The 72,089-nt window shown below is 34.2% G+C and overlaps 3 protein-coding genes across 3 annotated transcripts; 1 reads left to right on the forward strand and 2 right to left on the reverse strand.

The window, feature by feature from the left end:
* Nucleotides 1-18,475: 18,475 nt before the first annotated feature.
* LOC139843976 (uncharacterized) lies at nucleotides 18,476-22,761 on the forward strand. The gene is made up of 11 exons (XM_071834163.1): nucleotides 18,476-18,772; nucleotides 19,353-19,447; nucleotides 19,818-19,875; nucleotides 20,031-20,225; nucleotides 20,315-20,394; nucleotides 20,514-20,596; nucleotides 20,709-20,760; nucleotides 21,567-21,635; nucleotides 21,746-21,832; nucleotides 21,940-22,001; nucleotides 22,481-22,761. Exons 1-11 carry the CDS (start codon nucleotides 18,655-18,657, stop codon nucleotides 22,611-22,613), a joined length of 1,032 nt encoding a protein of 343 aa, XP_071690264.1. The 5' UTR covers nucleotides 18,476-18,654; the 3' UTR covers nucleotides 22,614-22,761.
* Nucleotides 22,682-27,576, reverse strand: LOC139841872 (uncharacterized protein At3g49140-like). Its single transcript, XM_071832064.1, has 13 exons — nucleotides 27,565-27,576; nucleotides 27,456-27,471; nucleotides 26,692-26,791; nucleotides 26,361-26,595; nucleotides 26,170-26,272; nucleotides 26,028-26,092; nucleotides 25,422-25,538; nucleotides 25,242-25,340; nucleotides 24,655-24,808; nucleotides 24,060-24,142; nucleotides 23,236-23,385; nucleotides 23,052-23,147; nucleotides 22,682-22,974 (listed from the first exon to the last, which is right to left on the reverse strand). The coding sequence occupies exons 1-13, from the start codon at nucleotides 27,574-27,576 to the stop codon at nucleotides 22,864-22,866; spliced, it is 1,341 nt and encodes a 446-aa protein (XP_071688165.1). The 3' UTR covers nucleotides 22,682-22,863.
* A 1,385-nt stretch (nucleotides 27,577-28,961) lies between these two features.
* On the reverse strand, nucleotides 28,962-34,972 carry LOC139841874 (clathrin interactor EPSIN 2-like). Its single transcript, XM_071832065.1, has 11 exons — nucleotides 34,372-34,972; nucleotides 34,233-34,284; nucleotides 34,069-34,148; nucleotides 33,908-33,986; nucleotides 33,723-33,806; nucleotides 33,466-33,611; nucleotides 32,514-32,819; nucleotides 31,541-31,752; nucleotides 31,243-31,430; nucleotides 29,833-30,484; nucleotides 28,962-29,359 (listed from the first exon to the last, which is right to left on the reverse strand). The coding sequence occupies exons 1-11, from the start codon at nucleotides 34,404-34,406 to the stop codon at nucleotides 28,992-28,994; spliced, it is 2,202 nt and encodes a 733-aa protein (XP_071688166.1). The 5' UTR covers nucleotides 34,407-34,972; the 3' UTR covers nucleotides 28,962-28,991.
* Between the last annotated feature and the right edge of the window lie 37,117 nt (nucleotides 34,973-72,089).

The raw sequence follows: 72,089 nt of genomic DNA on the forward strand, positions 1-72,089 counted from the left end.
TGTGCATTGTGCGGGACTTGTAGGACTTTGGGTCGGACCGGGACTTGGTTAGTACATAGGTTCATGTGAACTAATCATGTGTTATTTGTTCATGTTGCGTAGCAATCATCAAGCGAGATGGACGTTGTACTAGCAAGATAATGCGACGTGCTCGCGTAGTAATGACTAGCTACCATTACTACGGGTGCAAATCGTGTCAAACAAGCAATGTACGACGATTGTCGAGCAAGATGGGGTAGTGTGGTATATGTATATACATACGTGTTATGTCTTTTCGTTCCATTGGTTAACCTATTTCATTTCTTAAGAATGAAGACGGAAGATGAATACGGAACGGAAGGGCCTACTAATGAAAGGAAGAACGAATTAGCGGTAATGGTTGAAGCCGCGATTGGACAACGTGTCTCGGGTTTCGCCAACGGAGTTGGCCAAGTGGTCAAAGAGTCAATCGAAGGACGAGTAACCGAAATGGTCCGAGACCAAGTGACTAAGGTTGTAAGGGAAGAGTTTGAGAAGAGGTTTTCTAAACCTCGAGGTGGTGGCGATGAGAATGTACTTGCAAGGTTGGAGTCACGTGCTCCTGGTAAGAGGACAAGAAGTGCGCCTGAAGGCGTCGGAAACGTGAAGAAGAAGTGTAAGGGAGGCCATGCACCTACGTGTTATAATTGTGCTGAAAAGGGTCACTTGTCGCGTGATTGCACGAATGCACCTCCTAAAAACGACATATGTTTCAAGTGTCGAAGGAAGGGACACCGAAGGTAGGAGTGTCCCGAGTTGTTTATTAATCAAAGTAGAAGTGTAATTGAGGCGGCTAGTAGCATGAAGAAGGGAGCGTCAGGCCCCGGTGGGCTAAAGTGTTACAAATGTGGGCAATGGGGACATAAGGCTCGCGAGTGCCCGTTGGGCAAGAAGGTATGTTTTTACTGTTGGAAGGAAGGGCACCAAAAGTCAAAATGTCCTAAATTGATTGCAAAAAGGGATTGTAAGTTGGGGAATTTCGCGCCTACGAGTTATGATCATCTACAACGAGGTTATATGACACGCGATTGTGCAAATATGGCTTCGAGCACGATCAAGTGTTTTATTTGCCAAAAGGAGGGACACCGAAAGTCGGAATGCTCTGAATCGTTTGCTGAGCGGGTTAAGAGGTTGGAGCGCGAGTACTCGATGGATGGTGAAGCACAGAAGTCCAATAATGCTACTTCAGGTACTCATTCTCGATATAAATGTGCTTTATTATTACTTGTGGTGCGCCGATGGATCCGATTGTGAATTTAGAGATTTGAATTTCGTTTCGAGGCCTAAATTTGTCTCGAGTGAGCATATATCCCATTTGTATCCTTATGGGTGCGGGGTTAGGAATTTCTATGATGGTACACTAGGTCGGCGCCCGAGTCGTCGACTCACAAGGGTGCAACCTAGGGGCGAATGCATTAGTGTAAATACATGGTATTGTTACGGGTAGCGTTCCTAATGGAATTACCCTACGTTGGAGTTGGGATTGTCGACTGCAGGGTGTAAGACTTGGTGCAACCAAGCATTCCTTACTGTTTGGGAAATGTTTTCTACCAAGCCATGGGGACGGGCTTTGGTTTTGGATGTTAGAGCGTGCTCGTTTTCATGTGGAAATTGATGAGCCATGAGGTTCGTCGGGTGGATTGAACCATTAAGACCAAGTGTTTGATCTAGATAAATGTTGGTAATGGAGTCTTCGGGACGCGACGTTAGGTGCCTCTTCCATACGTACTAGCGTGGTGTCCGACTCCGATGGTGTGCGGTCACATTGTACTTAGGGTACCGGGGAGAAACCCTTAAGTACATGAGTGACCAGGTGGAAATTTGATGAGCTATAGCAATGGGATTTTTGCAAGTGCAAGGTTGTGTAAATCGTGGTAAACTCTTCGTTTAAAGTGTTTAAGTTTAGGTTAGATTCCTTCGTATGCTCAGGGTTGGAGCAAGGTTTTGGTGACGTGCGTATTAAGAGATGCAAGACGGGTGAACCTTGTCTCTCTTATAGGAATTTCGATAATGCGTTCTGGCGAATTAGTTGTTAGGTTAGTGGTCACTCTTTCTGTGAAAGTGGGTATGTGTTTATCGTCGGGATTTATTGTTGAGGACCAATTCGCGAGAATTCAAGGACTATGACCAATGAGGACATCGATTGTGTATGTGGATAAGTGGACCTCCCACGGGATGCTATTATTCAACTATGTGGTTACGGAACGGAGTCTTAAGTGGGGGAGTTGTACCCTCGCACGAAGGTGCTCTATTGTATTGTTACTTTGGATGATGCTCGTATGGATACGAAGCTAGTGTTGAGACCTACATTGGTCGACGGTGGTAAAAGTACAATTTGGAATAAGTTGTGCTTATGGTTTTGGGTTTAAATTATCACCAAGGTGGTAATGTGGTAAATCTCAATGGGAGATAATTGACGTATTCGACAAGTAAGGTAAGGTCCCTCGGTTAAGGGATGTGCGTACCGGATTCTCTTCTAGGGGATTATTGTTGTGCCTATGCGCAATATGGGTGGTTCTTGGCACGATTGTGTTAGCCGTTTGGTTACCTTTGGGAATAGCATGATGGGACTTTGAGAAAGGGCACGATGCCTCATTCTCGTATACTTTGAGTGATAGTTACACAATGGCCATTATTGTGTACTACAAGGTGGTTACATGTAGGTTTATGATGTTAATTGCCCGTGTAAATTGTACACTTAGCCGTTTTGTGCATGTGGTGGTAAGTAATAGTAGTTTTCGACATTAACGGTTTTTGGTCGCTTGCTTACGATCTTACGATAGCTGTGTACTAGTCGTGGTTGCGCGCTACTAAGAATGTTGAGTAATAAGTGTTATCCGTAAGGATTTTCTTTTGTCCGGTCTTCATCGTTTGGGTCGTTGACCTTGGGTTGAGAATTTCGGTTGTTTTTGGCATTGGTATCTCGGTACGAGGTCGGTTGAGTTTTTCCTGAAGAAAGGGATTTTGACAAATCGCGAGTGACGAATCAATTTTGGTGATGACTCTTAGGGGAGGATTGCATAGAAGAGTGGAAAGGGTACGTGGCGTTCTCGCGTATCCTGAGTTCTCGTTATAGACTTCGGGTGTGGTGTGTATTGCACGTTACGGAATGCGTGCAAATGTGTATTTAGTTCTTGGGTCAATCTTTGGGTTAATGCGTGTTGTGATGGAAATCGGATCGTAACGTTTGTTGAGTACCATAGAGCGTGGTTCCGGGCGGTTAAGTGACGTGGATCACGGGGACGTGATCGATTCTAAGTGGGGGAGAGTTGTAAGACCCGTGTATTCCTTGTATATATGTAAATATAAATGATTCGGAAGTTGGGGTTTTGTTTTACAATTTAAAAAGGGGAAACTGTTACTGTCCAGGTACCTGCGCGCCGCGCAGATGAGGCGCGCGCCGCGCATAATCGAGCTGCCAGATTCCTTGTTCTATTTAATTTAAAGCGAGGGCAAATTGGTAAATTCACCTATAACCCGAATTTATTACCTAGATCAGTTGGTTGGGAACTCATTTACTCCCACTACACCAACCTTATCTTCTCCCATTCACTCTAGAGAGAGAGTTGATTGTTGAGAGAGGAAGCTCATTTTGAAGGAGAAGGAGTTCGTTTCGGGTTTAATCGCAAGCTTTAAAGTTGTTCATCTCGTCATTTGCTACATTTTGATAGTTGTGGTATGCCTTAACTTCCATTTCTTGTTTTGATTTTGTGTATGGGTTAGGGTTTGTGTTGAAGATGAACACTAAGACCCATTTCTAGGTAAATTGGGTGTTTTGGGTAAATTGGGTCATGTAGACTCAATAATGGGTTAGCTAGGGTTTTAAAAGTGTTAATTGATGTTAAGAAACCCTAATTGGCTAATAATTGGTTAGAACACTTGCTTGATGTATAAATGGGTGCTATTTGGGTATAGATGACCCAAAATGAGTGTATTGACTTTTATTAGGTCAAATAGGTCAAAATGGACCAATGTTGGTTAATGTTAGTGTTTTGTGTTGGAACCTAGTGATTAAATGTGTATGAAGACCTTAAATGTTAAGAGTTAGGGTTTTTGGTGAAGTTGACCCAATTTTAGGGTTAAGTATTAAAATGGGTCAAATGAGTCAAGGTTGACCTAATGGGGTGAAATGGGCATGAAATACCCTAAGTTTATGCTAGTTGAAGTTAATAGACTTTAATTCACTAGCTTTATTGATGTTAGTTGAGTCTTGGCCATTTATGGGCGGTTTTGGTATAGTCGAGCTATTTAATGCATATTGGGTCATTAAATGCTCAAGTGTAAGTATTGTGGTTAATTCCACTAGTTGCGTAATTGAATGTGTACTTATGTATTAGGTACGATTGCTTTGAAGATCGGAAGTGCATAATCATCATCTTGGCGCTAAGGTGAGTGGAATAATTATGCGTGTACGTATATAATGTATTTATTTGTGTGTACGAATGTGGAATTGTCGCGGTGTTTAAGACACCACATTCTAGGTAACGAGTAGTATTGTCGCGGTGTTTAAGACACTACTCATAGTATGTTTGACGAGTGGTATTGTCGCGGTGTTTAAGACACTACTCATTGTTTAATTGACATGTGGTATTGTCGCGGTGTTTAAGACACCACATTGTCATGGGAGTGGAATTGTCGCGGTGTTTAAGACACCACTCATTGTATTGAATGAAGTGTGGATTCGTCGCGGTGTTTAAGACGCCACATTGTCGTAAGGGTGAGTTAGTCGCGGTGTTCAAGACATCACCCGGGGGATTAGTGATTACGCGGTGTGTAAGTAACACTAGTGGATGTTATGAACTTCAACGGTCTTGTAAGTACCGTTTCCCTTGTTCGAATTGGTTAACCAAGGTTGCGTGAATTATGTATTGAATGTATTTAATTATGAATCGTATGCTATTGTATTATTAGCTACTCGTGGATTTGCGGTTTATGGTATATGCATAATATTGTTGTATGACTGTCGAAATGTTAAACCGAGTATGATGTTGTGTAAGTGATGCAAGTAGGTAGATTATATATGTATATGTATAATTATTTTGCTCACTAAGCTTTGCTTACCCTCTCGTTGTTTACCTTTTTATAGGTTCGTGTGTGGATAAGGGTAAGGGCATTACCTTGGATTAAGTTTCCCGCTTTGATGATTAAGAAGCGCTTTTGGCTTTGGCTTGGAGTTTGACCGAGACTTGGGTAGTTTAACCCCAAACACCATGCTCGTTGTGTCGTTTGGCAATTAAACTTTTTGTGGTCGAAACTCTAATTTGTATTAAATTTGTATTTTTACACTTAGCGGCGTTTTGGGCACGTGTGGGCCCTACTTTGTAAAACTCGTTCATACCTTAGTTATGTGCTAGTTTTACATACATTAATGTACGGTTAAAAGCGTTTTGGCTAAATGTGTCGGGAAGTACCTCATCTTTTTCGCATTAAAGTGCACCGGGGACAGCCCGTATTTGCGCGGCGCGCAAGGGTGTCCGCGCGGCGCGCAGATGGTCAGCCAGCAAATTTTTTTTTTTTGTGTCACAAATTACAATGGTTTTTGTCGCGTTTTGGTTTGGGATGTTACAGTATACCTTTCAACATGTCCCTTAGCTCTTCTCTCCTTCATCTCTAGATCAAACATCCCACAAAATATCTCATAATCCTTGAAACTTATAAACTCTTCTTCAAATACTAAGTGTACCAAACTAGATACCCTCTTCAACACTTCTTGCACTATAGCTTGATCATCTGCACACTCCTAGATACACACAGCTAACCCTTTCCATTCACAGAACCCTAAACGAACAATTTGGTTCAACTTAACTCTTAACCTCGTATCAGATAAGTGTGTCATAGTTAACAACAAAGTTACACCTTCAAATTCAGATTTATCAACCTCAACCTTGACAACATCACCTTCATATCTTCTGAATCTAAATCTCTTGTTCATCTGAGCCCTTAAATCACCATCTGCTCTTTGAGTAGCAGCAACCACAACAGCACTAGAACTCCCCTGAATATCACCAACACCACCAACAGCAACCATTTGAGTATCACCAACACCCCTATCAGTTATATTCTCCCCCTCAACCTGATGCTCCCCCTCAATTTGAGCTCTCTTTGATTGCTCCCCCTCAACACTACCGATAACCTGCATCTGCAGTACCTGTACCTGCATCATCTGACCTCTTTCTTTTCTCCCCCTTTTTGACATCATCTAAAGGCAGAGAAGATATGACCTTCCAAATTTCAGTCTGTTGATTCTTGAGGGAACAAATATCAGAAGCAAGCCCAGTAAAACATTGTCTCAGTTCATCAACACCAATTATCCTTTTCTCCAGCTCAGCCAACCTGTGATTAATTTCTGTTACAGACCCTGAACCACCTGTACTAGTCAACCCCTGCATATCCCCAACCAACCTCCTTACCTCCAACAGCTCATCTTTTGAAACAAAATTATTATTAAAGTTGAGATTATTAATCTTAGACTGCACACCAGAGAGCTTGTCATCAAAACTCCTTAGTCAACTTGGTCAAAGCCTGATGTAGGCCAACCATGGTGACTGGTGCCTCAGTCTGAGAAGTAGTGCCAGAAGATAAGGGTAGGGTTGGTATGTCCTCACAGCCTTCCTGTTGTAAAGAAAGCTGATCCTTAGACATAGAAGATTTTGAGGCCTGTATCTCACCCTGTGACATGAGTGTGATATTGGCAGCCTGTGCAAGTAAGTGTAAGGATGGAATATTTGGAGTGAGTAGTGGCAGACTTAAGTCTGGGGTAACAGTTGGCTTGGTCATTGCAGCTGGTTTTTGGATTTGGTTATTTGAGTCCAGGATTGGGACTTCTTCAAATAAGTCAACTGAGTGGGTTTCTTCAGTGACTGTAATGAGGGTATTCAAGTTTACTATCCTATCAGGTTTAGGTTGGGTCAAAGCACTGCCTTCACCAACCTCTAGCAGAGGTGATGAAGTAGTACTAGAAGCACCTTGCCTAGTGAATTTTTGAGGTGAATTCACAAGTGCTGTAACATCTAGGGTTTTAAGTATGGTGGTATTCTCAATATGAACTGGTGAGTTCATAAGGTGAAACAACCCAACCCGTACTCCATACGATAAATTTTTTTTTTTTAAAACACATTTATGCGCCAATTAAATATGTAAACCATTCCATAAGTTCCATTTAAATGTACATCAATTTAAATGTTTACAAAAGGCACGAAAGCCATTAATTAAGTTTAATACAAGTTTGACCCACTACAAGGATAGTTTATAATCCAAACGACCTCGAGCATGGTTTGGGGCTAAACTACCCAAAATGTTAGGCCAACTTCAAAAGCTAACACCAAAAGCACCCCCGACAACATAAGCGGGAGACCACTAGTCCAAACGTATGCCCTTACCCTTGTCCAAGCCGGAACCTATAAAATGGTAAACAACGAGAGGGTAAGCAACGCTTAGTGAGTGCAACAATTATACATACATATATATAACCTACTTACTTGCAAACACTTACCAAATCCGCATACATACTAGTTACATGCTTAGCATACATTTCATAAGTATAACGCTAAGTACCACGATAGCAAGGCTAGTATAAAAATAGCATATATCACAACAACACATTATGCTAAAATACAAGTATAACGATGATGTTCACAACATCCATAGTACTCAAGATCTCAAGGCTAGCCCAACGAATGGTATCGTCAACATCGAACTTAAACCCCATTCGCCTACATTAATGTGGTATCGTCAACACCGAACTTTAAACCCACATATGAGGTATCGTCAACATCGAACTTTAAACCCTCATCAACTCACTACAATAGTCGTATGGCATCGTCAACATCGAACTTTAACTCCATACGTGAGGTATCGTCAACAACGAACTTTAAACCCTCATCACAACACAATATACTCTAGTGTATGGTATCGTCAACAACGAACTTTAAACCCACACCCCACAAGTAAATAAATTATATACATACACATATAATTATTCCACTCACCTTGTCACAAAGATGATGATTTAGCACTTCCGAGCTTCAACGCAATGTACCTAAATCATTAAGTGCACATTCAATTTCATAACTAGTGGAATTAACCACAATACTCCCACTTGAGCATTTAATGACCCAAATTGCATTAAATGACTCAACCACTCACAACCGTCCATAAATGGCCAAGTCTCGACTTTAATCACTAAGACTAGTGAATTAAAGTCTATTAACTTCAATTAACACAAAACTTAAGGTAATCCATACCCATTTCATCTAATTAGGTCAACTAGTACATTTGACCCATTTTACATTACTTAGACTCATAATCAAGTCAAACTTACCCATTTACACTTCTTTCATAAATCCTAAAGTGCATTAGTGACTAACAACACCAATTGGCACTTACAACCTCAAATCACAAGGCCAAAACCCTAGATTATGGCTATTAGGGTTTCATTACAACAACATAACCCAAACTCACCCATTTTACCCTCAAATGGGTCATACAAATCTCTAGTAACCCAAACCCTAGTCATTAATCAATTAAAACTCAAAACGTAGAGTTAGAAATTACCGAGACTATCCACGCGTAGCTAGAGACAAGGAGAACAACTTTAAATCTCGCTCCTAGGTTTGATTCACAAATCTCCAACTTCAAATCTCAAGATCAAACTAGGTGGGTTTTGTGTTTTGGGAGAGAAATAGGAAAGAAAATGGAAATAAAAATGAAATAAAAGGATGTGTGGTGGAGAGTCCCATCAGATTTACATGTCAAATTACCATTTTGTCCCTCAAAGTCATTTAATTTAAGCTAAAACCGGAATCAGAACTGCAGAACTGTCGCGGCGCTACCTTAATCGTCGCGGCGTGACACATAAAAGGAAAATATACTCTTCTTAAGCCAACTTCTGATCCCAATTTGCTTGTTATGCCGCGGCGCGGACCCAATTGTCGAGGCGCGGCCTAAGGCACGATCTGGTCAGCTCGGCCATCTTAAACACAAAAATCGATTTACACAACATTAAATTCGTTCAAGCTTCCAATACACGTCTAACTCTCATATCTAAGTCTCACAAGACTTAACACTAACCGAAACTCCTTTAAGACTTATTTACGCACACATTAACAAGTACATATATACGTATATATATATATATATATATATATATATATATATATATATATATATATATATATCCACACATATATCCATGCATTTACGCATAAGTTAACGAGTTATAACGTAAAATTGATTAAGTGAGTACCTTTAGCTACGTACGGGAAAACGGGATGTTACATAAGGTTGGTTAAATGGAGATTTTGTTCAGTAGCAGCGTGAGAAGATGGGTTAGAATGAGGTGGGATTTCCTCATTCATGTCCTCAGCCTGCTCTGTATGTGTAACATCATGGGGTGGAGTATACCGTTAATTCCAATGATACCAAAAAGGCTCTCGTTATTGGTTTTAGCCCCAATAAGGCTCTAGTGTGCGGTTCATCCGCGGGTTACAAGCTTGTGTATTCAAAGTTGTTCCCTGTTTCGAAACAACCACACGTCGAGTAAAATTACCGAGCCAACTAAACCCGGTGTCGGTGTAGGGAGGAAAAGATACTCGAGAATGGCAATTTGTACAATCAATTCAATTCAATTCTGGGGTAACAACTCAGACTTCGATTGCTCAGAATCTGCAGGTTGGTTTGCACGGCCAAGATTGATCCAATGCATTATAGCAAAAAGTTATCAAAAAGATTGACACAATCATTATCAAATTAATACTCCTGACAAAAAATTTCAAAAGGTTACCATTAACTCCCTTCATTAATACCAAATTTAACCCTTTTATTTTAGGAAATAGAATAAAGAAAAAAAAATTAACCTAAAAACGAAATTTAAAAAAAAAAATTATTTGACTAAAGAAGGAAACAAATTTATACACAAGAATACACTTGAGTAAACTTTCCCAGACTCTGAACAATATTACGTCACCCAGACTCTAAGAAAATAATTCACTCAAGAAATATCATCGTTGGACAACATTTCAATAGATGGATTTAACATTCCAAGTTGTCCAAGAAGATAGAAATGTCTTTCCTCAGGAAGTGCTTTAGTGAAAATATCTGCCAATTGATCCTTAGTGCCAATATGCTTTAAAAACACTTTGCCCTTTTCAACACAATCCCTTATAAAATGATGTCTGATTTCTATATGCTTGGTTCTGGAGTGAAATACTGGATTCTCAGCAATAGCAATAGCACTCTCATTATCACACATTATTGGAGTTTTGGTCAATGTTAACTCAAAATCCAAAAGTTGATGTTGCATCCAAAGTAATTGAGCAAAACAACTTCCTGCAGCAACATATTCAGCTTCTGCTGTGGAAGTGGCCACTGAATTTTGCTTTTTACTGGACCAGCTCACCAATTTTTCACCTAATAATTGACATCCACCAGAAGTGCTTTTTCTGTCTAATTTGCAACCTGCATAGTCTGCATCTGTGTAACCAATTAGATCAAACCCTGAGTCTTTGGAGTACCAAAGACCCAGGTTAAGGGTACCTTTTAAGTACCTAAAAATTCTTTTCACAGCTTTATAATGAGACTCCCTAGGATCTGATTGGTAACGTGCACAAAGACATGTAGCAAACATTATATCAGGTCTACTAGCAGTTAAATATAGCAAAGATCCAATCATACCTCTATAGGTTGATTGACAAGTGAGTTTTCCAGATTCATCTTTATCAAGCTTTTCAGAAACACTCATTGAAGTTCTAAAAGTAGAACAATTTTTAAAACCAAACTTAGTTAACATGTCAGAAATATAATTACTTTGGTTAATAAAAATTCCTTCAGAACTCTGTTTAATTTGCAACCCAAGAAAATAGTTTAAAGTACATAAATTGCTCATTCTATACTCTTCAGACATAATGTCAGAAACCCATTTTTTTAAGTGTGGATTAGTAGACCCAAAAATAATGTCATCAACATAAATTTGAACAAGTAACACATCACCTTTGTCCTTTTTGATAAATAAAGTCTTGTCAATGGCTCCTCTGGAAAAATTCTTTTCTAGAAGAAATGTTGACAAGGTATCATACCAGGCTCTGGGAGCTTGCTTCAGTCCATACAATGCTTTCTTCAATCTGTAAACATGCTTAGGAAATTTCTTACTTACAAAATCAGGAGATTGTTTCACATACACCTCTTCTTGCAATTTACCATTCAGGAAAACACTCTTCACATCCATTTGAAACACCTTGAAATCTTTGTGAGCAGCATATGCCAGAAACAGTCTAATAGCTTCAATTCTAGCAACAGGAGCAAAAGTCTCATCATAATCTATTCCTTCTTCTTGTCTATACCCTTGAGCCACTAACCTTGCTTTATTTCTAATCACAATACCATCTTTATCAACCTTGTTTCTGTAAACCCATCTAGTGCCAATTGCAGTTTTACCATCAGGTTTTGGAACCAACTCCCATACATCATTCCTTTCAAATTCTGTCAACTCTTCAGTCATAGCCTCAACCCAATCATTGTCAGCCAATGCTTCATATACATCTTTGGGCTCAATTAGTGAAAGAAAACAAGAAAAGAAGCAGTAGTTTGCAATAGCAAAGTCAGACACAGGTGTCTGAGAAGAAGATCTAGGTTTAGGAAAACCAGTAGGATCCACAACATAATCCTCAAGATGCTTTGGAGGAACTATATTTCTAGATGATTTTCTATTAGGAACAGCAGGATCCAAGGTGGTATTTTGTAACACCCTAGGCAAATCCCACATCGCCCACGAACATGAGTGATCATGGGATTATAAGGTAATACTCAAGCTTAAATGACACAACGCGTTTTGGGATCACAGGCTGAGTAGAAGTGAGAGTACATTGTGGTTAAGCGTGCTCGGGCGAGAGCACTACCAGGATGGGTGACCTCCTGGGAAAGTGCTTCTCGTGTGTGGTCGCCAAGAAAAAGCCGTGCGCCTACGGGCAAAGCGGACAATATTGTGGTCATGTTAAGCTGGGGTGTTACAGAATGGTATCAGAGCCACTCATTTGCCGTTGGGGGTGGTGGGGCAAACCTCATCGAGGACGATGAGTCCCTAAGGGGGGTGAATGTAACACCCTAGGCAAATCCCACATCGCCCACGAACATGAGTGATCATGGGATTATAAGGTAATACTCACGCTTAAATGACACAACGCGTTTTGGGATCACAGGCTGAGTAGAAGTGCGAGTACGTTGTGGTTAAGCGTGCTCGGGCGAGAGCACTACCAGGATGGGTGACCTCCTGGGAAAGTGCTTCTCGTGTGTGGTCGCCAAGAAAAAGTCGTGCGCCTGCGGGCGAAGCGGACAATATTGTGGTCATGTTAAGTTGGGGTGTTACATATTTGATGACTGAACACTTTCTTGATTGACTACAGGTTCATCTTCCTGTGGAGGTTCTTCTTTTCTAATAGGAACAATGAGATCCAAAGTGGTATTTGATGGCTGTTCAATTTTTTGATTGACAACAGATTCATCTTCCTGAGGAGGTTCTTCTGTGAGAGTATTATCTGCAACTTCATTTCTCAAACCAGAAAAATTTGATTCATCTGACTCAGACTCTGAATTCAGAGTCTGAACACTATTCCCTGAAATCAAATTTGACAATTCACCAAGTGCAGATAGTTCAATCCTGAATGACTGATCCATTTCTAAAGAGCTTTCATCAAAAGAAACATTAATGGATTCTTCAATCTTCATTCTCCTCTAATTGAATACTCTGTAAGCTTTAGATACAGAAGAGTATCCCATAAAAATACCTTCATCAGACTTTGACCTCATTTTATCAAGCTGATCCTTTTGATTCAAGATATAGCACTTACACCCAAATACATGAAAATAATGAATAGTAGTCACCTTTTTGTGATATAACTCATAAGGAGTTTTGCCATGTTTCTTCATAATCAAGGATCTATTTTTGAGTGTAACATGCTGTATTGACAGCTTCAGCCCAGAACCTTAGGGCAACATTTGATTGACATAGCATGGTTCTAGCTGCTTCAATAAGTGTTCTATTTCTTCTTTCAACAACTCCATTTTGTTGTGGAGTTCTAACAGCAGAGAAATTTTGACCAATTCCAGACTCCACACAAAAATCAATTAAAGTGACATTTTTGAACTCAGTACCATGATTACTTCTCAACTGTTTGACAAGAACACCCTTTTTCACCTGCTCTCTCTTGATCAAATTGATGATTTCTTCAGGAGCATCACTTTTTACAGCTAAGAAAATAACCCATGTAAATCTAGAATACTCATCAACAATTACCAGAGTATATCTTTTCCCACCCAGACTACTAGTGTTCATTGGACCAAACAGATCCATGTGTAGTATGTGAAGTGGATCACTAATAGTAGCTAGAGTTTTTGAGGGAAACTTTGTTTTGGTCTGTTTACCCATAATACAAGCAGAACAAGGTTTATCTTTCTTGAAAGTTTGTTGAGGCAAACCTCTAACAAGCTTCTTTTTGGAAAGCTCATTAATGTTTTTGAAATTGAGATGAGACAACCTTTTGTGCCAGAGCCAATTAAGTTCAGGAACAGTCTGAGAATACAGACATGTTTCAATTCCAACATCAACAGAATCTAGATCCAGCATATACACATTTTGAACTCTCCAGGCTACAAGTGTTGGTCTTCCTTTAGGATCATAAATAATACCAGCTTTCTTTTTTAATCTGATCTCACAATCTTCATCAGCAATTTGACTCACACTTAGCAGATTATGCTTCAACCCTTCAACTAAAGCAACTTTCTAAAATGAAACACTTTCAGCTTTAACAGTACCATAACCAATAGTCTTTGCAACTGAATTATCACCATATCTTACAGAAGGATCTTTTTCTTCAACAAACCCTACAAGATGCTCTTTGCATCCAGTCATGTGTCTTGAGCAGCCACTATCCAGATACCACATACTACCCTGCTACACAAGACACAAACAAAGAAAAATGATTAGTTTTTAAGGGGAACCCACTTTTCAGTGGGTTCAGTTGGAGTGCTCTTCACTCTTCAAACAAAAGCTTTGTTTCTAATCCAAATCAACTTGTCCTTAACAGATTTTAAGACACTTTTATTTTCACAAACTTTGGGTTTTCATTCTTTTTCAATTTTCTTAGAAAAACAAGACGTTCTCTTAACTGAAGGTTTTTCTTGACTCTTGATTTTTTCATTGAGTTTTGAAATTTTCCTTTTGAGTTTTTGAATAGTCTTAGCTTGTTTTGACTTTGACCTTCTTTTAGTTGACTTTTTTAGATCTGGACAAGTGTCAGTGACAGATAATGATTCAGAATTGCTCTTGCAACTTGACTCTTGGGTGTCAGACTCTAGGTCAGAACATACACTATTATTTTGAGAGACTAAACTATTAGAGTCTGAAGGTTTCAAAAGTTCAGACTCTAGTGGATTTCTGCTTTCAAGTATTATAGTCTCAGAAGGTTCAACAGGATCTAATGATCTTACAAATGCATTAGTTAAAATCTTTTTGTCACCATCAAATTTTACAAAAGTGTCAGGTAAAATGTCAGGTTTGAATACACTATGATCAACTTCCACATTATTGTTTAATATGTAGTTTTCACCTAGTATAGCCTTGACATCATTTGGAATTTGTTTGGCAATAGCATCAGAATTCGTTTTGGAAGACACACACCAAGATTTACAAATTGTTTCATAATATTTTGACCTTTTAACTGATCTTCCTAATTCAGTAATTAGCCTTTTTGTTTTTTCTGTGTATGCCATTTTATAGGTGTCAAGTTCTGCCTCACATTCTTTTAACTCTTTAATTTCAGCATCTTTGTTTTCGATGGTGTTTTTAAGATCAAAAATTTGTGTTCTTAACCTATCAATATCTTCTAAACACCACTTAAAGTCAAGTAACAAATACTGAAACATTCTCACTTTTTCATTATCAAGATAATTCACAAAGTTTTGTACCTTATAGGCAGAAGCTTTATTGCAAGTAGAGTCCTTATCCATCTTCTCAACAGCTTTCAGATCTTCCTCAAACTTGCTAGAACCACCATCCCTTTCAATTACAGCCATATCTGGAGTAGTAATAGTATTGATAAGAAAAATATGGATTGTTTTAAAGATCACCGAGATAGGATTTACACCTTTCCCGCTCTGATACCAGTTATTAGTTCACAGTATTCAACTATGAACACCAGACTCTCAATCTAACAATAAATAAGAATTATAAGTACAAGAATTGAGAGAACGCGATATGAAATATATGTTTGATAATATTGATCGTGCAAAAAGAGATACATAACAAGGCTAAACCGTAGCCTCTATTTATACAGATTTAAAACCAAATCTGGAGATTTGGTTTCCAAAACTACTTACCTATAAATATGGAAAAGATAAACTAAAAACAAACCAAATTTGCTAATAACTAGGAAGTAAATTCCGGAGATAAAATCAAATCTTCAAAACAAATCTTCTTAAATAACAAGCATATCTCCAGAATATTCTATGGCTTTTGCTTCAAGAAATCTTCAAACGTTTACTCCAGCAATTCCAGAGTCTGTAACTTCAGACTCTAAATCTCCAGACTCTAATATCTGCAAAATGCTTTTGACTCATCAGATTATTATTTTCATTTTTCCAACATCACGAAAGAAAATTGGTCAACTGAAGTTGATGTCAAAATTATCAAAGTTTTGTGGGGAAAATGACGTACCATCAACTTGGTTTTATTGGTTTGAGACTTCGAGTTACCAAGAATCTATTTATGTTGACATTGTTGTTAGTTGTTCAATGTACATTATCTAAAGTATGTTCTTGTTACTTCAATTGCAGATGAGCCGATCTATCACTTATAAAACTTATAAAATTGTCAGGTTCAAACTACACTAATATTATATCTTAAAGTAATAAAAGAAAAGAATGAAAAATAATTATGAGATAATTCAATCAACCCACATATATTTGGTTGTAAAAAATATATCTCTTCTCTCTGAACAAAAAAACTGATTTATCCACGTAGTCAATCTATATTGTACATATGAATATGTTTTACTACTCTGTATAAGGTTTATATTGTGCTATATATATTATGGAAAAAAAGCATTACACTTTTACACCATCCAAAAGTCTATCTTCCAAGCTAGATACGGAGTATATTGGACCTTTTGTAACGCAGGGCAACGCCCGCAAACATCTAATGCGCGTTGGAACTGTAAAAGTGGCAGGCGTTGGTTGCTTTCCAACGGGAGAAGCAACTGCCATCGGATCTACGTGGATGAAACCGATTGGTTCTCAAAATTTGACTGTATGCTTATTTGAAAATTATGTTCGTGACTTAACGTTTCACGTATTGAACGCGTTACAGAAGACGTACATTTCCTCTAGACAGAAGTTTTGTATTTTCACAAAGAATCGCAAAAAATCGAACATCTTCATTATCCGCGTAAATGGCACGAACTCGTAGGCGAAGCCAAGATAAAAGAGATGACCATTAATTTATCTCTCTTTTTCAATCCCAGTGATTATCATCATTTTTATAAGTACGTGTATAGTTTCAATAGCGGATACTATATTGATTAGTTTTCGTTTTTAATTTATATAATGTTTAGGATTTTAGTAGTTTATTTTATTATGTACTCGTTTAATGTGATCATAGTTTAGGAGTGTAATTGTATTTTAACATATTAATTTAAGTTGTTTTTCATATATATATATATATATATATATATATATATATATATATAGGGGAAGGATCCTGAGAACTCACTTTCAGTGAGAACCCTGAGAACTAAAAACTTGGAAGGGCGAACAAAAACCATCTTATTCGAACAATTATTTTCACGGTTGAACAAAAACCGTACTGTTCATCTTCCCCAAATTATAATTTTCTCAGCTTCCATTGATAACTAAATGGAGCTTTTGAAAGTAATTATTTGAACAATTATAATCAGAGAGTGTTTATATTCCATCAAATTCAAAGTATGCTTCTATTACAAAGATCCAACATGTACACTATTTTTTATTTATTCAAATATGCGGGTTTTCTTCTCGTTGATTGAGGGCAGGACGTTCGGCGCCGATGACGGAGATGCCATCGGTTGGTGAGTTAATTGACAATGATTATCAGGAATTTAATGGCACTTTATGAATGCGATTGCTTAATTATTACTCCGTATTTGTTCGATCGTGTACATGTACACATAACAGAGAACCCAAATTTGTGGGTGGTTTTGACTTTTTATTTAGTAGTCAACCATCACAAATATTGAAAAAGAATTGTTGTTTCAACATAAAGGATTAACCAGCTTTTTTTGTTATTACCTCTGGTTAAGATGATGCATCTTTTTTTTTTAGAAGATGATACAATTAGATGCACGATCGATGCATCTTCTTTTGTAGAACTTTAAGTGCAGAACAATAGACGTAGAACAAAAAATGTAGAACCTGATACTTGCTCTCCCTTCTTTTTTCTTTGTTCTAATTTAACAATTTTTGTTCTAATACAAAAAAATTGCTAGCCCTTCTTTTTTTTTTTTTTTGTTCTAATTCAAACTTTTTTGTTCTAATTCAACAATCTTGTTCTAATACAAAAAATTGCTCGCCCTTTTTTTTTTGTTCTAATTCAACAATTTTTGTTCTAATACAAAAAAATTGCTCGCCCTTACTTTTTTTTGCTCGACTACCAAGCATTTTTGTTCGCCCGCCATGTATTTTTTTGTTCGTCCTTCCCCTTTTTTGCTCGACTTTCCCCTTTTTTGCTCGTCCGCCACTTTTTTTTTCTCGAATTTCAGTGTATTTTGGAGTTCTCAGGGTTCTCACACAAAAAAAGTTCTCATTTGATCTCTCTACTATATATATATATATATATATATATATATATATATATATATATATATATATATATATATATATATATATATATATATATATATATATATATATATAATATTAAATAAATTAATATAACAAGGAAATAAAATTAAATGTCATCTCAACATGTCACATTCAAACCACAACACCACTATTCCATACCAAAAACTCACCTTAAACATATGCTCGATAATAATTAATAATAAATATTAAATATTAATAATAATTAGAATTAGATAATTAATACAGTAAATAAATTTTCAACTCATAAAGAAAAATAAATAGGATTGACCTAAAAAGTACTCCCCCAATCTCTACGGCTAAACATTACCAATAACAAACTGTTCTTAAACTTTTTGGACTTGTTTACAGCCGTAGATTATTTATTTTCCACGATTTCTATATATTTTGTTGTTTTTCCACTTCAACAACTCTGTCATTGCTTCTCTCATTATCATCATCTCATTGAGGTTGACTTGTTGCTTCTACTCCGTATCTATTTTATGCATTCATTCTTATTTGTTCCTTTACAATTTTAATAAATTCTTCATTACCACCAACCTACCCACTTTAAATCCCAAAGTTTTTTTTCTTTTTTCTTTCAGAGTTCTAAAAAATCAAGATTTCTGGCTAAAGATTTTTTATTTGTATAATTTATCTTTCTTGAACTGGGTTAACTGGGTTTTCTTGATTTTAGTGTTTTCTTAACCTTTTTCTAAATTCTGGAAAAGGGTTAGTTTTTTGTTTTTATTTATAAAAAGAAAAAAAGAATTAATCATGGTTAGTGTGAAGGATATTGTATCAAATAAGATAGTGGTAGGTTTAGTATTGGGACAAATTCTATCTCTTCTGATTACATCAACTGGTTTTTCATCATCTGAGCTTGCTAGAAGAGGTTTGTTCTTTCACCTGGGCTCCATTTCTGTTAACAATTCTTATTTTTTATTCTTATTTTATTATGTTTCTGTTGTTGGGTGTTTGACTGTTTTACAATAATAGAAAAGAAACAATACTAAAGTAATACAGTAATATTGAATTGTGCATAAAAGTGGGATTTTGTTGTTTAATAATATAAATATCTTTATATCTTTATATGGTATAAAGACTACAAATTGTGTTATTTTGTTTATTTAACCAAGTGAAAAGTTATGCTATTAGTTGTAAATTTACTTTCCTTTATGCGTTAGTGTTTGATCATATTGGGTGATTAAACTTTTCACTACCTTACTTGCCATCTAACTACAAAATTACAGAAACCATTTTATTGTAAAAATAAGGAAATACAACAAACTGTATGATAATTTAGCAAGAATTATCTGTTTTTAGACAAATTGAAATATAAGAATCACAAGCACACTTGCCATAATTGTCTAAATTTATGAATAGATTTATTATTAATGACTTTTGTGGTTTTTGTAGTTTTAATATATGATGGAATGTATTTATTCTAATTGACTTTCTGTATTGTAAAATAGGGATCAATGCACCTACTTCCCAGTCTTTAGCAAATTATGTGATGTTGGCAATTGTTTATGGAGGAATACTAATTTACAGGAAAAGTGGGCTCAAGGTTAGTTATCTTCAATTTATATTTTCTCCTTTTTAAATCCTTAGCTAAGGTCAATATATTTATTCATTTGTACTATCCATTTACATTTCTACGAGGCTAATCGTAGCTTGTTATTAGAGGTAGCAATTTTGAATGATGATTTGGGTTGCGTTTTTATCGCAAGTGGGTCATATATAAAATTTATCTGAAAGGGGAACAAATTAAAAGGGTCGAACGAGTTGAAAGTTACTCTTAAGTCTTTTGTACGCGTATAGCCTGCAAAATCGTACTAGTTAAATAGTTTAAATTCATATTTTAGTAATGCTATCAAATCTATTTTTACCCTTTAAATCATTTGACAGCTTTTCACTTCTTATCTATATGTTTGCAGGCAAGATGGTATTATTATTTACTTCTTGGACTTGTAGACGTAGAGGCTAATTATCTCGGTAAGTGTTTTGCGACAAAAAGCGTTATTAATCTAATGTATTTTACTTCTTTTGATGATATGTAGAACATGTCTTTGGAATATATTTAGTCGCTTTTAACATAAATCACTACATACGTATCCCATTTGTTGACTTTTATGCCTTTTGATGAACAGTGGTGAAGGCGTATCAGTACACATCAATAACGAGTATAATGCTGCTCGATTGTTGGTCAATTCCATCGGTCATATTACTAACTTGGCTCTTCCTAAAGACAAAATATCGGTTCAAAAAGATAGCCGGAGTTGCTATATGTATTGCTGGCCTTGTGCTCGTTATTTTCTCAGATGTTCATGCTGCAGATCGTTCACGTGAGTGTATATATACGTAGTCGAGCCTAAAAAATATTTATTTTAAATTTGTTGTCTTGGTTAGTATGAATTCGTATTACATTTGGCAGAAAGTGGGAGCAGCCCAATTAAAGGAGACTTTTTGGTGGTTGCGGGGGCTACACTTTATGCTGTCAGCAACGTTAGTGAGGTGAGCAAGTTGACTTTTTTATGATGCTGATTTAAATATAAATATATTCTTTACTAAAGTCAATTTTGTAAACAAATGTTTTATATGTGATAATTAATTAATCTATGTTTATTGTGTAGGAGTTTTTTGTGAAAACAGCTGATAGGATTGAACTGATGGCCATGTTAGGGCTGTTTGGTGCAATTATCAGTGGTATACAAATGTATCCTTGTTTTCTTTTAAATGATGGCTATTGTTTATCAATATATTAGAATTTGTTTTAGATAGTATATGGAGGACGATTGCATAGGTGTTTACTTTAACGATTATAATAGAAGCATATTTGAACGAGAGGAACTCAAGTCTATCCATTGGTCGTCAGGAGCTGTAATCTCTTTGTCCCTATCTCTACACATGCACGTAGTTTATATAAATACATATTCACTCGTTTGTTTGGATCAAGGTTGTGAAATTTGCTACTCAGGGAGTACTCGGTCGGGACTTTGGAGGGAGTAATCAGCAACTCGAGATTAGTCAGGGATTAATAAATTATAGAAGAAAACCATAACCATAACATGATTGTCTAAAAATATGAATGTAAACATAATTGTTAGTTTGTTCAAAAACTCTGAAATTATAGTTTAAATTCATATTAAAATGTTGACCAAATTAGACTTTGACCGACTTTGAACAACAAATGCGATTTTGACCCATTTACCGACGTTGACCGATTAATTAAACAGATTTTGGAAAGTCGGATCTATTTGTTGTTAAAAGGGAGTATTCTGGGATTAATCTTGAGTAATTGGGTTTTTTTACAATAGTGGTTTGGATTAGTGTTTACGAATTTTTTTTTTTTAATTGAACCGCAAAAAAAGAAAGTATTATGGTTATTGTAGGCTGGAGTAAACCAATAATTTGTTTTGTTCTTAGAATTTATCTTTTTTAAAAGTATTATGCATGAAAATTACTTTAATGTTTTTTTCTTTTCGATTCTTCATGTGTTACTTTACTGTGTATTGACATCTCTAGGGCTTATTCATGCTGTCAACAATTGAAAGATGTCAAACACTTTTTTTGAATGGAAATATGAGCTCTATTATGCCATCTTGTGCCTTAATTTATTACAAAAACAAATCATTTTGTGCATCGAGATACAATCTTATATGTTGTTTTCTTTGTTTGACTTTTAGTTGCTACCATATACCGGATTTGCAGCCGCAATGTTTCTGTTCTACTCAGGTGTCCCTGTTTTGTTAAAGGTAATCACTACAAGATTTGAAGCCAGTCACCAAGAAATTTTTATCATGTCATCATTGGTAATTATATACATTATCTGATGTAATGTATGTTCATGTTAATTCAATTGCAGATGAGCGGATCTACGATGCTAAATTTGTCTTTGCTGACATCTGACATGTGGTCGGTTTTGATACGTATATTTGCGTACCATGAAAAGGTTTGTCAATCATCAAGTTCAAACAACTCTTTGTAATATTGTATACTTTGTTTGAAAATTGCACCGATGAAGGCATTTTAAATGTTGACTTTGACTTTGAGTATCAGGTCGATTGGATGTATTTCGTAGCCTTTGCTGCTGTTGCTGTTGGGCTCGTTGTTTATTCTGGGTGCGTTTTCACATTCCTTAATCCTTCCGATCTTCGTAAATAAATTGCTATTTGCGCATTCATCTCATTGAAAATAGGCTAGTGATATATCCACTCATGTTCTTGATAAAACCACCATTTATCATGCATTAATGATTAAGTACTTGTATATATTAATTAAATTATGCATATATAGAATATAGAATATATTGTATTTGGTACACAAGTTAATTGGAACTTATAGAAGGTTTAGCTTATTTTATTCAAAGTTAAAGCTAGTAGCATTATGTGGATGACAATATTCTAGAGCTTATGAGCAAATTTAATTTTTCTTGAGTTGGCTTTTTAAAAATAAAACGTAGTGCTTATGAAACATTAAATTTTGTGTCAATTCACATTTTTAAGCTACAAGCTTTCAGTTGCGGTAGACATACCCATTATGGAAAAAATCATAGCTTATAACCGAATTGTCGTAACGGTTTTTTCATATCTTACTGTAGTTTCGACAAAGAAAACCCTGCAGACGTTGCAGAAACGGGACAAAGCAGATACTTAGATGAAGAAAGCGGCGTTGCTAGTAGCAGTAACAAGCATGAATCTGCTACAAATGAGACTGGAGTAAAAAAGATTTGATTTTGGGATTTGAATTTAACAGAAAACAAGTATTATTCTTACTGAAATAGGTATCAAACTGAGTAAAAGATATGAAGTACTTGCATTTTATTATTTTTTCTTTATTGAAACAGCACTTAATGCAATAAAACAAGTCACTTTTCAGCTATGACTTTATTCAAGTAAACTTAACAACACAAATCAAGTGAACATGTAACATTATACATTTCTTTATTTTTAATCTATCATAAACCCTAATTTGTTACAAATTCTATTCCATTCGATGAGCTACATCAGCTCGATTCTTGGTTAACCGTTTGCGCCGTGCCCTGGGAAACAAGAGCTGTTGGATCTGCTTTTCTGCAGCTGTTTCTGATGTTGCCTGCAAATCAACACAAATATTGTCAAATTAAATAGCATTTAACCAACAATTAAAAATTACGATGTGATAATTATTACCCGGATCTTGAAAGGAAAACGATGGGTTCTAACTTCATGCCCAGTGAAAACTCTTACATCCATACCAAGACTATCAATGCCGATTATATTTGCTTCCTGCAAACGGTCATTCGAATGGAAAACAAAAACGTTAACTTTGCTAAAAGAGATTGTATAATAATTGACAAAAGGTTGTTTTTTTTACCTCGACATAAAATCCGTTCTTTTTGCATAGAGATCTAAGTGCAAGATTAGAGTTGAGTATATTCTCATCAAAGTGTGCAATGATATCAGGAATCGAGTGCGCAAGAATATCAGGTTCAGCATCTCTGAAATCTTGCAAATTTATCGCTGACTGTACAAACACATAAAATAGTTGCACGTTAAACTCGCTACACATTTAAACGGATAAACTTTAAAAGATCTAGGGGTTTTTTTCGTTCCTTCTCTTCGATAAGAGTTTCAAAATTGTGTGTATAAACAAAATATCCATTAACATAAATATAAACGTTAACATATTTGTCTAGAAATATAAAAATAATCTTCATTTGTTCAAAAGCCATAAGACTCTAATTTAAATTCATATAAAATGTTGACCAATATTGACTTTGACTAATTTTGACTGACTAAATTGACCCATTAACCGTCATTACTCGGATTTTAAGAAACCGGCTCGGCAGGTTCCTAAAAGGGAGTACTCGGCATTAATCGGGGAGTTTTATAACACTGATCATGTACGCTACCCTAACCGGGTTATTGGTCATCCAATGACCCTTTCCGAGTCTTTTGTTTGGAAATCCCAAAATAACCCCAATATATGCTGCCAGTGAGGTTTGAACCTCCAGTGAGGATATCAAGGTCCCAAATTCTAGGCAATCTTGGGATGGTTAAAATGGCTACACATTGGAAATAACTAAAGTCGGAAAACTTATCCAAAGTAACACAAATTTTTAGACACCCCAAAAGGGGGGCATTGTTGCATTTATTTTGGGGGCATAATAGATGTTATGGTGGTTGCGAATGCAATACCTGAACTCCATACACGGAGAACAACTCTATTCTCATAATTTCCAGTCTGTAGAAAAGTGAGGCGTTAAAGTTGACGTCTTCATCTGCATATAGGAAAACATCATAAATGATACGTTTAAAACTCTATTAGATCACTTGAGCCTACAATTTCAACTGTTATTTACTTGCCCACACATACTGACATACGTAGTTGCAAAAAGTTAAGGTTTTCGGACATCCCATTTGTTATAGACGAACATAAATGTACATAAAGACAGTTCAAGCCCCAAAACATGCAAATCATTAATGCACAAAACTCAAACTCAAAGAATGTTTAAATGTGCATTCCCAACAATAGTGTAATTCTAAATATCAGATAATGAGTTGGAAGCGTTTGCTGTTTTAATGACATTAATCAAATAATCATCGAATGTATGAATGTTTTAAAAAAATTAATATGAGTATAAAATTACTAGAAAAGGATATCTTTGAGAAGATACTAGAAAGTGAGAGATGTAAATTTGAGTCTAAGATTAGGTTTTAGAAGGGGGTAAAAGTAGTTTCATATATTTATATAAATAATCTTGATAAATAAAGTTACAGAGTAATTAAAAACCTTTCCAATTTTGGTCATAGCTATCACCATCTTCAATACTAAATAGCCTTCTTAGATAAAACTCTTCATCAACATAAGCAGGACTAAGGCATCCAAGAACCGAAACACCGTTTGAGGGATGATCCATCTTTCTAGCATACTCCATATTAGCAGCCTACGAAAGAAGTAACTATTATACACAAAAATCACTAGAGCGGGCAAAATCATAAAACTTAACACTAAAATGGGTATGGGTCAAATTGGTAAAAGTAACTCAAAGTGTATTCTGTTACTTTCTATGCAATAATCGAGTTATAAAATTTATAAACAAGTAAAGTACCGAATTAAAGACTATAAAAAAAACTAGACAAGTGTACCTAATCGTATAGTAGTACAGTAAATGGTAAAGTCTAGGTCCATGTATCGACCACATGACAGTTGACCGCAATTCAAGATTGAAAACTAGAAAGTAATTAACTAACTACAAAAATAAAACTATATTGTTTTGACCCACTACCATTAGCCCATTACTCAACCCACCCAACCATTTTGCCACATTTAGAGACTAGCTTTATTAACAACGCACATAGATATAATAGGGATATCACCTTTGTCAAACACTTGGCAAAATAAATAGGGTGAACACCAGCAGAATCGATCGGTATATTCCATTCAGTAAAGTCAGCCAACATATCAGCACCCTCATCCTAACATAAACAAAGATATTGTATCAGAAAAGCATAAATATATAAAATGGTGAAAAACTCAAGTATAGCTGATTTTATTACTTCATAGTAGTCATCGAAGAAAGTGATGTCATCGACAGAGTTATCAGAAATATGACCCATAGGAATAGATAATTGTTGATTCTGAAAAAATGGAAGATCCATCCCAATCAAAGCATTCTGAAAACATGCAATAGTTAAGTGTTGGTACAGATAATATATAGTTCACAAAGAAGTAAAACAGTAAATATGATCATTTTAAACGTGTTTTGATTTTCAATATGTAAGTGATTGTCTGATTATTGCGACTACAGGTTGTGAAACTAATCAGTTTCTAATGCTTTGATATACTGACTGTTTAGAGGAAAAAAGATTTTTTTGTATAAACAGCTTCCTTTCATACATGAAGCTACAAAACTGATTATATAAGGGCAAAACATTATTACCAATTTACCCCTACTTTTTAATATAATCTGAGATACTTTTTACTTTTACTTTCATTTCAAAATCTGTACTAAAAATATATCTTTACTCTCTTTACTTAAGTTCTTACATAATCAGAATATGTTAAACTGATATCGAATAACAAATTTCTACCGTTTAATTCAATAATCAAAGTCTTGCTTAATTTTCAAGATAATTAAGGTGAAATTAGTAATTGAATCTTACCACCGCATTAGTTGCTTCAGGATCATGCATGATGTTTGCATCATCAGGGACTCTGAAGTATATATCTTTAAGACAAACATAAACACAATAAAAAATTTGAACATTTGTATTATAATATTTGTGAACAAATTATATTCGTTACCTCCACCATCGTCAATTACGTACGGATATTCCGCCCACGAGATGTGCTCATGCGGTTCACAATGTACGGTACCAGGAAATATCAACAATGCGCTGCTATTAGCCTAAACAAAACAGCAAAGTATACCATAAATTTTGACTGTTTTAAGCACATATAATATGCATTAAATAAGGAAATATGAAAAAACGAACCTCAATAGTTGTTTTTGCTATCTCTGCACCCGTGAGTTTGGTTTCACGAACTCTTTTACAATTTTTAAGCTCTTCAAGTGGATGATATCCATTTTTTGCAACATAATTTGATGATTCCGGGACTGAATCGGGATAATCTGCCGCCACCGAAACTATCTGCTTGCAATTTTTTCGACCAATAGGCAGCCACCAATTGAATTGGGAATCTCTAAGAAACGGATTCCTGCATCTGAATCTGGATAAAAGGGTGTTACCCGTAATTAGTTTAGGTGCTACTCATGTTAATCAATTAACATTATATATTTGTATAGTGTTAGCTAATCTTATATACCTTGACTCTAAATTATCAGAAGATTTCATCCAACTGCTAGTGACTCCATACGATGTAGAGCAACTAATGCCTTCAGAATGACTCAAACCACATGTATGACCTAAAATCAACCGAATTAACAGAATAAGCACAATAATATGGAACCAAGAATCTGATTCTAGACTTCTAGTTCCCTAAAAAAGTCAAAATTGACCAAAGAAGCGAAATATAGAGAACTATACTATCAACAATTACAATCTCAGTTTTAGCAGCACACAATCAAATCTGATATGATATATCCGTATCGTCATTTTTTATATTTTTATACTCAAGTGTGATCGCAACATGCATTTTGCAATTAATTGTTATTAATTGCTTACAAATGGTAAAAACCACAAAATGATGAATATGCAATGTCATAATTCATAACCCACAAAATCAATGTAACTGGTAACAGGGGTTACATTTTGGAACTAATTTAGGCTAATTCACCAATTTCCTCAAGTCAAGACTTGCATTAAGAAAATATCACATTTTATTATTCTTCACAAAAATTACAATTTGGCCTCTAATTAATCACCGAATCATCACCCATCGATAAATTCATCAATTTATATTTCTTTTATGCAACTAAACTCAAGAACTCAAAAGTCAAACATATTATCAGGGTTCCTGTAAATCCATTGCATGATCCAATTAGTCAAATGAATAACTATTCAAGATCAAAACTTTCTTCAAACAATGACTATAAGTTTACGAGAATAAACATTTCATAACAAATATACACAGAGACATATATATCTGCATGTAAAAAACCAAAAAAAAAAAAAAAAAAAAAAAATCAAAAGTGGGGTATAAGTTTTGGGGGTTACCAATAGAAACAAACTGATTTACTGCAATCACCATGTGTGAAAAAAAGGGTTTTCACTAAAACTTCAATCTGACAACAAATTTCATGATTGAAAGCTGCAAACTTGCTGCTGATTTCCTGCACGATTTTGTGAAAAAAGAGTTGGGTTTGTTTTTGTTGGTAGCGGAAATACTGAAGTGGACAAAACTGCGCAGACTTGATCAAACCCCACTTGAGGGAAAGCACATTTTTGTATAAATGTACAAGTGATGCTGGATGATGTACAAGTATAGTATAAAAGATTTTCGTATTTGGTTGAGGTTTAGAAATTCAGTGGTAGTTACTGTTTTGATGGTTATCATTTTAGATAAAGATTTGTTTTTTTCTTATGAGAAAAGTGCACAATTATTGATCCTAAAGTTACAAATAAAATAGCAATGAATAAGAGTAATCATCCATATTTTAACTTTTTACTCTTCTAATAATACTCAATTGGTGTGTGAGGATCAAAAAAGTGTGTGTGAGAATCATCCCCTAATTGATATGTTGGTTTTATAGTTTTATGGTTTATGGTTTATTGTTCGATTAAAAAAGATAACTACGAATGTAGAGACTAGAGATTCTCTGACGTTGTTTATTTGAGTGATTAACTAATTAAAGGTATTAATTATTTTTAGGGTAATTTCAAACATATACTTTGGTATAATAATACATTTATAATGTATGTATAATGTAGTTGCGTTGAGTATCAATCCAAATAAAGTTGCTAAAAAAAAAAATTAATATTAATACACACTATAAATTCGAGTCCGAGGGTAACCCAAAATTGTCAATTAATTTGTCAAGCTCAAGCTGAAGCTTAAACTTCAATCTTAACTGAATTTGGACTCAATTTCAAACTACAAGATCGAACCTCTGGTCGAGTTCTAGCTTAGCAATGTTCAAACTCGACTCTCCATCATACCGCTACATAACACGAATCAGAATCAATGCATTTGAAGACTTTGAAGCTATTAAGACCAAAATGATATAAGTTGACTAATGCAAATTCAAAACCAATGCACAACAGCTTATAATGACCAAATACAAGATTGACCCAACGTATCAAGCCACCATAGAGAATCAACAATCAAGGCCATGTTTAATAGATTTCACAACTTCTGATTGAGTTTAAAAGGTAAACATGAAAACAAAAGCTAGTATTCTCTTTTTTTACTTATACATGCTTCAACAATCAATACGACAAAATCTGTTCATGAATATTACAAACTTCACAAACCCTATAAGATCAAGGCCATGAATATTACATTATCCGATTATACATAAACGTGAGGGTTTTTCACAAAAAATATATTTCATCTATACATCACATTTAACTCTTAGACGTTCCTTTTCACACGTTTGGGCGTAAAAATAACTCTTTTCAATTTTCCCTTTCAATCGTATTCCTACATTTAAGTTGACTCGATATTCATCTGTAGCCGCCATATGGCTGTTGACCATAACCAACACCGCGAACCATCATTGGATTGTAAGGTCCAGACGGAGGTGGATAACCAGCTGAAGGAGGTTGCATCTGAAACTGACCCATAGGCTGCTGGTTCATGCTGACATAACCTGCTCCATAAGCAGGTCCAGCCATGCTGGGGCCCATCATGGGGTTCGGTTGGGGTCTGAGCGGACCCACACCAGCACGTCCAATCCCAGAACCTGAACCCATGGCCTTACCCATGGTTACATTCGAAGTCATAGGGGTTGCGCTAGGTTTCTCCATTCTCTTCTCCTTCCGATTCAAGGCTTCAAAGTCAACCCCGATATTAGACATCGGGTTTGTTTTAGCTGCATATAAAATAAATCTGTTATAGAGCAAGTATTATTTAACACTAGAAACCATGGCTTGCAATTTCAAGCTGTCTACTCATTAATGTCACCTATTTGGGTTGTGTTTTATCTCTAAGAAGTTCAATTAAAAATTTAGCTAAAGGGGAACGTTATGGATCCAACAGGTCAAACGGGTTTGAAATTCATCCAAAGTCTATCTTTAATGCATACACCCACCTAAATTATTTTATTTGAGACTTCTATTATATAGTTTTTGTATATATAGTAAACATGTTAACTATATACAAAGAAGAGCAAAACGGTACTTTTCTAACCCAGCCTGGCAATTCAACCCATTTATAAACCGTATCTAGCCAATTTGACCCATAAACGAACCCCAACTGGCCAGATTGACCTTTAACCAAACCTCTTTACCTACTCATCTTTTCCCATCTATTAAAGACATAGACATATGAAATGAAGCAACTTACATCCAGCTATGTTTAGATTAACAAGCCCACGATTCAACGTGTCAGCCCAGACAGTGGATTTAGTCTCAAACTTGGCTGGTTCTTGAGGAACCATAACAAGGGCACCAGTTGAGGCATTTAAGGTAGAACCCGATTGAGCTTTTGGCTGTTGATAATAACTTGAAGTCGCAGTAACTTGAGGCACGGGTTGCACCGGCGCCGAAGAAACCTGAGGTTCAAAACCCCCATAAAAGTTGGTCTGATTAGTTGGTTGACCATTGGAACCGGGAAAACCGGATCCCAATTGAGATGGAAAACCACCTGCACCTGCGGTTTGACCACCTTGGGACGGGAAACCAGGCTGCGATGCAAATTGACCACCTTGAAATGAAGGTTGACCAGGATAACTCGACGGGAATGTGTTTTGGCCAAGTGGAGTTTGAAAACTTGTCTGTGAAGGTCCAGGTGGTGGCAGGAGATCAGCTAGGATATCAGTAGTTTGGTCAAAACTGGTTCCATATCCAAAGTTATTTCCCGCGTCTGGTGTAGGAACCGCTGGTTGAGGTGGGCCTGAACTTTGGCTGAAGGGAGAAGCTGATTGTGGTGGGGCCGATAATCCATCAGTAGATGGGACAGCTCTAAAAGGACCGTCACCAAAAGGATCATCAAAAGGCTGCACAGAAAACACAGTAAAAAAAGTGTTACAGAGAGACGTTTTTTGCATTTGTATAATAATCAGTGTTGTAAAAAGCGTCGCAACGGTAACCAAGTTGGTGGTGGTGGAGTGGACAAGGGCCTACCCTTCTAAGGAGGGAATCATAGGTTCGAGTCCATGCAAGCTATTAAACCCCCTCTTGGCCACAGAGGTTCACCCGCGATGACTCTGGGCTGCCCGCAAAGCGGGTAGTCGCCCTGGAATATAGTCGACTCGCATAGCGTGGAGGAAACCCAAAAAAAAAAAAAAAAAAAAAAAAAAAAATGCGTCGCAACGGGCGTCACAATGGTTTTACCATGCTACCGTTGCAAGGGACCTAGAAACGGTTAAAAAAACGTTCTAACGCTTAAAAACGGTCAACAACGCCAAAAAGACGATCAACAATGGCCAAGACGGTCGAGACAGATGTTGACCAACGTTGACTTCATAAATAAATTTCAAACATATATAGTTCAATTTAAGGCAAATATTTATGTTCGAATACTTTGAAATATTTATGTTCGAAATATTTATGTTTGAAATGTTTATGTTTGAAATATACATAAAAAGTCAAGGTCAACATCCGTTTCAACCCAGTATATTCAGTTACGACGTTTTAAGGTCCCTACCGTCTTGACCCCGTCTCGCGTCTTTTTCAACCTTGATAATAATTAAGCATTTCTATTTCTACCAAGATAAAAGAGCAAATCTAAGTGTCTCGAGTTTTTGAAACACACCTGACTAGTGCCACCAGGTGCTGAAGATGCAGCCACAAATGTTGGCCCAGCAGGATTCGAGTTCGTGAAAGTATCAGGTTCAGAAGTTGTAGTTGTAACCGGCACAATAGCCAATTCATTCAAAGAGAAAGGGTCTGAGGAAGAACCGAATAGATTTGTTTCAGAACCACCTGAAGTTGGTGGTGCTGCTGTTGTGGATACAAATTTTAATGATTATATTCAGGTATGAAATGAATAGACACTATAAATAAGAACAGATAATGGTACCAATGGGACATAAAAAATAACTTTTTCTTACCTGGAAACGAACCAAATGAACCACGAGGATCAAATTCATCAAACCCATTAATTTCCGTAGCTGAGGTGGCAGCAGGTAGAGGAGGCATCGTGTCTACTGGTAGTGGAGGTGAAGTAGCGGCTATTGGCGGTGGTGCAACTACATGGCTGCTAGAAACAGCGGCATCATGACTGGTAGCTACAGGCAGGGATGCAGATTTTGTCTCTCCGTCCCTAAAAATAGTATAATAAAAAGTCGACTTATTTCAGCTTAATTCCACTGAGACTTCTTTAAATATATATTATTAATGTAACCCACAATTCTACCTTTCGCTATAAGTGGGGCTACGGCCACTAGCAACGGCGTCTTCATAACTAGGAGGAACCTCGAGATTTTGTTCAGAAGATTTTCGCTCAAAATGCCTGCCCCAAACAAAAAAGTTAAAGAAAGAATAAAATTAGGACAATGAAAAAATTTCAGCAATCAGTTAATGTTTCGTTTACAACACTAACTAAGTAGCAGAGAATTTAAAGGCCGAGTACAGCAAGAAGAAAAGTACATGACGGATAGCTATATTACCTTCCATCATGAGATTGACCATCAGCTTTCTCGTTACTTTCTCTGTCATTAGTTAGAATAGAAACATAAGTTCAGGGTCAGTTTGCTTCGTCAATTAAATAACAAAAGGGAAATTAAGACATTAACAAATGACCTAAATGTTTCAAAACTAAGATCACAATCAACATTTGGTAATTCATGCTTTAATAATGTGTGGTTTGGTGTGTCCTGTTTGAAACACTTTTGATCCTTACCCACCTTGCTCACCTCTCTCTTTACCATTTAATCTAAGACTATATATAGCAAGTGCAACAATAACAATAACAATAACAATAACAATAACAATAACAATAACAATAACAATAACAATAACAATAACAATAATAATAATAATAATTAAAAAAAAAAGAAAAAAGAACTCATTGCTTATACATACCTTGAAGAATATGGTCCATCATTTTCATAAGCACGTTCCCTATCTCTATCAGAACTTTTACTTCTTCGGCTATAGTTGTCACCATCATAACTTCTACTGCGTGATTCTTCATCCCTATATCGATCCCGTCCGTATCGTTCTTCCCCGTAACGATCTCCATCACGACTACCGTATTTATCATCACCCCATTCTCTTTCCCTCCCGTAACCATTATCTCTACTTCCATAATTACGATCATCATCAAAACCTCCTGAACCAGGATACGAACCAGGCCTGTACTTTCCACCTCCTGACGTGTTATGAAACCTGTTTGCAATGTTATTGTCACATGTCTAATCATAACATTAAGATAATACTCCCTCCATCTCAAAAAAACTGTCTACCTTTCTATTTTTGTTTGTCCCAAAATTATCGCCCCTTTCTCTAAATAACCATTAAATATCATTAAAGTTCCAATTATGTCCTTTTTAATTTTGGAAATTCAACTTTAAATATATCTATTAAATTATTAGTTAATCTTTATAACTACATTAAATATAGGGCAAATTAGACAATTCATTAATATATCTTAAATCCAACAAAAAGTCAAACATGACTGTTTTTTTGGAACAGAGGGAGTAATTGAATAGTGATCTCAACTATGTTGTTTCCTATTTGTTACTTAGGTTGCATTGGCTGCACAAATGAAAACTTAAAATAAAAAAAGGTGATGATGTCCCAGGGAAATTGCAAGAAATTTCCATTATGGACATCCATAGATATTCACGTGCGAAACTTTTAAAATACAATTAAAGTAAGTAAGTAACTATCTAATAAGTAACCAATTTTTTTTTTCGAAAATTCTATTTTGGGTAATCAGATAAGATTCCCTTTTTTCTTGTTGACCACCATTTTAGATATTAATTAATAATTACCCACTGCTTTCTACAACATTTTTCTTAAAAGTACTCACTTGTCCCAGTTAGAGGCAGCCTTCTGTCTAACTTCTTGTATTTTTTCTTTATCATTAATTAGCGCCACAAGACTTTGCGACTTCTTCCTTACATTGCTCCCCTGATCCCTCCCAGTATGATCAAGATACTGAAAATCTGACAAGGACTACAACAAAAAACAAAACACATCTTTATTCAAAAATTAAAACAAAACATGATAAACTAACAATAAAGTTACTAGAATGTAAAGATCAGGTTTCAACAAATAAAATTATACCGTTATCTGATAAGCATGTTCCCTAATCTCATCTATGACACGCTCTGACCCATTTGCTACCAAGTATTCAAGAACCGTCAAACCCTAGTGCAAAAACAAGCAAGTAAACCCAAGTTACGTTTACCATTAAAAATTGGACGCGAAAAGGTTGTCTAAGTTGCCCACCGAAAATTGGTTACATTTACCTTGTACACATGGCGCCAATTTTTCCCTGTATCGTTGATACGCTTCCAGATCACCGTCATGATCATCTGGTATTCATGACTTCACATATAAAAAGAAAAATGAGATATTTATTGCATATAGGTTTTTTTCAGGTATAGCAGAAATATGACAAGTATTGTACTAATTTCTTGAAGCCATTGCAATATCAGCCAGAAGCGATCCATGAGGACCCCAAGGCTCATTACTTGTAGCATCAAGAACCTGGGATTAAAACACGGAAAAAAAAATTATACGGAGTAAATAATTCAAACACATGAATTTTAAGGGATAAGGACAGATATTTACTTTTTGTTCCACTGAAGGAACTTTAAGAACTGTCTTGTTGACTCCTCTTTTACTGCATGAAATGAACTATAAGTCAAGCATCATGAAGCAATAAAGATTAAACTAAATGATATCTCGAAGATAAAAGAACTGAACTTACATGTCCCTGACAGTTTGATCAAAGGCCTTCTTCATTGTCTGCAAAAAAATTTGCAAACACTCACCAACTGAAAGACACCAAAAATACCCAGATTCAGGGTAAATAAAGAGACTGGAGCAATATTCAGCTCATGAAATATATAATGAAATATAAATCAACATAATTTTAGTATAATAATAATAGATAAACAGAGTAAACATGTTCCAATTGCACATTCTGAAATCGGTTTCTCCTAATAATGGCCTAACGAAAGATAACGAAACCTATAAACAAAGTGTGTGAAATCTTAAAATCCTAAACATGATGAACTTCATCCAAGATTCTGTCAACATAATCAAAATTGAACCTATAAGAGAGTATGTTGACATGTGTTTACATTGATTACCGTAAACTTGAGTTTGAAACAAAGGCTATGTTTGGCGAGGAGCTTATTGGAGCTTTTAGCTTCTATGAAAACAGCTGATATTTAATAAAAAGCTTCTTTTGGTTAGAGGAGCTTAAAGCTTTTAGACATGTGGAAAAAGCTAAAAGCTACTAGAAGTAGTGCTTAGCTTTTAGCTTCTAGCTTTTTGTCATTTTACTATTTATTTAACAGATTCAGCTACTGATTCAGCTACTGTGTCAAACACTAAAATATACTTAGAAAGCTAAAAGCTACCAGCTATCAGCTATAAGCTAAAAGCTAGCTTTGCCAAACATACTCAAAGAATGGATATGAATAGCTGTATTATGGAATATAATTATAGACTACCTCTCACCAACTTCAATTAACCAATTTTACCCTAAATTTTATTTCTTCTAATCACAATAAACGCTTTGATACAAACATCATCATAAATTTGTTTATAACATCATTAAGTTTGATCAATTGAACTATTTATCTAAAAACACAAAGTACAAAGGTTTTGTAGCTTAATTCAGACTATAAAACTGAAAGCAATTGAATACAAACACATGATATGTTATAAAAGTAAACAAAAACTGGAAAATGTACAATAAAAACTAAATACTGTAATAATGATAGGTCTTAATAATTCCAATAACTGTATGATCAATCAAACAACAGACTTACATATAAACTTAAAACTATAAACATTGCACTAACAATATCAGCTAAATCACAGACCTATATAGAATCAGATTCCGTTTAATCAGTAATCACATCAAGATCTAAAAACAAATCGAGATCGAAATTAGTAAGATAAATCAAACCTGGTCAAACAGATGAGAGTTCAGATCTGACAAGTCAAAATTGAATACGAAATTATGAGGTTTAGAAGTTGAAACAAAATTCAACTCAATTGAATTGAACTTCCAAAAATGAATTTAATAAAGAATATGTAAAGGATTTGGTAGTAATTATTGGCGTCGGTGTAACAAGCAATAATTTAGGATTTTAGAAACTAAAAAGGAGAATTTAGAGTCAGAAACTATAGATACAGAAATTTGTGTATGTGTGTGTATTTTTTCAGGAAATTTTTATGAGAAAAATCAAAAGAATTTGGAATTGAAATCGCGTTCTAGTATACTTTTCTTGTAGGTGGCAAGTAATGTCTTTTTCATTAAACTTTTATGTAGAAGTCTTTTTTATGTAGAAATCAAAAGAATTTTTATGAGAAGTCTTTTTTATTTATTGACAAGACTAGTTTAGAGCCTAAACGAAACTTCGGAAGGATTTAAAATTTATGTAAAGTTGATTCAACTATTTTCATGTCACATACTTTTTTTATTATTTTTAATTTTTTTAACATATTTATTGATCGTCCATTCGGAAGCGATTTCTTTATTCATAGAACATTGAGATGAAGTATCTTCTCTACTCTTAAAGTGTTTCACTTTGGGTAAAGAATTAACTTTTCTTCATTATATGATAAGAGAATGATTGTTTACATCTTACCTCTCTCATACTTTACTTTTATGAAACTGAGTTTTGTTGTTGTTGTTGTATTAAGGACATTTAATGAAGCTTATATAAATAATTTGAATCATACTCCCTAATTAATTATTAAGTTTTTCTAACGTATAACCCTTGTTATACATTAAAGTGCATTTAATATACTCGTAATTTGCTTAAATATCAAAATTTATAGTCGATGCATATGTAAAAATGATAAATACTAAATTGAATTAATGATTATTAAATGCAAATTAGTACTCCGTAATATGTAAGGAAACTTTGGTATTAATAATTGAAGTTTAATGTGTGTCATTAGAGTTTAAAGTTATAGAAATAGTCTAAGAGATAGGACGGATGACAAATGTAGATGGCGCTTGGAACATGTAGAGTCGATTGATCACTTATTACTCCACTGTACATGGACACACAAACTTTGGAAGGAATTATTTAATTGGTGGAGTGTGTATTGTTAATACCATCTGTCATTCTTGAATTGTAACATCCCGTTTTTCATAAACGTATTGCTTTGGAAGTCGTATGAAGTTCCACGATATGTAATCGATCCTTAGAATGTAAAACATCGACCACGATTGACTTAATTTGATCAAAAAAGTGTAAGTTGTTGAACCTGTTGGGATCGCGGTCGCGACAGGATATCTTGCAGTCGCTAGATGTATATAGAACATTGTGACGACCCAGAAATTTCTGACCAAATTTAAACTTAATCTTTATATGTTTCCGATACGATAAGCAAAGTCTGTAATGTTGAAGTCTCAAAAATTTTGAACCGTGTTCATGTATTCAATTACCCTTCGACAGTTCTCAACGATTCACGAACAATTATTCGTAAATAGATATGTGTGTATATATATAAATAATAACTGGAAGTATAATTTGAAATATTGAATGTTGTTGTTAAGAAATATGATATTACAATAATTATTATTTAAAACATATCTATATATACATAAAAGTATATTAAAAATAAATATTAAATGATTGTAAGACTCGTTTGATGCTCCGATTGATATTAGAGAAGTTTAATTCGAACGTACATGATTTTAAATATATTTAGGAACTATTTGTTGAATTTTAAAACTTTTTATATTTTACTTGGGGTTGGGAGTAAATAATTAATGTAAAATTTATTTAATAATTAATGATCGAATTTTATAACATAATGACCAGAATAAATAAATATAGTTAATTTAAAAATATGGGATTTTTCTAAACACTTTTATCCGCCACTAATTTCGCACGATACACAGTCCGTAAAAACTGTCGGTACAAAACACCAAACATATGATGGCTTCACTGTGCTTTACCGTGTTATTACTTGCTCCTTTCATTCCCACTTGAAAATTTGATTATTATTATATTATTATTATTATTAATATTATAATATTACTTTAATTTATTAAATTACATCCGTGAACTGAATGAAGACACCATGTGCCTAATTGAAACGTAATTATAGATTACTGTTGACTTTGCTTTTACTTTACACCAAATATCTATCCATCCTCTCTTTATATGTATATGCATATACAACTGCATATGGAGAAATATCACACATATATACATATTCTTATAACTTGAACAACCTACCACCTCCTTCTCCAAAACAACTTCGATCCACCATCATGAATCTCCACTCCATCACCAACTTTGCTTCCTTTTTGTTTATCGACCCACAACCATCGTTCACCACCTCTAGATCACCACATTAAACCATCACGACCACTTGCAGCTCAAAACCATAATCCATTACTTGAAACTCATATTATTTCTTGTTGTTGAACAACACATCACACGTACACCATCAAGTACTTTGTTCTCTGCTCGATACAAATCACAACCACTTAACAAATCAACCGCCATCCCATCATGCTTCTTTCTTTCTTCTTCCTATTAACTTCCCTCTCTTGGTCGATCATAACTAATCACCAACCTCCATCACAACAGTCACCGTAACCCATTTGACCAAATTATTTCTGTTTCGAATAAACTATAAATCAAACACCATGTTTGATGCATATATTTTCTGTTTCGAACCTTCACAAAACACCACGACAAACACCTGCATCCTCCTATTAATGCTACGTCTGTTTTTGTTGTTTCCCAAAGACACCACACCACAAGCCTACCACCATCACCATTGCCGAACCCCATCAACTAACAGCACCACTTTAAATCATCACCACCATCGTCGGCCTTGAAATCACCATGTAACCACCATCAAGCCACCCATTTACTACTGTTATTCTATTCCTGTGTTCACTACTGTTTCGGCTTCTGTTTGTTCCTAATCTGATGCAAAAACCGACGACAAACAACCCAATGAATGCTGCTATAGCTGCAGTTATTTCATCTGTTTTTCTGATTCCATTGCAGTCCGAAAACACCTCTTTAATCAAACCCATTTTTCCCGTTGTTATTTCATGCTACCACCATGAGAATCAAACCACAAAACTCCTTTATTTTCCTACTGCAAACAGCTATGTTCCTGTTTCAGTTAAGCGAGCTGCTGTTGCAGCTGTATTTTCTGTTTTCTCGTTCAAGGCGATAACAAAAACACTATCAGATAAATCTATAAACTACTGCAGCTATTTTACTTTCTTCCTGTTTCAAATAACTGTTCGAAACAGCAACATTTTGTAGTGACCCGAACTTTTCCATGTTTATATATATTAAATGAAATTGATTTTTACATGATTAAGTGTTTCCAACATGTTAAGCAATCAAATTGTTAAGACTTGATTATTTGAAATGAGTTTCATGTAGACAATTGACCACCCAAGTTGACGGCGATTCACGAATGTTAAAACTTGTAAAAATGACATGACGATATATATATATGAATATACATATACATATAGTTAACATGAGATTATGATAAGTAAGTATCTCCATAAGTATATTAACAATGAGTTATATACATAAAAATGAGACTACTGAGTTAAGAAACTCGAAACGATATATATAACGATTATCGTTATTACAACGTCTTACTAAATACATATGTATCATATTAAGATATTGTTACACTATATTTAACATGATAAAATGATAATTATATATATCATTAAGTATGTTAACAATGAACTATATATGTAAAAACAAGACTACTAACTTAAGGATTTCGAAACGAGACATATATGTAACGATTATCGTTGTAACGACATTTAAATGTATATATATCATATTAAGATATATTAATATATCATAATATCATGATAAGATAATAATTTAACATCTCATTATATATAATAAATAATGGGTTAACAACATTAAATGAGATCGTTAACTTAAAGGTTTCAAAACAACACTTACATGTAACGACTAACGATGACTTAACGACTCAGTTAAAATGTATATACATATAGTGTATTTAGATGTATTAATATACTTTTGGAAGACTTCAAGACATATATTAAAACACTCATACTTAACGAAAATGGGTACAGTTACATTCCCATTCTTTTTCCATCAAGAATTCTAGTCGTATTCATACCCGTATTATACACAGCTTCTAGACGTACTTACTGTGGGTATATACCAATAGGAACTAGCATGGGATTCCACTCTTGATTATGTCATGTATGACTAATCAATTTTAACTTCTACCATGAACTAGTCAACTAACTAGAACTCCTTTTAACCCCACTCACCACTTACCACTCATCATTCACTCCATTTCACTTCCAATTCTCTTTCTAATTCTCTCTCAACAAACACACACACTTATGAACGAATTTTTCCAGTAGCTAATCATCATCATCATCAAAAATTACTTCAAGAATCAAGCTATAATCATCTTAGGAAGAACACTTCAAGAACACTTCGAAAATCCTTTCAAGTTTACTAGTTTACATCCAAGCTTTCTAATCCATTCCAAGTAATCATCTAAGATCAAGAAACCTTTGTTATTTACAGTAGGTTATCTTTCTTATTCAAGGTAATATTCATATTCAAACTTTGATTCAATTTCTATAACTATAAACTATCTTAATTCGAGTAAAAATCTTACTTGAACTTGTTTTTGTGTCATGATCCTACTTCAAGAACTTTCAAGCCATCCAAGATCCTTTGAAGCTAGATCATTTCTTGTCACTTCCAGTAGGTTTACCTACTAAACTTGAGGTAGTAATGATGTTCATAACATCATTCAATTCATATATATAAAACTATCTTATTCGAAGGTTTAAACTCGTAATCACTAGAACATAGTTTAGTTATTTCTAAACTTCTTCGCAAACAAAAGTTAATCCTTCTAACTTGACTTTTAAAATCAACTAAACACATGTTCTATATCTATATGATATGCTAACTTAATGATTTAAAACCTGGAAACACGAAAAACACCGTAAAACCGGATATACGCCGTCGTAGTAACACCGCGGGCTGTTTTGGGTTTGATAATTAAAAACTATGATAAACTTTGATTTAAAAGTTGTTCTTCTGGGAAAATGATTTTTCTAATGAACATGAAACTATATCCAAAAATCATGGTTAAACTCAAAGTGGAAGTATGTTTTTCAAAATGGTCATCAAGACGTCGTTCTTTCGACTGAAATGACTACCTCTTACAAAAATGACTTGTAACTTATATTTCTGACTATAAACCTATACTTTTTCTGTTTAGATTCATAAAATAGAGTTCAATATGAAACCATAGCAATTTGATTCACTCAAAACGGGTTTAAAACGAAGAAGTTATGGGTAAAACAAGATTGGATATTTTTGATTGTTGTAGCTACGGAAAATATTGTAACAATTCTATACAAATCATATCCTAGCTAACTTATATTATATTATTCATGTATTCTAATATATATTATGTAATCTTGGGATACCATAGACACGTATACAATGTTTTGACATATCATATCGACCCATCTATATAATATATTTTGGAACAACCATAGCCACTCTATATGCAGTAATGTTGGAGTTAGCTATACAGGGTTGAGGTTGATTCTAAAATAATATATATAGTTTGAGTTGTGATCTAGCCTGAGGCTTGTATACACTGGGTCGTGGATTGATCCAAGATAATTTATATTTATTTATTTCTGTACATCTAACTGTGGACAACTAGCTGTAGGTTACTAACGAGGACTGCTGACTTAACAAACTCAAATCATTAAAACGTAATAAAAAATGTTGTAAATATATTTTGATCATACTTTGATATATATGTACATATTTGTATAGGTTCGTGAATAGACCAGTGACCAAGTCTTACATCCCGACGAAGTAAAAATCTGTGAAAGTGAGTTATAGTCCCACTTTTAAAATCTAATATTTTGGGATGAGAATACATGCAGTTTTATAAATGTTTTACGAAATAGACACAAGTAAATGAAACTACATTATATGGGTGAATGATCGAAGCCGAATATGCCCCTTTTGCTTGGTAACCTAAGAATTAGTAAACCGATCTACTAATTGACGCGAATCCTAAAGATAGATCTATTGGGCCTAACGAACCCCATCTAAAGTACCGGATGCTTTAGTACTTCGATGTTGTTTTTATCATGTCTGAAGGAATTCCCGGAATGATAGGGGATATTCTTATATGCATCTTGTTAATGTCGGTTACCAGGTGTTCACCATATGAATGATTTTTATCTCTATGTATGGGATGTATATTGAAATATGAAATCTTGTGGTCTATTATTATGATTTGATAATATATAGGTTAAATCTATAACTCACCAACATTTTTGTTGACGTTTTAAGCATGTTTATTCTCAGGTGATTATTAAGAGCTTCTGCTATTGCATACTAAAATAAGGACAAGATTTGGAGTCCATGCTTGTATGATATTATGTAAAAACTGCATTCAAGAAACTTATTTTTGATGTAATATATTCTTATTGTAAACCATTATGTAATGGTCGTGTGTAAACGGTATATTTTAGATTATCATTATTTGATAATCTATGTAATGCTTTTTAAAACTTTATAGATAAAATAAAGGTTATGGTTATTTTAAAAATGAATGCAGTCTTTGAAAAACGTCTCATATAGAGGTCAAAACCTCGCGACGAAATCAATTAATATGGAACGTTTATAATCAATATGAACGGGACATTTCAGTTGGTATCCGAGCGTTGGTCTTAGAGAACCAGAAAATTGCATTAGTGAGTCTGGACTTCGACCGTGTTTTTCTTCAAAAATGATTGCTTAACATTTTTTTTTGTTGGAAACTATATATTATTAACATGTAAATATTATGTGATATATTAACCTCTTAATGTGTTTGATATTGTGTGATAGATGTCTACCTCTAGTACAAATCCCATTGATTCACCTAATAATAATGAAGAGTCGAATATATTTTGGGAAGATTCACAAATTCCCGAAGAGGAACCAGAAGAGGAGGAACCGGAAGAAGAGGAACCAGAAGAGGATGAATCGGAAGAGGAGGAACCAGAAGAAGAAGAGGTTCCGGAGGAAGAAATAGTGATACCTACAGTAAATTGTTTAAATAAAAGAAAATCCTCAACCAACGGACCAAAGTTAAAAATGGTCAATGGTGTTTCTGCCGAGGAAGCAAAATATTGGGAAGATTACCAATTTTCCAGTGAATCGGATTCCGATGATGTTATAGAAATCACCTCGACCCAATTTAATATAGCAAAAGAAAATAATAAGGGAAAAGGTATAAAAATAGAGAAACCTGATTCCAACCCCGATGAGCTTTATATGTATCGGCAACATCCGTATTTCCTAAAGTGTAACAATAACCCGGGAACCTCTAAACCACCAGGTTTTTCTAAACCATTGTGGAAAACGACGGCTTGTATTAGAGGAACACCATATATCCCTAGAAAATTAGGAAAGCGAACCAAGTCCGAAGAAGAAGAAACCAGTGATTCAGATTAGGGAGTTGTAATCATGTTGTGTATTATATGTATTGTAGTGTGCTTGTACTTTTATGTTCTATGTAAAAATTGCTTGTATTGTTTGTTAATTATCTTTTATGAATCTAATCCTTGTCTATTTTACAGTATAAAAACAAAATGGACGTTAAGGGTAGACAACCGAATATTTTAGAAGACCTACCAGAGGATATGATTGAGGAAATCTTGTCTAGAGTCGGTCAGAATTCATCAGCACATTTAGTTATGGCGAAATTAACTTGTCAAATATTTGAAAGACTTTCCAGAAATGCCTTAGTTTATAAAAGGCTTTCCTTTGATAGGTGGGGTATATCACATTGGGGAGACCGTAAGTTACGCCGTGTTTTCTTTAAAGCATTAAATGCGGGGAACCCAAATGCAATTTTACGCTACGGGTTAAGAACCTATTTTGACTCAACATATCCCAACATAGGATTTCGCGAGTTAGAAAGAGCTTCTAACATGCAACATAAAGAAGCATGTTATACTTACGGGTTAGTGATGTTCGATTCTTACCAAAGTGAGAAAAAGAATATCGGATTACAACTTTTAAATAAAACCTTTCCACAAGTGAAGGATTCAGTAGTTGAGGTGAGAAACAAGGTTTTTAGATTATTACGGGGCTGTTGGACATTACGAAACCCTCATCCTTTTGACGACATTACAACATGCTGCCTAGCCAATGGTCATAACGGTTATTTTTCACAAGACCAAGGATGGGAAGTCGTCTTAGTAAAACCGGAATGCATGACTTGTTTATGGACTTATGAATTACGTGTCTTTATTTCCTTTGCTGAACAACTTGCGTATTAACTAGATTTATCTTCAAAACTGTCCTGTATCAAAGTGTACTATATTTCATGTTATATGTAATATAGCGAAGTTGTAAGTTTGAAGAATATTTGTATGTGATATATTATTATAATCAGTTTTTCATATGGAATTGTAGTAGTTGAATTGTATATTAGCTACTAAGTATGAACTTAACGGGTAGGTAGTACCCGAATTTAAACTTATAAAACGCTAATATGAAGAAAAAGCTTTTATAAATGAGTTCATATTATGCTACGAAATACTATTGACTACTCTTAATATTCTGTATGATTAACTCGATTCAGTTGACTATTTTGAAGGAAATGACACTGACTACGCGACAACCCAAGAATATGAGTGAAGAGGAATTTCGTACTTTTTTTGCTGCAAACATAGCTGCAGTACAGGCTGCGCTACATACCAACAATAACTCTGAATCTAGCAATGCAGCTAACGGCTCAAGAAATCGTGTAGGATGCACCTACAAAGAATTCACTGCCTGCAAACCTTTGGAATTTGATGGAACCGAAGGACCAATTGGATTGAAACGGTGGACCGAGAAAGTCGAATCGGTGTTTGCCATAAGTAAGTGTACTGAAGAGGACAAAGTTAAGTACGCTACGCATACCTTCACAGGTACTGCGTTAACGTGGTGGAACACCTATCTTGAACAGGTAGGACAAAATGCTGTTTACGCACTACCGTAGTCGGCGTTCAAGCAATTGATGAACGAGCAGTACCGTCCTAGAAACGAAGTCAATAAAATCAAAGCATAACTTAGAGAGTTACGAACACAAGGGTTCGACGTTACCACATATGAACGACGATTCACAGAGTTGTGCCTATTGTGTCCGGGAGCATTCGAAGATGAAGAAGAGAAGATCGACGCGTTTGTAAAAGGGTTACCAGTAAGGATTCAAGAAGATGTAAGTTCACACGAGCCCGCTTCTATACAGAAGGCAAGTCGAATGGCTCATAAACTCATAAATCAGATTGATGGAAGAATTAAAGAGCAGGCGGCCGAAGAATGAAACATCCCAAGTAAAATGTTCCCCGTAGCATGATATTGTCCGCTTTGCAGAGATAGGGACGTACCCTTGTCTCCCCCGTAGGTTGCTCACGGATTTTTCTTGGCGACCACACACGACGAACACTTTCCCAGGAGGTCACCCATCCTGGTAGTGCCCTTGCCTGAGCACGCTTAACTACAGAGTTCTCATGGGATCTACTGTGCTTGTGGTCTCAAAACGCGTCATGCTAGGAAAGGTCTCCACACCCTTATAAGGCATGCTTCGTTCCCCTCTCCAAACGATGTGGGACGGATGTAACATGGATGTTACAATCCTCCCCCCTAATGGGACACAACGTCCTCACTGTGCACGTTTGGTCCAGGGCCTGGCTCTAATACCATCTGTAACATCCCAGGTAACACGTTCCCCGTAGCATGATATTGTCCGCTTTGCCCGTAGGCGCACGGATTTTTCTTGGCGACCAAACACGATGAGCACTTTCCCAGGAGGTCACCCATCCTGGTAGTGCTCTCGCCTGAGCACGCTTAACTGCAGATTTCTCATGAGATCTGCTGCACTTGTGGTCCCAAAACGCGTCATGCTAGGAAAGGTCTCCACACCCTTATAAGGCATGCTTCGTTCCCCTCTCCAACCGATGTGGTACGGATGTAACACGGATGTTACAATCCTCCCCCCTAATGGGACACAGTGTCCTCGCTGTGCACGTTTGGTCCAGGGCCTGGCTCTGATACCATCTGAAACATCCCAGGTAAAATGTTCCCCGTAGCATGATATTGTCCGCTTTGCAGAGATAGGGACGTACCCTTGTCTCTCCCGTAGGTTGCTCACGGATTTTTCTTGGCGACCACACACGACGAACACTTTCCCAGGAGGTCACCCATCCTGGTAGTGCCCTCGCCTGAGCACGCTTAACTGCAGAGTTCTCATGGGATCTGCTGTGCTTGTGGTCCCAAAACGCGTCATACTAGGAAAGGTCTCCACACCCTTATAAGGCATGCTTCGTTCCCCTCTCCAAACGATGTGGGACGGATGTAACACGGATGTTACAAAGAAGCCAACATGAAACAACTCAAGAGGAAGTGGGAGGAAAACGGTGACAAGAGTCACCAGTACAACAACAACAACAACAACAACAACAACAATTACAATAACAATCGCAACAACTATCCCAACAACCGCAACAACAATCGCAACAATAACCGCAATCCTAACAATAACTACAACAAACATCCCAACAACAACAACAACAACTACAACAACCGTTTCAACAACAATAACAATCCCAACAACAACCTCAATAACAACAACGGCAACAAAAATCAAAAACAGCCATGTCATAGGTGTGAAGAAAATCATCAGGGGTTTTGCACGACATTTTGCAACAGGTGTAAAAGAAATGGTCATAGCGCGACAAAGTGTGAGGTCTACGGACCAAAGTTTAACAGAACTAAAGGAATAAATAATGTCGGAACAAGTAATGCCGAAGCGAATAGTGTCAGAGCAAGTAATACCAACGTTGTTTGTTATAAATGTGGAAAACCGGGCCACATTATTAGAAATTGCCCGAATCAGGGGAATACTAATGGGCAGGGCCGTGGAAGAGTTTTCAATATTAATGCAGCAGAAGTACAGGAAGACCCGGAGCTTGTTACGGGTACATTTCTTATTGACGATAAATCTGCTTATGTTTTATTTGATTCGGGTGCGGATAGAAGCTATATAAGTAGAGAATTTTGTGCTAAATTAAGTTGCCCATTGACGCCTTTGGATAGTAAATTTTTACTCGAATTAGCAAAAGGTAAATTAATTTCAGCAGATAATATATGTCGGGAGAGAGAAATTAAACTGGGGGATGAAACGTTTAAAATTGATTTAATACCAGTCGAGTTAGGAAGTTTTGATGTAATAATTGGCATGGACTGGTTGAAAAAGGTGAGAGCAGAGGTCGTTTGTTACAAAAATGCGATTCGCATTATGCGTGAAAAAGGAAAACCTTTAATGGTGTACGGAGAAAAGAACAACGCGAAATTAAATCTTATTAGCAGTTTGAAGGCGCAAAAACTAATAAGAAAAGATTGTTACGTCATTCTAGCACACATCGAGGAAGTTAAACCTGAAGAAAAGAACATCAGTGATGTTCCCGTCGCAAAAGAATTTTCCGATGTATTTCTGAAAGAATTACTGGGATTACCCCCACATCGATCCGTTGAATTTCAAATAGACCTTGTACCAGGAGCTGCACCAATAGCTCGTGCTCCATACAGACTCGCACCCAGCGAAATGAAAGAATTACAAAGTCAGCTACAGGAACTTTTAGAGCGTGGTTTCATTCGACCAAGTACATCACCATGGGGAGCTCCTGTTCTATTTGTCAAGAAGAAAGATGGTACATTCAGGTTGTGTATCGACTACCGAGAGTTGAACAAACTTACCATCAAGAACCGTTACCCATTACCGAGAATCGACGACTTATTTGATCAACTACAAGGCTCGTCGGTTTATTCGAAGATCGATTTACGTTCTGGATATCATCAAATGCGGGTGAAGGAGGATGATATTCCAAAGACTGCTTTTAGGACGCGTTACGGTCATTACGAGTTTATGGTTATGCCATTTGGATTGACTAACGCACCAGCTGTGTTCATGGACCTCATGAACCGAGTGTGTGGGCCATATCTTGACAAGTTTGTCATTGTTTTCATCGATGACATACTTATTTACTCGAAGAATGATCAAGAGCACGAAGAACATTTGAGAAAAGTGCTAGAGTTGCTGAGAAAAGAAAAACTGTACGCTAAGTTTTGAAAGTGTGCATTTTGGTTGGAAGAAGTTCAATTCCTCGGTCACATAGCGAACAAAGAAGGTAATCAAGTGGATCCAGCAAAGATTGAAACCGTTGAAAAGTGGGAAACCCCGAAAACTCCGAAACACATACGCTAGTTTTTAGGACTAGCTGGTTACTACAGAAGGTTCATCCAAGACTTTTCCAGAATAGCAAAACCCTTAACTGCATTAACGCATAAAGGGAGGAAATTTGAATGGAAGGATGAACAAGAGAAAGCGTTTCAATTGTTAAAGAAAAAGTTAACTACGGCACGTATATTGTCATTACCTGAAGGGAATGATGATTTTGTGATATATTGTGACGCCTCAAAGCAAGGTCTCGGTTGTGTATTAATGCAACGAACGAAAGTAATTGCTTATGCGTCTAGACAATTGAAGATTCACGAGCAGAATTATACGACGCATGATTTGGAATTAGGCGCGGTTGTTTTCGCATTAAAGACTTGGAGGCACTAATTATATGGGGTCAAAAGTATTATATATACCGACCATAAAAGTCTTCAACACATATTTAATCAGAAACAACTGAACATGAGGCAGCGCAGGTGGATTGAATTGTTGAATGATTACGACTTTGAGATTCGTTACCACCCAGGGAAGGCAAATGTGGTAGCCGACGCCTTGAGCAGAAAGGACAGAGAACACATTCGTGTAAAATCTATGAATATAATGATTCACACGAACCTTACTACTCAAATAAAGGAGGCGCAACAAGGAGTTTTAAAAGAGGGAAATTTAAAGGATGAAATACCCAAAGGATCGGAGAAACATCTTAATATTCGGGAAGACGGAACCCGGTATAGGGCTGAAAGAATTTAGGTACCAAAATTTGGAGATATGAGAGAAATGGTACTTAGAGAAGCTCATAAAACCAGATACTCAATACATCCTGGAACGGGGAAGATGTACAAGGATCTCAAGAAACATTTTTGGTGGCCAGGTATAAAAGCCGACATTGCTAAATACGTAGGAGAATGTTTGACGTGTTCTAAGGTCAAAGCTGAGCATCAGAAACCATCAGGTCTACTTCAACAACCCGAAATCCCGGAATGGAAATGGGAAAACATTACCATGGATTTCATCACTAAATTGCCAAGAACTGCAAGTGGTTTTGATACTATTTGGGTAATAGTTGATCGTCTCACCAAATCAGCACACTTCCTGCCAATAAGAGAAGATGAGAAGATGGAGAAGTTAGCATGACTGTATTTGAAGGAAGACGTCTCCAGACATGGAATACCAATCTCTATTATCTCTGATAGGGATGGCAGATTTATTTCAAGATTCTGGCAGACATTACAGCAAGCATTAGGAACTCGTCTAGACATGAGTACTGCCTATCATCCACAAACTGATGGGCAGAGCGAAAGGACGATACAAATGCTTGAAGACATGCTACGAACATGTGTTATTGATTTCGGAAACAATTGGGATCGACATCTACCGTTAGCAGAATTTTCCTACAACAACAGCTACCATTCAAGCATTGAGATGACGCCGTTTGAAGCACTTTATGGTAGAAAGTGCAGGTCTCCGATTTGTTGGAGTGAAGTGGGGGATAGACAGATTACGGGTTCGGAGATAATACAAGAAACTACCGAGAAGATTATCCAAATTTAACAATTATCCAAATTTAACAACGGTTGAAAACCGCCCAAAGTCGACAAAAGAGCTACGCCGACATTAAAAGAAAAGATATAGAATTTGAAATTGGAGAGATGGTCATGCTTAAGGTTGCACCTTGGAAAGGCGTTGTTCGATTTGGTAAACGAGGGAAATTAAATCAAAGGTATATTGGACCATTCAAGATTATTGAGCGTGTCGGACCAGTAGCTTACCGACTTGAGTTACCTCAACAACTTGCGGCTGTACATAACACTTTCCACATCTCGAATTTGAAGAAATTTTTTGCTAAAGAAGATCTCACTATTCCGTTAGACGAAATCCAAATTAGCGAAAAACTTTAATTCATCGAAGAACCCGTCGAAATAATGGATTGTGAGGTTAAAAGACTTAAGCAAAACAAAATACCAATTGTTAAGGTTTGATTGAATGCTCATAGAGGACCCGAGTTCACCTGGGAACGAGAAGATCAAATGAAGAAGAAATACCCGCACTTATTTCCAGAAGATACGACAACACCTCCAACTGCTTAAAATTTCGGGACGAAATTTATTTAACGGGTAGGTACTGTAGTGACCCGAACTTTTCCATGTTTATATATATTAAATGAAATTGATTTTTACATGATTAAGTGTTTCCAACATGTTAAGCAATCAAATTGTTAAGACTTGATTATTTGAAATGAGTTTCATGTAGACAATTGACCACCCAAGTTGACCGGCGATTCACGAACGTTAAAACATGTAAAAATGACATGATGATATATATATGAATATACATATAGTTAACATGAGATTATGATAAGTAAGTATCTCCATAAGTATATTAACAATGAGTTATATACATAAAAATGAGACTACTAAGTTAAGAAACTCGAAATGATATATATAACGATTATCGTTATTACAACGTCTTACTAAATACATATGTATCATATTAAGATATTGTTACACTATATTTAACATGATAAAATGATAATTATATATATCATTAAGTATGTTAACAATGAACTACATATGTAAAAACAAGACTACTAACTTAAGGATTTCGAAACGAGACATATATGTAACGATTATCGTTGTAATGACATTTAAATGTATATATATCATATTAAGATATATTAATATATCATAATATCATGATAAGATAATAATTTAACATCTCATTAGATATAATAAACAATGGGTTAACAACATTAAATGAGATCGTTAACTTAAAGGTTTCAAAACAACACTTACATGTAACGACTAACGATGACTTAACGACTCAGTTAAAATGTATATACATGTAGTGTATTTAGATGTACTAATATACTTTTGGAAGACTTCAAGACATATATCAAAACACTCATACTTAACGAAGATGGGTACAGTTACATTCCCATTCTTTTTCCATCAAGAATTCTAGTCGTATTCATACCCGTATTATGCACAGCTTCTAGACGTACTTACTGTAGGTATATACCAATAGGAACTAGCATGGGATTCCACTCTTGATTATGTCATGTATGACTAATCAATTTTAACTTCTACCATGAACTAGTCAACTAACTAGAACTCCCTTTAACCCCACTCACCACTCACCACTTACCACTCATCATTCACTCCATTTCACTTCCAATTCTCTTTCTAATTTTCTCTCAACACACACACATACTTATGAACGAATTTTTCCAGTATCTAATCATCATCTTCATCAAAAATTACTTCAAGAATCAAGCTATAATCATCTTAGGAAGAACACTTCAAGAACACTTCGAAAATCCTTTCAAGTTTACTAGTTTACATCCAAGCTTTCTAATCCATTCCAAGTAATCATATAAGATCAAGAAACCTTTGTTATTTACAGTAGGTTATATTTCTTATTCAAGGTAATATTCATATTCAAACTTTGATTCAATTTCTATAACTATAAACTATCTTAATTCGAGTAAAAATCTTACTTGAACTTGTTTTTGTGTCATGATCCTACTTCAAGAACTTTCAAGCCATCCAAGATCCTTTGAAGCTAGATCATTTCTTGTCACTTCTAGTAGGTTTACCTACTAAACTTGAGGTAGTAATAATGTTCATAACATCATTCGATTCATATATATAAAACTATCTTATTCGAAGGTTTAAACTCGTAATCACTAGAACATAGTTTAGTTAATTCTAAACTTGTTCGCAAACAAAAGTTAATCCTTCTAACTTGACTTTTAAAATCAACTAAACACATGATCTATATCTATATTATATTCTAACTTAATGATTTAAAACCGGGAAACACGAAAAACACCGTAAAACCGGATATATGCCGTCGTAGTAACACCGCGGGCTATTTTGGGTTTGATAATTAAAAACTATGATAAACTTTGATTTAAAAGTTGTTCTTCTGGGAAAATGGTTTTTCTTATGAACATGAAACTATATCCAAAAATCATGGTTAAACTCAAAGTGGAAGTATGTTTTTCAAAATGGTCATCAAGACGTCGTTCTTTCGACTGAAATGACTACCTCTTACAAAAACGACTTGTAACTTATATTTCCGACTATAAACCTATACGTTTTCTGTTTAGATTCATAAATTAGATTTCAATATGAAATCATAGCAATTTGATTCACTCAAAATGGTTTTAAAACGAAGAAGTTATGGGTAAAACAAGATTGGATATTTTTGATTGTTGTAGCTACGGGAAATATTGTAACAATTCTATACAAATCATATCCTAGCTAACTTATATTGTATTATTCATGTATTCTAATATATATTATGTAATCTTGGGATACCATAGACACGTATACAATGTTTTGACATATCATATCGACCCATCTATATAATATATTTTGGAACAATCAAAGACACTCTATATGCAGTAATGTTGGAGTTAGCTATACAGGGTTGAGGTTGATTCCAAAATAATATATATAGTTTGAGTTGTGATCTAGCCTGAGGCTTGTATACACTGGGTCGTGGATTGATCCAAGATAATTTATATTTATTTATTTCTGTACATCTAACTGTGGACAACTAGCGACTGTGGACAACTAGCTATAGGTTACTAACGAGGACTGCTGACTTAACAAACTCAAATCATTAAAACGTAATAAAAAATGTTGTAGATATATTTTGATCATACTTTGATATATATGTACATATTTGTATAGGTTCGTGAATTGACCAGTGGCCAAGTCTTACTTCCCGACGAAGTAAAAATTTGTGAAAGTGAGTTATAGTCCCATTTTTAAAATCTAATATTTTGGGATGAGAATACATGCAGTTTTATAAATGTTTTACGAAATAGACACAAGTAAATGAAACTACATTATATGGGTAAATGATCGAAGCCGAATATGCCCCTTTTGCTTGGTAACCTAAGAATTAGCAAACTGATCTACTAATTGATGCGAATCCTAAAGATAGATCTATTGGGCCTAACGAACCCCATCCAAAGTACCGGATGCTTTAGTACTTCGATGTTGTTTTTATCATGTCCGAAGGATTTCCCGGAATGATAGGGGATATTCTTATATGCATCTTGTTAATGTCGGTTACCAGGTGTTCACCATATGAATGATTTTTATCTCTATGTATGGGATGTATATTGAAATATGAAATCTTGTGGTCTATTATTATGATTTGATAATATATAGGTTAAACCTATTGAAATGTCCCGTTCTTATTGATTAAAACGTTCCATATTAATTGATTTCGTTGCGAGGTTTTGACCTCTATATGAGACGTTTTTCAAAGACTGCATTCATTTTTAAAACAACCATAACCTTTATTTTATCTATAAAGTTTTAAAAAGCATTACATAGATTATCAAATAATGATAATCTAAAATATACCGTTTACACACGACCATTACATAATGGTTTACAATAAGAATATATTACATCAAAAATAAGTTTCTTGAATGCAGTTTTTACATAATATCATACAAGCATGGACTCCAAATCTTGTCCTTATTTTAGAATGCAATAGCGGAAGCTCTTAATAATCACCTGAGAATAAACATGCTTAAAACGTCAACAAAAATGTTGGTGAGTTATAGGTTTAACCTATATATTATCAAATCATAATAATAGACCACAAGATTTCATATTTCAATATACATCCCATACATAGAGATAAAATTCATTCATATGGTGAACACCTGGTAACCGACATTAACAAGATGCATATAAGAATATCCCCTATCATTCCGGGAAATCCTTCGGACATGATAAAAACGAATTCGAAGTACTAAAGCATCCGGTACTTTGGATGGGGTTCGTTAGGCCCAATAGATCTATCTTTAGGATTCGCGTCAATTAGTAGATCGGTTTACTAATTCTTAGGTTACCAAGCAAAAGGGGCATATTCGGCTTCGATCATTCACCCATATAATGTAGTTTCAATTACTTGTGTCTATTTCGTAAAACATTTATAAAACTGCATGTATTCTCATCCCAAAATATTAGATTTTAAAAGTGGGACTATAACTCACTTTCACAGATTTTTACTTCGTCGGGAAGTAAGACTTGGCCACTGGTCGATTCACGAACCTATAACAAATATGTACATATATATCAAAGTATGTTCAAAATATATTTACAACACTTTTAATACATTTTGATGTTTTAAGTTTATTAAGTCAGCTGTCATCGTTAGTAACCTACAACTAGTTGTCCACAGTTAGATGTACAGAAATAAATCGATATATATATTATCTTGAATCAATCCACGACCCAGTGTATACACGTTTCAGGCTAGATCACAACTCAAAGTATATATATTTTTGGAATCAACCTCAACCCTGTATAGCTAACTCCAACATTACTGCATATAGAGTGTCTATGGTTGTTCCAAATAATATATATACATGGGTCGATATGATATGTCAAAACATTTGCATACGTGTTTATGGTATCCTAAGATTACATAATATATTAGAATACATGTATAATATAATATAAGTTAGCTAGGATATGATTTGTATAGAATTGGTAATATTTCCCGTAGCTACAAAAATCAAAAAATATCCAATCTTGTTTTACCCATAACTTCTTTATTTTAATTACGTTTTGAGTGAATCAAATTGCTATGATTTCATATTGAACTCTATTTTATGAATATAAATAGAAAAGGTATAGGTTTATAGTCAGAAATATAAGTTACAAGTCGTTTTTGTAAGAGGTAGTCATTTCAGTTGAAAGAACGACGTCTTGATGACCATTTTGAAAAACATACTTCCACTTTGAGTTTAACCATGATTTTTGGATATAGTTTCATGTTCATAAAAAAAATAATTTTCCCAGAATAACAACTTTTAAATCAAAGTTTATCATAGTTTTTAATTATCAAACCCAAAACAGCCCGCGGTGTAACTACGACGGCGTATGTCCAGTTTTACGGTGTTTTTCATGTTTTTAGGTTTTAAATCATTAAGTTAGCATATCATATAGATATAGAACATGTGTTTAATTGATTTTAAAAGTCAAGTTAGAAGGATTAACTTTTGTTTGCGAACAAGTTTAGAATTAACTAAACTATGTTCTAGTGATTTCAAGTTTAAACCTTCGAATAAGATAGCTTTATATGTATGAATCGAATGATGTTATAAGCATCATTACTACCTCAAGTTTTGTGGATAAATCTACTGGAAAAGAGACAAATGGATCTAGCTTCAAAGGATCTTGGATGGCTTGAAAGTTCTTGAAGTAGAATCATGACACGAAAACTAGTTCAAGTAAGATTTCCACTCGAAATAAGATTGTTATAGTTATAGAAATTGAATCAAAGTTTGAATATGAGTATTACCTTATATTAGAAAGATATCTTACTATAAATAAGAAAGATTTCTTCAGGTTGAATGATCACTCTACATGATTGGAAGTAAGCTAGCAAACTTGGAAGTATTCTTGATTTTATGAAACTAGAACTTGTAGAATTTATGAAGAACACTTAGAACTTGAAGATAGAACTTGAGAGAGATCAATTAGATGAAGAAAATTGAAGAATGAAAGTGTTTGTAGGTGTTTTTGGTCGTTGGTGTATGGATTAGATATAAAGGATATGTAATTTTGTTTTCATGTAAATAAGTCATGAATGATTACTCATATTTTTGTAATTTTATGAGATATTTCATACTAGTTGCCAAATGATGGTTCCCACATATGTTAGGTGACTCACATGGGCTGCTAAGAGCTGATCATTGGAGTGTATATACCAATAGTACATACATCTAAAAGATGTGTATTGTACGAGTACGAATACGGGTGCATACGAGTAGAATTGTTGATGAAACAGAACGAGGATGTAATTGTAAGCATTTTTGTTAAGTAAAAGTATTTTGATAAGTTTCTTGAAGTCTTTCAAAAGTGTATGAATACATATTAAAACACTACATGTATATACATTTTAACTGAGTCGTTAAGTCATCGTTAGTCGTTACATGTAAGTGTTGTTTTGAAACCTTTAGGTTAACGATCTTGTTAAATGTTGTTAACCTAATGTTTATAATATCAAATGAGATTTTAAATTATTATATTATCATGATAATATGATGTATGAATATCTCTTAATATGATATATATACATTAAATGTCGTTACAACGATAATCGTTACATATATGTCTCGTTTCAAAATCATTAAGTTAGTAGTCTTGCTTTTACATATGTAGTTCATTGTTACTATACTTAATGAAATGTTTACTTATCATAATATCATGTTAACTATATATATATATATATATATATATATATATATATATATATATATATATATATATATATATATCCATATATATGTCATCATATAGTTTTTACAAGTTTTAACGTTCGTGAATTACCGGTCAACTTGGGTGGTCAATTGTCTATATGAAACCTATTTCAATTAATCAAGTCTTAACAAGTTTGATTACTTAACATGTTGGAAACACTTAATCATGTAAATAATAATTTCATTTAATATATATATAAACATGGAAAAGTTCGGGTCACTACAGTACCTACCCGTTAAATAAATTTTGTCCCGAAATTTTAAGCAGTTGGAGGTGTTGACGTATCTTCTGGAAATAAATGCGGGTATTTCTTCTTCATCTGATCTTCTCATTCCCAGGTGAACTCAGGTCCTCTACAAGCATTCCATCTGTAACGTCCTCCCAATAGGTTCTGGAAGGAACGTCACTAATATCAAAACATACCAACATATTATAATAAATGAGAACAATACTAAATGATGAATTTAACTTTAATGAGTACGCAGCGGAAAATGAAATGTCGTTACAATGACAGGAATAACAATATCGTAAATGTTCACATGCAGAAGTAATAAATGCGATATCTCTTGATCCTATGTCCAAGTAGCATCACATAAGCAGTAGATAAGTAAGCTTGAATCAAACAGCACATGAGACAAAACATGCTAAAGTGTCAACCAAAAGGTTGAGTGAAGTTCATAGGTTTAACAAAAAGTTTGTCGTTGTTTTAGACCATAAGATTTAGTTTGTAAAGTTGATCTCCCGCAGGATCAAAAAGTTATGCCAATGCGTGATATTTAGACTAAACGTTCAAGTTTGCCCCATGACAAGTTGTGTCTGTCCTTGTCAGTTTAATTTCATTATTAAGTAATATAATGACTTGGTCAAATGTATCGGGGACGTTACTCCCGCTAGGCCTACCCCCAATAATTAAGCATGCCGCAGCAATTAAAAATATCACTGTAGGGACTTAGTCGGACATAGTCGGGTATAGCATAGTTTAACAGTTTGGTACTTGTGTCTAAAGTGTAAAAAGTAAAAACAGCATGTGTCTCACCCCAAGTAAAAGTAAGTAAGTTTGCTAGCAATTAAAGAGGGGCTATGAATTCACCTTAGTAAGTAGAGAGAGTTATTCCTTGGAATAAAGAGTTGAACGAGTGGGCAGGAAAATCAACCTATTGACATTTAAGAGTAGTTAAGTGTTTTGTCCATGTTTAAGTTTAAGTATGTGTTTAAGTATAGTTTGTTTTACTAAGTTTCTATTCCTAGTAAGTTACTATTTTTATAAAGTTTCCATTTTTAGAAAGTTTCTTATTTTACTAAGTTTCTATGACTAGAGAGTTTCTACTTTTATCAGTGTTTTCCATTTTAGGATACTTGTCGTATTAGATAAGCTTCCAATCACCCCTTTCCATTCGAATGGCTAATTTAGATCTAGGGGCTTGAGCCATAGGACCATTTAAATCGGAAATTCAAACCCTCTGCCTAGAATCTCATAGAAACCATTCGTCAAGAAAGTTCGAAGATCTATACATCTCTAATACATATCCCAAAATGTTTTTATGTTACAATATAAGTAGTAGGTTATAGGTGCTAGTAATAGTAATAGTGTATACATGTTATTTATTTTATTTTTAATTGCATATAATTTATAACATTATTTACATGTTTCGGTAAAAATAATAACCGAAGTAAAAAGTAAAAAGTAAAAAGTAAAAAGTAAAAAAATAAAAAGTAAAAAAAGAATACTTACTAGTAGTAATTCTTCAAAGAGAGAATGAGAGAAATTTTGGTGTGAGTTTGAATGAGAAATGAGGGGTATTTATACTTGAAAAAATTAGGTAAAAAGAATAAAATAATTAAAATAAAAAGAAATATTTTAATTCTTAATGGGATTTTAAAATTAAAAAAATATTAAATGTTAGGTCATGGGATAATGCACAAAATAAAATAATAAAAGTAGTTTTTCCATTACAATTTTTAATTAAAAAGTAATTTATTTATTTATTTATTTTTTTTTCATTTATTTTAAGGATTTTTTTATATAAATAAACAAATTGATTTAATGCTTTTCCAAGAATATTTATCAATAATATTTTTTTTATTTTTGTTTTATTTAATTAATAAATACAAATTTTGCATAAAATAATAAATAATTCGGTATTTTGTATTTTTAATATTAATTATGATTTTAATTATTAAACTATAGTTTTAGTAAGTTTGTAAATATTATTACATTTATATATAATTGGATTTATTATATAGTTAAATATATAATACATTAACTAAATAATAAAAGTGATACAAAGTTTATATACTTAGTTAAATTATGTCAAATTATATAAATTAATAATATATTATTTATTTAAGCGTACATTGTTGACTAAAAATTACTATTCAGTCAATATTTAATTGTATATAACAACCCTTAATACATATAGTCAGACATATAACCCTAGGGTTAATTCAGTAATTTAGAAGTCGAAAAGTGAGGGTTGTTACAGTACCTCCCCGTTAATAAAAACTTCGTCCCGAAGTTTTAGGTAGACTTCTCGGATGCATCAGCGGTTGAGAAGAGATGGGGATATTTCTGTTTCATTTGGTCTTCACGTTCCCAGGTATGTTCGAGGCCTTGCGTGTTTTCCAAAGGATAGAATATTGTTTTGTTTCAAGCGTTTAAGTCATACAAACCATAATCTCTATAGGTTCTTCTACGAAGTGCATTTTATCATTAATGCAGAGATCATTCAAAATGATGATGTTATGCAAGTCATTTCAGTAAATTGGATACATGAAATGTGTTATGAATAATATTGAGCTCATTTAAAACCTTGAGCGTTTATGCTGCAATATTAGGCAGACAAAACAGAGAGGAGTTCATGAAAATCATAGTCATGAAATTTGATAGAGATCGTCATTCTTTATAACAAGAATGATGAATTAGAGTTTTATCTATATTAAATAATATGGATAAAGTAATTTGATTATAGAAAGAGTATAAACGAAGCTATCGTAAAAGAGTAAATGAGAAAATTAAATGTTCGCCTTAACTTTTAATGTAGTTACGATTGATTTCCGGATTTCAAGGAATTAAAGAAATCTTCGAAATCTTTATAAGATTTGATTTTTCGGTAATTACGGAAATTAGGATTTTCTTTAATTAAATGCGGTGAATTGCCTCGATTGCTGTGTCTGGAATTTTTGCTATAAATTAGCTTCTTCCGTTTCATTATCTTCACCACTTATATACTTTCTTTCTCAATTCATACTTCCAAAAGTTTTGTTAATATGCTCAATCCAGTTCTTGTCTTTGACATTATATTGGTTATCGCCACAATCATCCTTCTTTTCCAACTCCCACCAGAGGAGTCTGTTTACTTCTACTATGCTCTAGGATTTATTGTGTTTTTAGTTCTCCCGTGTCTTTATATTGCTATACGCATTGATATACACGGTTTGTAATTTCAGTGTTGTTATCGGGATTTATATTTTCCCTTATATGTCGAAGCTTCATGCTTTTGTAAAGCAAGTAACGGTCCAGAATTCGTAGGTATGAAGTTTCGAATGATCATGATATTCAAAGCAGAAGGAAAGGTAATAGCACGATTTGATTTGTCATATTACCAGAATATCCGGAAAAGACCGAATTATCAAGAAAAATATTTTCTTGATATGTTTAGAGTTTAAATAGATAAGAGTCGTGTAACATGGCAAATGATGATTATAAAGTCTATGAATCATCATCTTCCATTAAAAATTTAGCATGACTTACTGTAATATAATCACGTTGGCCTGACGTCATTATATTATACTAACTCATGCTTCAATTCCCAACACTACTTCAAATCATTCATAATTTAAACTTGAACTTTACAGAATATAGAAACTAAAACAGTTTCCTTTATGATGTGATAAAGATATCGCAAAGAGATAATTAATTGCTGACAAGAATCGTTATAAAGATATCTTCAGAAATATAGAGGATATTTATAACGAAAGATACAGTGATATCTCAGAATTTCTAAGTTCCAATGACGAGGAAAATTCTTTTGTTTCCTCTGCATTTAATGCTACCATATCTGAATCATTGGTTATCAATCCGAGATGGTTTCAAGAAATTTTATTTTTTAGATGATTAAACGCTGATTGTAATCGTCAATGGATCTAATGGTTAACGAATAGGCGTTGTTGATGATAATTTCGGTGGTTTGATGTGATAATTCATCATAGAATACGAATGAATATAATTCATGAATGTAGTGATCTTTAGGAAGATAACACCTGCTAAAGCTTTACTTGAATTATGGTATGTTAATTTCAGAATGTGTAATTAAATTTGTATGAAAATGATTGTGTATCACAGTGAAGGCAGTGAGTATAATTAATGATTTATGAATCGAAATTGAAGAATGTACAGTGTATTTATGTGAGATGTAAATATTTCTCGGGTATTACCTACCCGTTAAAATATTTTCACAATTAACAGTTTTTACAATCTTTATGAAGATATACGTTCATATATGTATTCTTCAGATATAATCATGGATTTAATGAGTTAATATATATTAAACTCATTTGATTTGCGGTTTGGAACGAGAGTAAATAATCTCCAAAATCTTAGAGATTTCATAATTGTTGCGAAATATTTCGCTAATGAAGTTATGAATCAATACATTCATCGTTATACTTGATTTATTATGAAATGGAGTTTATTGTGCTGAAGCAGTGATTAACAATTGTTAAGTCATTAGCGAAGGGTGTACATCATAGCATATTAGTGATATGAATTAACCAAGTAGTACATACTAGTTGAGATTCTCACGTAATTGCTTAGTACGACAAGATTTATTATTGTTCCAAATCATATATATATAAGGTATATGATGTCGTGCGAGGTGTACGTGAAATACTAAATATTTTTACTACGAAATGCGTTACAAATTACACAAGTTTTAATTATTTATTTACAGATGGGATATACCTAAACCTTGCTACAACACTATAGGCAGTGTACCTAATCGTAGAGTAGTATAGTTTTTAGTAAGTCCGGTTCGTTCCACAGGGAGCTGGCTTATTTCACACTATATTTTAATTAACTATATTTGTACAAAATATATATAATTATATATAATAATATATAAAAGGGGAGTTTACCGTTTAATGACCGGTTTGTCGATTTTATATTTTAAGCGAAGCGTATAGTAAATGACGATATTTAACTAACAATATAAAATAAATAACAATAATTAAAATGACAATAAATAAAAGTACGAGGAAATATGAAATAAAATATATTATGCTTATTTAAACTTCCGTAACCATGATGTTTGACGTTTTGATTTTAATTTATTGTCCTGGGTTAATTGTCCTTTGTCCTGGATGTATTTGAAACCTATCTGGTTTTTGTCCATAATAGTTCATCGGTCATAATTATAAACTGCTCGGCAAATTTAACCTTATACCCGAAGTTAAATATTCCAACTAACTGGGGATTCGAACTGTAACAAGGTCTTAATACTTTGCTTAATGAATACACCAGGTTATCGACTGTGTGTAAACCAAGGTTTTAATATTTTGTTAACAATTACACCAATTACCCTTGAATGTAATCCACCCCTGTTTTAATGAGTCCATTGACTATTAATCCATCCCCGTGTCCGGTCAAATGAACAATAATTCGTACTTATAAATATCCCGCCCATCGTGTCCGATTAAGCGTATGTGGTTATATATAGATACGTCAAATCATAACCTTTATATTAAATTAACAAGGTATCGTTAATTTAATATAAAGCCCATTAATAGCCCATAGTCTAATTTCCACAAGTGTCGTTCTTTTGTCCAAACCCCAATTATGGTACAAAACCCAATTACCCCATCTCTAATATTTAGCTTAACATCATGATTACTTCGGCTCAAATAAGCATAATAATAACTTAAGTACGAGACATTAATTTAAAAAGGAGAACATAGCTTACATTGATTATTTATCGCGTAGTAGTATACGGACAGAGCTCTGACTTTAAAAACCCGTAAAATAACCTTTACATAACCCGAACTAATCTAATATAACACTAATCTATATTATATATATATATATATATATATATATATTATATTTATTTATATTAGGGAGTATTATTATTATTATTCTTACTCGCAGAATTCGTGACCTTTTATAGGAGTTTTGATTTCTGACAGCTCCGCGAGTCGTGGAGTTTTTAGCCTTCAAACTCTGCGAGTCGCGGAGTTTGAAAATCCAGCTCAGGATCATTTGTCTCATAGCTTGTCGACATAATTTTTAAATATATATAATATATAAATAATTTATATAATTATTTAAATATTATATTATATTCTTGTGCATAGTTGACTTGTAATTTTTGGTCCGTTGCGTCGGGCGTTGATAGTTGACTCATGTCCCGGTTCCGGATTTTCGAACGTCCTTGCGTACAATTTAATATCTTGTACTTTCCGTTTTGTAACTTGTACTCTTGTCATTTTTAGACGTTTTTCATCAATAAATTGAACCTTTTGAATTGTATCTTGAACATTTGAGCTTTTTGGACGTTTGTGTCTTCAAATCTTCGTTTTCGCCTTTTGTCTTCGCACTTATTTATTTAAACAATTACAATGAAAATATAATACAATTACATATGAAAACCTATTATTTAGGAGGGATATTGCTATAAAATATATGTTCCTTTTTAGCCTTATCAAACATCCCCACACTTGAGCGTTGCTTGTCCTCAAGCAATACAGAACTTGAAATAAAAACATACATGAATCACTTTTTTATTCATCACACTTTGTACATCAGTGATTTTGATATGGTGGTATAAACAATGATAGTAACGATAGAACCATGGTTAAAGGTGGGTGTGTCATCCACAGTTGCCTCGGGTTTAGGTCAACGACACTTGCAATCAAATAGCCGATTTACTTTCGGTTTCCAAAGCAAAGTGCACATTTGAAAGGCGGTTTACAGTCCCACATGACTATGAAAATGTAGATCCTTAAGGAAATTGGATCTTTATGAAAACATTTGATCTTTGAAAATTCAATCTAGCTTTTACCCTAGATAAGTTTTCCGGAATAACCCTTCACCGGTGTTGTAAAATATTTTTGTGGGTTTTGTGGGTTTCAGATTTGAAAATTTTAGCTCAAAACTTATGGTTTTGTGTCACCCACTTGCTAACCTTGTATTAGGAAAGCAACACGTCCAGTATACTTGCTCCGTATATTACCTTTCGATAAAGTACCGTCCGGTTGTAAAGGAAAGCGATGAACAAGCAACTGTTAAGGCAATGTCCCGTGACTTGCTTTTGATTATGGTCTATAAACGTGTCGGATGCTAGTACTATCCTTTGTAGGAGCAATAGTAAAGATCATCCTATGATTTTTCGGTCTGGCACAAGGTCCTGTCTTCGACCATGCTATGCAACCACCGTTCTTACGGTTGACACCCGATTTGGTTCAGGTGACCTAATGAATTCCAGGTGAATTCCTAGGATTTTACATTCAATGGTAATGAACGCATTAAAAATGGGTTTTCAGAAAACAAATCGGTTTGTAATTTTGATCAAAATATTTTCTCGTTCAAGCTCGAGTTTAGATATCATTGAATTCCATGAGTTTAAATTCTCAATCTTTAAGGTCAATCTCAAGGATTGAGTAATATCAGTCTTAAAAGCTGATTTTTAATCTTTAAGGAGATTATCCTTTCTGGAGATCTGATTCATTAGTCTTATCAAACTAATTTGCACGGTGCCCCCCATTGTACGAGATAAATCCTTCTCATGGTTAGGATAAATCTGACCACTTGGCGACCCTGTTTGATGCTGAGGTCCGTGGATTTCCTGCTGATTTTAGAGATGACTTTTCTAGATTTTTCGTCAACCTACAGCTGGTCTGGACGACAACTTCCTGACCTAAATCAAGAAGCGCGTTTCTTTTTCGGAAGACTTTACTTCCTTTTAATGATGGAATTCATTCATCGTGTAGATCCATCTTTTCTTTTCTTTCATCGGGTAAAATAGTTAATTTAGTCCAAAACAAAAGCACCTGCAATAAACTTTACAGAAACATGTGATAGATAGTTTTTAATTGAATAACTTGGCACATTCTCCCCACACTTAGTTTCTTTCTTTGCCTTTTTATTCTCCTTTATTCCATTTTAAATGAATTCAATCGTTTTAGGGTGTTTCTCAATTTATGTCCTTTCCGAGGTAACGATAATTTCGGTATTAACACCTAGTTTTCACCGTTCATAAATATATATAAACATGATTTTAAATTCATTTAGTTTAAAATTTTTCAAATTTTCATAAAATTTAGAAAATAAGCCAAGTATAAACCCGAGAGAATTTATAACCCTTCCCCACACTTGAGATCATGCAATGCCCTCATTTGCATGAAATCAGACTCTAATTATAAATTCATGAGGGTGATTAGTGTAGAAGAGTGATTGAAAATACCCAGTTTGTAATTATAAAGCTCGTCGAATGATAGATGGCGCGGCTCATCGTTCATTCCTTCTTGTTTTATCACACATATTTTTCTTCAAAAACGGTTGCTTTTCTGAACTGTTTGCTAATCTTTAAAAATACGTCTTTTACCCTAATTTATTATGCATGTTTATTAACGAGTTATGCACTAACCCGAACCCCTAATTTAACGTTAAGTGGGGTTAAACTTCCCCACACTTAGCCGACGACATGTGAAGTCGGTAGAATAAGTTCCACGAATTAAAATAGTGAGCCAGTTATTTACATCTCGGGTGGTATAAAATATATTAATGGGTTTAAAGTTTAGACCCACCCGATCGTCACTACTTAATTCTTTTTTAAGTGTAGCTTTTAGTAAATGGATATGTCTCTTTTCTGGTTCTTGGTCAAATGGATCGATATACACCGACATACATATTATAGGGTGGACAATTTCTAACGTTTCCTTCCTTTTATTCTCGACGTCAAAGTTTTCACCTCTATTACCCAATTGGGTGAAATTCGAGGTGTCATTATCTATTACAGCTCGTAGTTCATTTCCGGTGGATGACTCGTCTATTGAGAATATTGGGTTGGAAGGTTGTGGAATGGTGAAGTTCGGTTTGGCCTTGGGGGTAAAATTTTCAACGTTATCGTATTCCCAAGAGTACCAATTTGTTACCCTTACTTTTTCTTTATCCATTGATGGATCGATGATTTCGTCGGTAGAGGCTAATGTGTCGATATGTTGTGAAATTGGTAAGACTGAATAAAAAGTATCATCGGGATAGTTGGTGATTTCGGAGCTCTCGAATTCATCAAAATTCGATGATATGAGATTTTCTTGCACACGACTCCTCAGATCAACAGGTGTGTAGTCTGATAGAGTTTCAGCTTGCCGGTTTACAAACTCTCTCATTTGTTCATTTTGAACATTGAGTTCTTCGAGTTTGATTTTCATATTGTCTAATAAATTTTCAGACACGTAATTTTCCTCGTCTACTGGTTGTTGAGTTTGGATATATTCTTGGGAATAATCCCAATTTGAATTGTATTCTTCATAATCATGCCATTCAGGTTCCGTGGGTGCGTAATTTTTCATAGGAACGTAATAATAACATTCCCATGTTGAGTGATAATCTCCACAGATTTCACAACCAGTTATTGTTTCGTCATTCGTGATCCAAGATTGACCGAACGAATTGTCATCAACACTCGTTTGAGAGTATTGATTTAATTGATTTTGGATATCAAAAAGAGTTTCCATAGCCTTGTTTTCAAAATTTTCCATTTTATTGCGATGGCCAAATTTTAGCTACAATGTGGTGCATTTACTAATTATCCTATTAGTTATAAAAATAGAAAAACTTATATAAGTTGTCCAATTAATAGACTTTTCTGCTTTTGCCCACGTTTCGAATAGCCAAAAGATGCAGCAGGGAGCCAGAACCCTTTAAATCGGAAGCTCACAACTCAGCCACTAACAAATCCAACTATTACTACGAAGCAGAAAATTGTCAACGTCCATTAATTTAACCACTTAAATAATTTTTCTTTCTGTTTGAGATATTAGATAAGAAATAGAGAAAATTTCTAAGTCCTAAAAACTAAAGCGTCGAGAAATAAGAAAGAAAAAGAATGCGCGTCGAAAAACGTCGAAAAATAAAAATAAAAAAATAGCGCGTCGTAACTTAAAAAGGAATTAAAAACTAAGAATTAAAAGTTGCGTCTAAAAATATCAAAGCTTAAAAGAAAAACTATATCCCAAATGGTAATAACTTAAAAAGGTACTAAAATATAAAAACGGCGTCGCAAAATTCTAAAGCACCTAAATCTTAGTCTAAAGAAAAAGCACTTAAGGGATTTTACGGCAAAGCCTAAAAATCTAGAAGTAAAAATAACTATGGCAAAAACTAAGTTTAAAACTAAATATGAGCTAAAAATACAAATATTACGCTAAAACGATTAAAAAGGGACAAAATATAAAAATATACAAAAAGTTGTAAAAATTACAATTTTTATAAAAATATTATTTTTATATTATTTATTTATTAAAACTATTAATTTTACATATAATAAAACTAATTAAAATTTAAAATACAATTTAATTAAAAAAAAAACTTAAACTAATTATAATAATTAAACTAATTAGGGTTTATTAATAATAATAATAATAAAATCCGTAATTAATGTAAAATTAGGGTTCTGTCACGTGTGTCAGAGTGTCTCCGCGAGTCGCGGTATTTCAAGCAGCAAACCCCGCGAGTCGCGGGGTTCCAAAATTCAACTCTGGTACAGTTTTTAATTTGACGTGTTTTTTTTTTTTTCTGTTTTATATTTTTCTGTTTTAAAATCTAAATATTTATATAATAAAAACTTATATTTAAAAATTAAAATAAAAATAGAACTACTTTATAATTTTATAAATAAAAATCGTAAAACTAGATTTATATATATTTTTTATTTTTTTATTTTTTTTTCAGTTTTTTTTTTTTAAATTTGATATTGTTTTTCTAAAAATATATTTATACAAATATATATTACAAATATAGCGTTTCGCCAAGTCCCCGGCAGCGGCGCCAAAAACTTGATGTCGTGCGAGGTGTACGTGAAATACTAAATATTTTTACTACGAAATGCGTTACAAATTACACAAGTTTTAATTATTTATTTACAGATGGGATATACCTAAACCTTGCTACAACACTATAGGCAGTGTACCTAATCGTAGAGTAGTATAGTGTTTAGTAAGTCCGGTTCGTTCCACAGGGAGCTGGCTTATTTCACACTATATTTTAATTAACTATATTTGTACAAAATATATATAATTATATATAATAATATATAAAAGGGGAGTTTACCGTTTAATGACCGGTTTGTCGATTTTATATTTTAAGCGAAGCGTATAGTAAATGACGATATTTAACTAACAATATAAAATAAATAACAATAATTAAAATGACAATAAATAAAAGTACGAGGAAATATGAAATAAAATATATTATGCTTATTTAAACTTCCGTAACCATGATGTTTGACGTTTTGATTTTAATTTATTGTCCTGGGTTAATTGTCCTTTGTCCTGGATGTATTTGAAACCTATCTGGTTTTTGTCCATAATAGTTCATCGGTCATAATTATAAACTGCTCGGCAAATTTAACCTTATACCCGAAGTTAAATATTCCAACTAACTGGGGATTCGAACTGTAACAAGGTCTTAATACTTTGCTTAATGAATACACCAGGTTATCGACTGTGTGTAAACCAAGGTTTTAATATTTTGTTAACAATTACACCAATTACCCTTGAATGTAATCCACCCCTGTTTTAATGAGTCCATTGACTATTAATCCATCCCCGTGTCCGGTCAAATGAACAATAATTCGTACTTATAAATATCCCGCCTATCGTGTCCGATTAAGCGTATGTGGTTATATATAGATACGTCAAATCATAACCTTTATATTAAATTAACGAGGTATCGTTAATTTAATATAAAGCCCATTAATAGCCCATAGTCTAATTTCCACAAGTGTCGTTCTTTTGTCCAAACCCCAATTATGGTACAAAACCCAATTACCCCATCTCTAATATTTAGCTTAACATCATGATTACTTCGGCTCAAATAAGCATAATAATAACTTAAGTACGAGACATTAATTTAAAAAGGAGAACATAGCTTACATTGATTATTTATCGCGTAGTAGTACACGGACAGAGCTCCGACTTTAAAAACCCTTAAAATAACCTTTACATAACCCGAACTAATCTAATATAACACTAATCTATATTATATATATTTATATATATATATATATGTATATATATATATATATATATATATATATATATATTATATTTATTTATATTAGGGAGTATTATTATTATTATTCTTACTCGCAGAATTCGTGACCTTTTATAGGAGTTTTGATTTCTGACAGCTCCGCGAGTCGTGGAGTTTTTAGCCTTCAAACTCCGCGAGTCGCGGAGTTTGAAAATCCAGCTCAGGATCATTTGTCTCATAGCTTGTCGACATAATTTTTAAATATATATAATATATAAATAATTTATATAATTATTTAAATATTATATTATATTCTTGTGCATAGTTGACTTGTAATTTTTGGTCCGTTGCGTCGGGCGTTGATAGTTGACTCATGTCCCGGTTCCGGATTTTCGAACGTCCTTGCGAACAATTTAATATCTTGTACTTTGCGTTTTGTAACTTGTACTCTTGTCATTTTTAGACGTTTTTCATCAATAAATTGAACCTTTTGAATTGTATCTTGAACATTTGAGCTTTTTGGACGTTTGTGTCTTCAAATCTTCGTTTTCGCCTTTTGTCTTCGCACTTATTTATTTAAACAATTACAATGAAAATATAATACAATTACATATGAAAACCTATTATTTAGGAGGGATATTGCTATAAAATATATGTTCCTTTTTAGCCTTATCAGTATACATATATAATTCTTCACGAAGAATGAGTCAATACATCTTAACTCTTTATTGCTAATATTCCTTGGTATCTATGGGGCGTATCATGTTGATGTTTGAGGTACTGAGTGTGTTGTTGAGGCGGGGGATGCGAATGTTGTTGTTGATGAAGCTGATGCTGTTAGTGGTGATGTTGATGGTACTGATGGTACTGGTGGTGATGCTGGTTATGCTGCTGGTGCTGCTGCTGGTGTTTGTTGTAGTGACCCGAACTTTTCCATGTTTATATATATTAATTGAGATTGATATTTACATGATTAAATGTTTCCAACATGTTAAGCAATCAAACTTGTTAAGACTTGATTAATTGAAATATGTTTCATATAGACAATTGACCACCCAAGTTGACCGGTGATCCACGAACGTTAAAACTTGTAAAAACTATATGATGACATATATATGGATATATATATATATATATATATATATAGTTAACATGATACTATGATAAGTAAACATATCATTAAGTATATTAACAATGAACTACATATGTAAAAACAAGACTACTAACTTAATGATTTTTAAACGAGACATATATGTAACGATTATCGTTGTAAAGACATTTAATGTATATATATCATATTAAGAGATATTCATACATGATAATATCATGATAATATAATAATTTAAAATCTCATTTGATATTATAAACATTGGGTTAACAACATTTAACAAGATCGTTAACCTAAAGGTTTCAAAACAACACTTACATGTAACGACTAATGATGACTTAACGACTCAGTTAAAATGTATATACATGTAGTGTTTTAATATGTATTTATACACTTTTTAAAGACTTCAATACACTTATCAAAATACTTCTACTTAACAAAAATGCTTACAGTTACATCCTCGTTCAGTTTCATCAACAATTCTACTCGTATGCACCCGTATTCGTACTCGTACAATACACAGCTTTTAGATGTATGTACTATTGGTATATACACTCCAATGATCAGCTCTTAGCAGCCCATGTGAGTCACCTAACACATGTGGGAACCATCATTTGGCAACTAGCATGAAATATCTCATAAAATTACAAAAATATGAGTAATCATTCATGACTTATTTACATGAAAACAAAATTACATATCCTTTATATCTAATCCATACACCAACGACCAAAAACACCTACAAACACTTTCATTCTTCAATTTTATTCATCTAATTGATCTCTCTCAAGTTCTATCTTCAAGTTCTAAGTGTTCTTCATAAATTCTACAAGTTCTAGTTACATAAAATCAAGAATACTTTCAAGTTTGGTAGCTCACTTCCAATCTTGTAAGGTGATCATCCAACCTCAAGAAATCTTTGTTTCTTACAGTAGGTTATCATTCTAATACAAGGTAATAATCATATTCAAACTTTGGTTCAATTTCTATAACTATAACAATCTTGTTTCAAGTGATGATCTTACTTGAACTTGTTTTCGTGTCATGATTCTGCTTCAAGAACTTCGAGCCATCCAAGGATTCGTTGAAGCTAGATCCATTTTTTCACTTTTCCAGTAGGTTTATCCAAGGAAATTAAGGTAGTAATGATGTTCATAACATCATTCGATTCATACATATAAAGCTATCTTATTCGAAGGTTTAAACTTGTAATCACTAGAACATAGTTTAGTTAATTCTAAACTTGTTCGCAAACAAAAGTTAATCCTTCTAACTTGACTTTTAAAATCAACTAAACACATGTTCTATATCTATATGATATGCTAACTTAATGATTTAAAACCTGGAAACACGAAAAACACCGTAAAACCGGACTTACGCCGTCGTAGTAACACCGCGGGCTGTTTTGGGTTAGTTAATTAAAAACTATGATAAACTTTGATTTAAAAGTTGTTATTCTGAGAAAATGATTTTTATTATGAACATGAAACTATCCAAAAATTATGGTTAAACTCAAAGTGGAAGTATGTTTTCTAAAATGGTCATCTAGACGTCGTTCTTTCGACTGAAATGACTACCTTTACAAAAACGACTTGTAACTTATTTTTCCGACTATAAACCTATACTTTTTATGTTTAGATTCATAAAATAGAGTTCAATATGAAACCATAGCAATTTGATTCACTCAAAAAGGATTTAAAATGAAGAAGTTATGGGTAAAACAAGATTGGATAATTTTTCTCATTTTAGCTACGTGAAAATTGGTAACAAATATATTCCAACTATAATTTAATCAACTTGTATTGTATATTATGTAATCTTGAGATACCATAGACACACATATAATGTTTCGACCTATCATGTCGACACATCTATATATATTTCGGAACAACCATAGACACTCTATATGTGAATGTTGGAGTTAGCTATACAGGGTTGAGGTTGATTCCAAAATATATATAGTTTGAGTTGTGATCAATACTGAGATACGTATACACTGGGTCGTGGATTGATTCAAGATAATATTTATCGATTTATTTCTGTACATCTAACTGTGGACAACTAGTTGTAGGTTACTAACGAGGATAGCTGACTTAATAAACTTAAAACATCAAAATATATTAAAAGTGTTGTAAATATATTTTGAACATACTTTGATATATGTATATATTGTTATAGGTTCATGAATCAACCAGTGGCCAAGTCTTACTTCCCGACGAAGTAAAAATCTGTGAAAGTGAGTTATAGTCCCACTTTTAAAATCTAATATTTTTGGGATGAGAATACATGCAGGTTTTATAAATGATTTACAAAATAGACACAAGTACGTGAAACTACATTCTATGGTTGAATTATCGAAATCGAATATGCCCCTTTTTATTAAGTCTGGTAATCAAAGAATTAGGGAACAGACACCCTAATTGACGCGAATCCTAAAGATAGATCTATTGGGCCTAACAAACCCCATCCAAAGTACCGGATGCTTTAGTACTTCG

Source organism: Rutidosis leptorrhynchoides, chromosome 4 (genome assembly GCF_046630445.1).
Source record: "Rutidosis leptorrhynchoides isolate AG116_Rl617_1_P2 chromosome 4, CSIRO_AGI_Rlap_v1, whole genome shotgun sequence".
Taxonomy (NCBI): domain Eukaryota; kingdom Viridiplantae; phylum Streptophyta; class Magnoliopsida; order Asterales; family Asteraceae; genus Rutidosis; species Rutidosis leptorrhynchoides.

Coding starts and splice junctions, on each gene's coding strand:
- LOC139841872 (XM_071832064.1), bottom strand. Junction 25,539..26,027: donor CTGAAGCAACTAATGCGGTG/GTAAGATTCAAT, acceptor GCATGTTTTCAG/AATGCTTTGATTGGGATGGA. Junction 23,148..23,235: donor AGAACGGATTTTATGTCGAG/GTAAAAAAAACA, acceptor GACCGTTTGCAG/GAAGCAAATATAATCGGCAT.
- LOC139843976 (XM_071834163.1), top strand. CDS start 18,655: ATGGTTAGTGTGAAGGATATTGTATCAAATAAGATAGTGGTAGGTTTA. Junction 18,773..19,352: donor ATCTGAGCTTGCTAGAAGAG/GTTTGTTCTTTC, acceptor ATTGTAAAATAG/GGATCAATGCACCTACTTCC. Junction 20,395..20,513: donor CTGTCAGCAACGTTAGTGAG/GTGAGCAAGTTG, acceptor TTTATTGTGTAG/GAGTTTTTTGTGAAAACAGC.
- LOC139841874 (XM_071832065.1), bottom strand. CDS start 34,406: ATGAAGAAGGCCTTTGATCAAACTGTCAGGGACAT. Junction 33,987..34,068: donor GCAATGGCTTCAAGAAATTA/GTACAATACTTG, acceptor TTATATGTGAAG/TCATGAATACCAGATGATCA. Junction 30,485..31,242: donor CACCTGGTGGCACTAGTCAG/GTGTGTTTCAAA, acceptor TTTTCTGTGCAG/CCTTTTGATGATCCTTTTGG.